The sequence below is a fragment of the Pantherophis guttatus genome, chromosome 1 (assembly GCF_059756535.1).
Source record: "Pantherophis guttatus breed Tessera chromosome 1, ASM5975653v1, whole genome shotgun sequence".
NCBI lineage: Eukaryota > Metazoa > Chordata > Lepidosauria > Squamata > Colubridae > Pantherophis > Pantherophis guttatus.
The window spans coordinates 12,807,088-12,878,732 of NC_142063.1; the positions used below are offsets into that span (position 1 = coordinate 12,807,088).

A 71,645-nucleotide genomic window follows, 5' to 3' on the forward strand; every position below is an offset into this window, starting at 1 on the left:
TAATGACACAGGTTTTTTTAAAAAAAATGTTTTTATTATACAGTTTTCTTCATTTTACAGTATAGTTTCTACATTGCAACGTCTCTATACCGGCTTGTATCCACAATTTTGGGGGGGGGGTTGGTTTTTACATTTATGTATACTATTTTATTTCCATTATATATTTATCATTCTAAATGTTTTTTACATTTTACATTTTCTGTGACATCTTACCGTAATCTAATATTATATACCAGTGATGGCTAACCTTTTTGCCATCGCGTGCCAGGAGGGGGGGTGGGGGAGGTTCACGTGTGCGCATGCCCATACCCATAATTCTATGCGCCCCATCCTGCACATGCGTGTGTGACCCCCCCCTCCTCCCATCCCACTCCTGGCATGCAGTGGCCCAGTAGGCCCGTTTTTCTTTCTCACCTGGCTCCAAATCCTCTCTATGCATCTGGGGAGGGCGAAAACAACCTTCCCCACCCTCTCGGAGGCCTTCCGGAGACCTGAAATGGCCTGTTTCCCAATTTACGGTTGGACAGGAAGTGACATTTTTTGCTGTCCCCAGCCTCCAGAGCCTCTCTAGGATGTCCTAATTTTAGTGACATAGCTAAGTGAACCTGGCTTCCCCATTGACTTTGCTGGTCAGACAGTTGCAAAACAGGATCGCATGACCGCGGGACGCTGGGATCGTCATAAATATGAGCCAGTTGCCAAGTGTTCAAATTTGATCACATGACCATGGAGCTGTGCAGCGGTTGTAAGTGTGAAAAACAGTCATTGATGAGTTTTTTCAGTGCCGTTGTAACTATGAACAGTCACTAAATGAACTATTGTAAGTGGAGGACTTACCTGTATATAAACAGGGAGCACACTCCACACTGCCTTGCACTGATGATGTTACCTAGTTGGGTCCTGAAACATCAAGAAAACAACCAAGCTCAGAGCACCAAGAACTCCACATTTCAAACCTGAGCTACAAATATTCTCTTCTATCGATAAAGTCTTTTTTTGAAAGAATAAAAAACCTGTATGAATTTTTAATTAAAGGGAAGAAAAGACTGGATTGTTGATTTGGCGATTAAATCATGATGAAGAAATTGGGGAAAAGATTAAGATGACAATTACTCAATAGAAAAAAAAAGGGTGGAAGGCAAAACTATATGTTTGCTATTTTTTATTTTCTTCTTGTCACTCTTGTTTTAACTTTTCTATCTTTGTGGTTTGCCTGTTTTGCACTGAAAAATGCATGTACATATAGACTATTAAAACTCTCGTGTCTGTCTGGGGTATTATTATCATATGTGGTGGACATGTGTGGAAGTAAAAAGATATTCTGCCCCAGCTCCAGATTCCCAAGGATATAGAGACACACACCAACGGTCCTTATCAAATTTATTAAGTAGCAAGAATAAACCAAAGTCCGGCAAAAGGTGGCAACCAGCCCAGAAAGCAAGATATGATAAGACTTTTCCAAAAATGCTCTGATGATAATTACAAGTTGTTTCTAGCAAGAAACTGTGACTTAAATAGGCTAAGGGACTGGCCAATTATCCTCAAGCCTTACTCTCGAGGAGACCGCCTCCTCCTGAGTAGCCACTCCTGCCTTTTGGCAGCCCTGCGTCCTCAAGCATTGAGAAGACGCTCCTCCACTTCATTCTCTCCACTGGAAGGAGCCTCTGGAGGTTCTGAAGGCCTTGGCTGAGTCTCTGCCTCTGGACCACATCCTCTTCGGCCTCCTCGCTGTCCGACGCGAGCGCCGGCTGCGCAGGCTGCTGGCGTGACCCCACACCAGCCTCCTCCTCGTCGGGATCAGCCACGATCCGCGCAGGCCGCTGGCGGGCCACAACATTATGTGGCTGGAGAATTTATTTATTTATTATTTATTATTTATTTATTAATTTTATTTCTATACCGCCCTTCTCCCAAAGGACTCAGGGCGATGTACAGCCTAATTAAAAACACAAAGACAGACAAAATTAAAAATAATTAAAATTATTAAATAATAGGCCCAATTTATAAAACCCCAAATTTAAAATCCCATTTAAAACCAATTTAAAATCTTTACATTGATAGCCCAGCCCGGCGGAACAACATATTGATTTAAAACCGGAATTGGTCCTGTTGGGGATTTTACCGGGAATTTATAGTAAAGAAACTGTATATTTGATTATTCATGTAATAACCATAGTTAGAATTGTATTTGCACAAAACTGGAAAAGCGAGGAGATCCTTATGGATGAAAAAGTGATTAAGAAAATATTAGAATGTGCAGAAATGAACAGATTAACACTTGCAGTTCAAAGAAAGGAAGAATCAGAGTATTATAATATATGGGAGTTATTTTATCAATGGTTAGAGAATAAATATGAAAGCAATGTAGTGTAAAAAATAGATAAGTAAAGAAGAGAAATGTTAGGTTGATGTTACTTTATCAGTATTATTATTATTTAGTATCAATATAAGAATGAACGTAAGAAATGAATATGGTGGTAAGTTTAATTGTTAAGACACAAAGAATTTTATACCCAGATGACACACTGTTTAATGAAAGATGGAAGGTTTGTATTAAAAGAAAATTTAAAAATTTAATTAAAAAAAAAACCCTCTCATGTCTGTAACCTTTAGCTGGGTGAAATGGTGCATTGTAGAGCAATATTTTTTTCAACCAAGGTGCCTCAAATGGGCTGATTTACAGAACGCATCTGATATCCTGATTTATGATTACTCTGGAACCGAAATTTGGCAAATTTTATAAAGCATTTTATGACACAAAAATGGTCATAAAGCATTTTACGGCATAATACAACATGTCCTAAAACATTTCCTGTGCTCAACTTCTGATGTTTGGCTTTGCTAGACAGACCACTTTCAAGGCAGATCCCTTTCTGAATACAAGTACCTGTCAGCACTTCAACCTGCATTTACTCTAGTGCTGACATAAGAAGGAAAAGAGGGGGCAGCTGGCAAGAGGACGCTTGACTTCTCACCTACGTATTTTCCTTGAAGATAATGTCCCCTAGGAGATGAGATGGGAGGGGGGAACATTCCTGGGAGTTGAAGTAATAGATATGGGGAGAGTGATTTGGAAGAGGGCCAATGAGATGCAGAGAATTGGGGAACGGAAAGGGAAAGTTTGGGGTCAGAAAGTCAGAGTTGGCTACGCCACAATCGGGGACAGGTTGTCGTGCTTAATAAAATGAAAGATTTCTTCAAAGACTATGTGTTTGGAAATACAATTTATTTTATCTGAGACGACACCGAAACCTGACAGTACCGTGTTTCCCCAAAAATAAGACCCTGTCTCATATTTTTTTGAACCCCGAAATAAGCACTTGGCCTTATTTTCAGGGAGGTCTTATTATTTTGGGGCACATGGAGGAAACCAGAGGAAATGGCAGGGACTGGCTGTGCGTGCGTTTAAATATTTTCAGGGAGGGCTCATTTTCGGGGGGGGCTTATTTTAGTGCATGTGCTCAAAAGCCCGATTGGGTTTATTATCAGGAGATGTCTTATTTAAGGGGAAACACGGTAGTCCTCGACTTACGACCACAATGGAGCCCAAAATTACTGTTGCTAAGCGAGACAGTTGTTAAGTGAGTTTTCTCACATTTTACAACCTTTCTGGCCACAGTTGTGAATCACTACCATTGCAAAGCAACAGTATTAATTGTGAAAAATGGTGATGTGACACGTCCCTTTTTCAGTGCCGTTGTAACTTCGAACGGTCACTCAATCAACTGTTGTTAAGTTGGGGACTACCCGGGGTGAAATGCTCCTGGTTCGGACTGGATCGCCTGATCCAGTAGCGATGGAGGCGGGTGGTTCAGAGAGCCAATAGCAAAAATCCCTGCCCCCCCCATGCCCAGTTGAGCCACGCAGTCATCAGAAGCTTTTTAAAATTATTTTAAAAAGCATTTTTTCTACAACCTCTTCAGCCAAAAAAGTGCTTTTAAAAGTAAAAAAAAAAAAAAAAAGCCTCTGATGATCGCGCGGCTCAGCTGGGATCGTCAGAGGCTTTTAAAAGCATTTTTTCTACAACCTCTTCGGCCGAAGAGGTTATAGAAAAAATGTTTTTAAAAGGAAAAAAAGCCTCTGTCGATCAGGCAAGTCAGCTGGGATCATCAGAGGCTTTTAAAAGCATTTTTTTTTACAACCTCTTCAACCGAAGAGGTTTTAGAAAAAATGGTTTTAAAAGTAAAAAAAAAAAGTTGGACACTCCCACCCAGTCACATTATAACCCCCTCCCCCCCACACACACACACCAAGCCACGCCCACAGAGTGAATTTTACATTTCACTCCTGGGGACTACCTATATTTCCCTGAATTTTTAAGACCTTTTAAAGCAGATTATTAGAAGCTCTGCCATTGTTGAAGATATTGAGGAATCTCGTAAGGAAATATCTCTGAAAGAGTGACTCAGTGAGACATGGATATTTTGGGTGGGGGAGAGGGGGAGAAATATCCATCTGGTTCAGTTCCGAGCTGGGAGAAAGACACTGGAAACATGCAGGCTGATTGGAAAGATGGTTTATTGAAGCAGAATGTGATGACCCAGGACGTGGCACGAAAGCAACACAGCCAGAGAACAGGTCTAACTCCCCTTTATTACTCCAACTTTGCCCCCAAACATCCCCACCAGTAGTGGGTTTCATTTACCTTTGCTACCGGTTCGGAAACGTGAGCGCATGTGCAGAGAGTTTTTGATGATGTCCGGGCGGGTGGGCGGAGCCTCCCTCCACTGCCACTACCAGTTAACCCGAACCAGGACGAACCAGTAGAAACCCACCACTGATCCCCACATTTACTACAAGTCTTGGAACAAAGCTCTCACACGCACCTTCAACAGCCTCTGGCTGCGTGTAGTCCAGTAAGGCAGGTTAGCGAAACAGTAACCAGGGCCAGCAGTCCAGTAAGTCAGGTTAGCCCAGGGGTCGGCAACCTTAAACACTCAAAGAGCCATTTGGACCCGTTTCCCACAGAAAAGAAAACACCGGGAGCCACAAAACCCTTCCCGTGCCTGACTATTTCCTGAGCGGCCACAAAACTAGCATATGTAGTTGAATTAAACGTCCTGTTTGCTTCTGAAATTTTTCTTTTCTTGGATTTATCTATGGTTGGAGTCAAAAAGCTCAATAAATCACGTGCCGGCGCACACATTGACGATTGTGACGCATATTTTGAGTGACAGGGAGCCGCAGCAGAGGAATGAAAGAGCCACATGTGGCTCCAGAGCCGTGGGTTGCTGACCCCTGTGTTAGCCAAACAATAACCAGAGCAAGAAATTCAACGAAGCAGGCAAACTGGGCAACCCAAGACAGAGCACAGTAATCTCCAGGCGTTGGCAAGTGCACACGAGGCTTCACAGATTCAACGCTTGTTCCCAACAAATGCCCCTCCCATCGGCACCTCCTTACGTCTCAGTCCCCAGGTGTGCCTTGTGAAAAGGGATAGGGCACTCTCCTCCCTTGTAACTGGCTCAGTCTGCGTTGATCTCGCCTTCTTTCTTTTCTCCGTGCTCTAGGATCAGGAGGAGGTGGTCCTTGCTCTCTTCGCTGTCTCTCCTGCTCCTCCCTGTCTACAAGCCTTTCTAATCCCGACAAACTCTGCCCGGATTGGCTCTGCCCTTCCCCAGTTTCCTCCAAAGTCAACGGAGCTGCCCTCTCAGTCTCTGTTGGCTCTTTTTCCAGCTCATGCAGATTCAGACTCCGACAGGGGCATATCACAGAACCACATCGGTTTGTGGTTCTGGGCAGTTCACAAAATGAGAGTTGAGAGTGGTAGAGGGGCAGTTTATGCCTTCTTTGAGCTTTGCACTTGAGCTTCCTGTTCCTGTGCAAGAACATGTATTCTATTGGCTGTTGCCAGATTCCGGTTCAGTTCCAAGCTGGGAGAAGGACACTGGAAACATGGAAGCTGATTGGAAAGATGGTTTATTGATGAAGTAGAGCCACATGGATAGTTCTTTCCACATGTGTTTATAGGTTAGTCTGTTCTACTCTGTTAACTAGATTAATCTGGTCAGGTTTAACTTCTTTCCATTTCTGATTTACCTGAGCCTTGGTTCCATAACTGTTTGAGAAATGTCCCAGATTTGAAGCAGAGTGCAGCCTCCTCCTATCCAATTATGTCCCCTCTGTGCAATTTGCAGAAATATTTTCCCCAATTTATTTCAGCCCTCTTTCATTTCCCCGGAGATAAAATCCATTTCTTTTGCAAAAAAAAAAAAGTTTCCTTTTTTTTTTAATTGAAACCACACGTCGAAGCATTAGGAGGCCTAGAGAGTTGATCTGAAGAATTGGATCGGTCTTTTAAAAATGCAAAAGTTGGAAAGCGGGGATTAAAATGCAAATTGAGCCAATTTCTCTCCAATTAACCTTCCTCTTGCCATTAAGCAGGTTCATCTCACCCCTGCAGATTCTAGGCAGTGGGCTATTTATTTATTTATGAATCTACTTCTTGTATTTTGCAAATCTTGAGATTTTTCTGATCATTTTTTTTTTCAACAGAATGCATCGTGTCATTTCCACTGCCTTCTGTCAGTATTCTTTTGCAATAGAGAATGGAGCCGGTTTTTCACATTAATGAGTTTTTGTTCTTAATTTTTGCTTTGTAATTTCACCTAGGCGAAGGTAGACTAGAAATGTCATTAGCTGACTTGAGCGCTCCATTGAAAGAAAAAGCGGCGATAATAAAATGAGTGACTAAATTTAGATTTCCATTTTCCGTGGCATTTAATTCATAATGAAGATGGCTTGGAGAGCTCAAAATCTCTGCAGGAAAATTTAAATCTCAGGATTGAAAAGGAGCGTTTCTTATCCCTGCCACAGCAAAGACAGATTTCCCTAACATGGGACTCTCTGGGAAGGCTGAGACTACAAGTCCCAGAATACTTTGCTGGCAACTCCCAGAATGCCAATTCCAGCCACCTATTTGAAAGAGAGCAGGTGTATCAGATTTGTTAGAAGATTTCTCCATCAGTCAGGAAGAGGAGGAGGAGGAGGAGGAAGAGGAAGAGGAAGAAGAAAAAGAAGAGGAGGAGGAGGAGGAAGAGGAGGAGGAAGAGAAAGAAGAGGAAGAAGAAAAAGAAGAGGAGGAAGAGGAAGAGGAAGGGAGGAGGAGGAAAAAGAAAAAGAAGAGGAAGAGGAGGAAGAAGAGGAAGAGGGAGGAGGAGGAAGAAGAAAAGGAAGAGGAAGAAGAGAAAGAAGAGAAGGAAGAGGAAGAGGAAGGGAGGAGGAGGAGGAAGAAGAAAAAGAAGAGGAACAAGAGGAACAAGAGGAGGAAGAAGAAGGGAGGAGGAGAGGAAGAAAAAGAAGAGGAAGAGGAGGAAGAAGAGGAAGAGGAAGAGAAAGAAGAAGAGAAAGAAGAAGAAAAGGGGGAGGACAAGGATGAGAAAAGGAAAAAGAGGAGGAGGAAGAAGAAGAATAGAAAGGAGGAGGAAGAGGAAGTGAGGGGGAGGAGGAGAATGGAAAACAAATATAGGCAATAATATACACATAGTCCTCAAATTACAACACACCCATCACAGTCGTAACTCACAACGGTGGTAAAGTGGGTCAGTCACAAATGTTTTTAAGCCACAGTCATTAAGTGAATCCATGGACCAGTTTTGCTGAAAAAAGGAAATAAATGCCAGTCATAACTGCCCTCCAGGTAGGTCCACTGGAACTTTGAATGGTTGCTAAGAGACCAGTTGTAAGTCGAGGACTACCTGTAACTTACTCCCATGTTTCTCAGTTTGGCCACTTTTAAGATGGGTGGACTTCAACTCCCAGAATTCCCCAGCCAGCACGATTGTGTCCTTTAGAAAGAGTCTGAGCCGGGATACGGTACCAGAGGGAAGCTGGGCGGAAGCTGCTGCTCTGAGATAATTCATAAACGGCGTCCATGAATGACTGGCACTGCTGAGCCAAATGGCACTGATGAACCAAAATATGCCGGAAAGCCTCTGCAGGGTTTTGGCACTCAGCTGGTTTGGGAAGTGAAGTGGGGGGGGAGCTGCCTTCACGCAAATCATTCATCCGGCGGAAAAGGAAGCAAGGCTGGGTGCTCACCCCTCTCAGCCCCTTTTATGAGTTAATAATAATAATTTTATTTCTATACCGCCGTTCTCCCGAAGGACTCAGGGCGGTGTACAGCCAATAGACATTTTCCTTCCTTCCTTCCCTCTGTCTTTCTTTCCTTTTTCTTTCTTTCTCTTTCTTTCTGTCTTTCTTTCCTTTTTCTTTCTTCCTTTTTTCTTCCTTCTTCTCTTTCTTTTGCCTTCCTTCTTGCCTTCCTCTTTTTCTTTCTTTCCTTCCACCTTCCCTCCCTCTCTCCTTTTCTTTCTTTCTTACATTTTCTTTCTCCTTCCTTCCTTCCCTTTCTTTCCTTCCTTCTTTCTTTTTCTCCTTCCTTCCTTTTTCTCTTTCTTTCCTTCCTTCCTTCCTTCCCTTTCTTTCCTTCCTTCTTTCTTTCTTTCTTTCTCCTTCCTTCCTTTCTTTCCTTTCTTTCTTCCTTCCTTCCTTCCTCCTTCCCTCCCTCTCTCCTTCCTTCCTTTCTCTTTTTCTTTCTTTCCTTCCTTCCTTTCTTCCTTCCCTCCCTCCCTCCCTCCTTCCTACCTTCCTTTCTCTTTATTTCCTTCTTTCTCCTTCCTTCCTTTCCTTTTTCTTTCTTTCTTTCCTTTCTTTCTTTCTTCCTTTCTCCTTCCCTCCCTCTCTCCTTCCTTCCTTCCTTCCTTTTTCTTTCTTTTACTTTCTTTCCTTTCTCTCTCTTTTTTGTCTTTTTCTTTTTTCTTTTCTTTTCTTTTCTTTTCTTTTCTCTTTTCTTTTCTTCTCTCCCCTCCCCCCACATTAACTCCTCAATCAGATTTCTAGGCTATGAAATTCCCTGATCAAGGAGAAATTGTCTTTGCATCTCCTCAGGAAGTAGTGAGGGGCAGTGGTTAGCATATCAAAAGCTACTCCCCAGTCATCAAATCTACTGGATTGGATTCACATAACATGACAACCTGGGCTAAATGTGCGGTTTGCCCTTTTTGTGTTTTATCCGGAGGGGGGTGGGGGGCGGTGATGCAAGAGATCAGATCAAGGCAGGGATCTACCTTAAGGTGAGAACCAGCAAGCAAAACCTCATAGAGTTTGTTCCTGGAAGTGTGAGGCGGTAATGGACTAGATTCACAGAGGTCTCCAACCTTGGCAACTTTAAGCCTGGAGGACTTCAACTCCCAGAATTCCCCAGCCAGCAGCGATGCTTAAATAACTGACTTAAAACACTTGTGGGTTGGGGGCAAGAAGAGCAGCGGGTTGGACTAGAAGACCTCTAAGGTCCCTTCCAACTCTGTTATTCTGTTAAAAAAAAATATTCCTAATTTTGGTTCTTGGCTATTTAGAAATTTGTATCCCTCACACAGTTGTACCGTCAACGTGTGGTAGGGATTCAGTATTTGTGTTTGTGTGTAAACTGCACAAAAGTGTCCAGCTTCAGAGGAAGAAACTCAGAGTTTACTCTTGTACTCATTTGATAATTGCCATGCTAGATAGTTTAAACCAGGGGTCGCCAACCTTGGCAACTTTAAGCCTGGAGGACTTCAACTCCCAGAATTCTCCAGCCAGCAAAGCTGGCTGGGGAATTCTGGGAGTTGAAGTCCTCCAGGCTTAAAGTTGCCAAGGTTGGAGACCCCTGGACTAGAACAGGAGGTTTTAAACTTTGCAACCTTAAGGCTTGTGGACTTCATGGCTGACTGAGGAATTCTGGGAGTTGAAGTCCACAAGCCGTAAAGTTGCCAAATTTGGACAACTACCTGTACAAGATTTCAGGCTTAAACGAATATGCTAGAATCCATTATTCCCTCTGGGGAGGGGGAAAAAAAATACCCAGGCTGCCAAAGTGCCCATTTGCAGTCAAATATGACGCGCGTGATATGAATATTCTGGCAGGTTCATCGGGTGCTTTGTGTTCCATTCCCCTGTTGATCAAATTGTCACAAAAGAAAATGAGATTTCTCCCTGCTTTGTCATGCCTGCTTGGCATCCAAATCACCTTTTCCATGAATGTTAACAATCCACAGACTTTGTTCCTTTTATTTTCAAGCGGTACCCTCCAAAAGACCTTTGGAACTCCAGGAGACATGACTCATCCGCTGTGATCCGCATGCAATGTTCTTGTAGGTTGGAGTGAAAAGCTACCCTGCGAGGTGAATCACAATCAGAAGGACTGGATTTTTTTCCAATCCCTCGGCTCAATGTGTGTGTCACCTCTAAAGTTTTTGAGCAACAAAGGGAAGGAAAGGTAGTTAATTAAATTAATCAAAGGTTAATCAAATGTCACCTTTCCTATTACAGGTAGTGTTGTGGCCCATCAGCGGCCTGTGCAGCTAGTAGCTGACTCTGACAGCGAGGAGGCTGGTGTGGTGCTGTGCCAGCAGCCTGTGCAGCTGGCGCTCGAGTCGGACAATGAGGAGGCTGGAGAAGATGTGGTGGCAGAGGTGGGGATTCAGCCAGGGCCTTCAGAAGCTCCAGAAGCTCCTTTAAGTGAAGAGGATGAAGAGGAGGAGCCTCTTCTCGATCCACGGGCGCGCAGAGCTTCCAAAAGGTAGGAGTGGCTCCTCAGGAGGAGGTCTCCTCGAGAGTAAGACTTGGGGCTAATTGGACACTCCCTTAGCCTATTTAAGGAGGAACGCCGACTGAAGCAATTTGTAGGGAACAACTTTAGTTCATTCTCCTTCGCGTCTGGATTCTCTGCAAATTGCTTCCTGGCTTTCTGCCAACCTTAGTAAGATTGTGATTACTTTATCTTTGGTTTCTTGTAGGTTGATAAGGAAGTTTATTAACAGCCTTTGTTTGGAAAAGACTGAGTTATTTTAATAAATACAAACTTTTGTACAAACTTTGTGTGTGCTGTGTTCTTTGGGGTCAGTAGCTGGGGCAGAACAGGTAGTCCTCGATTTACAACCAAAAGTGGGACCAGAACTTCTGTCACTAAGCAGTCGTTCAGTGAGCCATGCCCAATTCCATGATCTTTTTGCCGTGGTCGCTAAGCGAACCACCATGGCCATGAATCAAATCTGACTCCCCCCCCCAATTAATTTTGCTAGTCAGAGGCCCCCTGCAAATGACATCCTTGAGGCCAAAATTTCTATTAGTAAGCCAGACAGTTGTTAAGTGAGTTTCCCCTCATCTTACGACCTTTCTTGCCACAGTTGTTAAGTGATTCACCGCAGTTGTTAAATGTTGGAAGAAGATTTCCTGTGTTCGTTTCCCAGCTGGGAAGCAGTCACCGATGCTGAGAAGAAATAGACATGGAAGCCAGCTGCCAGAAAAGGCATCCTTTAATTCAGGAAGGCAATAAAAGTAGTGACACAGTTGGAATGTTCCTGGCTTGCAAGTAGATTGGGGTGGGTGGGGTGACTCTGAGCCTTTTATGCTTAATTCCCCTTTGAAGCTCCTGCAGCTTGGTGGGTTTTGATGAGTTTCTGATTGCCCTGGGTTTCGTTTTCCTGGGATAATCTTTGTCCCAAGCCTTTTGTTATTCCTGTCCTAGGAGTTACTGTATTTTTCGGAGTATAAGATGCTCCGGACTATAATACACACCTACCTTTTGGGGGGAGGGGAAAAAATCTGCCTTTGCCTCCCAGCATCCATTTGGTATTCATCTGGCTTGTTCACTGCCACAGCCCATTCAGCGTGGCCCATTCACTGCCACCGCCCATTTGCTGTGGCCGGTTTGCCACCGCCGTGGCCCATTTGGCACGGCCCGTTTCACTGCAGTCCGTTTGCCGCAGCCTGTTTGCCGCCGCCACAGCCCGTTCAGTGCAGCCTGTTTGCCACAGCCCGTTTGCCACTGGTACGGACCGTTCGGCATGGCCCATTCACCGCCACCAATCCCCGCCGACTGGAACCTGCTGAAAATGCAATGTTCGTAGGCCAAAAACGGGGCATGCAGAGGCCAAAAATGCGACGCATGGAGGCTGAAAATGGGGGCCGGTGGGTGGGTGGGGCTTCAGCAACATTCGGTATATAAGACGCACCACAATTTTCACCCACTTTTATGGGGGGAGGAAGGGCGTCTTATACTCTGAAAAGTACGGTAATCCTGTCAGGGAGGCCGTAAAAAGGGAGTTTCAGTTTACCTTGGAGAGTTTATTTTTAGCCTGATTCCCCTTATCTTGATGGCTCTACTTAAGTGTTCCTTTCAGCTGGTACTTTTGCCTGGGGTTTTCTTAAAGGGGGAAGGGCTGATTTGAGTCTTTTGGTACTGTTTTCTAAGGTTTCTGGTGCTGTGTGGTTTCTGGCACATCGATTCACTTAATGACCTCTGCAAGAAGAAAGTTATAAAATCAGGTTGATCAGGGAGATCCAATTTATGACTGTCACAACTTACGACAGTGATGGGCAGTCAGTCATAAGTTGAGGACTCTCTGTGATATGCCTCTGCCCTGTTTTCCTTGGGGCAACGGTGTTCTGTCTCTTCCAGCAAACTAATACAGCAGTTGGAATATTTATGAATATTTCGTGAAGTCACCCGCCAGCTCTGAAGAGAGTTCTGCTGAGTAGCAATGATCTGTTAATCCCTTTACACCAGGGATGTCCAACCTTGGCAACTTTTAAGATTTGTAGACTTCAATTCTGGGAGTAGAAGAAGTTCCACAGGTCTTACACTATCCGTCTTGCAAAATTCTGAGTTTTGCATTCTTTGAAGCCAGGTTCTCTGCTTCTCGTTCTGTGCCTTTCACAACCTCCGATCTGTCAATCTGCCATGCATTTATCCTGCACCGACACAGCTAAACTGACAAGAGGTGTGTGTGCGTGTCTTTGTGCATTGGGATTGGGTGGAGAGGAGAGAAACGAGGCAGCTACCGTTAATTGGGAGCCATATTCCCACCAGCCAATCCCTCACTGAAGCCCAAATTGACAGATGTCCATTACCATTTGTCTTGCATTGCTGTGTTGTGCAAACAAACTGAAAAAAAAAACCCAATTCTGTGCGTTAGTGACTTTTTTTAGGAGTCCTTCGGCATGTGTGTGCGTGTTCATACCCTTTTCACAATATCAATCAATTGATTGAATATCAATCAATCAATCAGAATAGAGCTGGAAGGGACCTTGGAGGTCTTCTAGTCCAGCCTCTTGCTCAAGCATTTCAGACAAGTGCCTGTCCAGTCTCTTTTTAAAACTCTCCAATGTTGAAGCATCCCACAACTTCTGAAGGCAAGCAGTTGCACTGGTTAATTGTCCTCACTGTTAGGAAGTTTCTCCTTAATTCCAGGTTGCTTCTCTCCTTGGTTAGTTTCCATCCATTTTTTCTTGTCTAGCCTTCTGGTGCTTTGGAGAATAGCTTGACTCCCTCTTCTTTGTGGCAGCCCCTGAGATATTGGAAGACTGCTATCATGTCTCCCCTGGTCCTTCTTTTCATTAAACTAGACATACCCAGTTCCTGCAACCGTTCTTCAGATGTTTTAGTCTCCAGGTCTTTAAATTATCTTAGTTGTTCTTCTCCACACTTTTTCCAAAGTCTCAACATCTGTTTTGTAATGAGGTGACCAAAACTGGAATGCAGTATTCTAAGCGTGGCCTTACTAAGGCTTTATAAAGCGGTAGTAATACTTCATGTGATTTTGATTCTATGCCTCTGTTTATACAACCAAGGACGGTATTATACTTTTTTGGCTGCTGTTGGCTCATGTTTAAGTGATCGTCCACTAAGACTCCAAGGTCCCTCTCACAGTCACTGTTTTTGAGCCAGGTTTCACCTAATCTGTACTTGTACTGTTGGGTTTTCCTGCCTAAGTGTAAAACCTTGCTTTTCTCCACATTAAATTTCATTTTGCTGGATAGGGCCCATGGTTCAAGTTATGTTAAACAATGTTCATTGTGGATTATTTATTTATTTATTTATTTATTTTATTATACTTATATGCCGCCCTTCTCCCGAAGGACTTCGGGGCGGTTTACAGAAATTAAAAAAAAATGAAAACAGTAAAAATAACTACACAAGACAATCAATTTAAAATCCATCCAATTAAAATCATCCATCAGATCAGCCAATTTGTTGGAAAAGCCATTTCTTCAGCTCTCGGTGGAAGGAGCGGAGGTCAGGGGCCATCCGGAGCTCCGTGGGTAGCCCATTCCAGAAGGTTGGTGTGCCCACAGAGAACGCCCTCATCCTGGGTGCCACCAGCCGACATTGTCTGGCCGATGGCACCCGGAGGAGGGCAGTCCTATGTGAGTGTACAAGGCGGTGGAAGGCAGGCAGAAGGTGGTCCTGTAAATACCCCGGGCCCATGTCATGTAGGGCTTTATAGGTAAGTACCAGCACCTTGAAGCGAATCCGAAGGACCACCGGTAACCAGTGCAGCTCACGCAGGAGAGATGTAGCACGGGAATAACGGGAAGCTCCCGTAACAACCCGCGCGGCTGCATTCTGGACCAGCTGGAGCCTTCGAGTACACCCCAAGGGCAGCCCCATGTAGAGGGCATTGCAGTAGTCCAAACGAGAGAATGAAGGCGAATGTATTTGTCCCAGGATAAATATTGTAGGATCCAATGTGGCTCGGTCACCGGGACCAGAGATTTTGTCTTCCAAACTTTCGGACTCGTATTGGAGCCCATCCTCGGGAAACTTCTTGTTGTGGTCCGCCAGCAGCCTGTGGAGCTGGCAGTGGAGTCGGACAGTGAGGAGGCTGGAGAGGAACCTGGGCCAGTCCTGGAGTCTGGGGAAAGCCCGGACGAGGGCTCTGCATCGGAGGCAGAGATGGGCCCAGGGCCATCTGGGACTGATGCGCAGACTCCGGAGCCCCCAGAGTCGGACAGCAGAGAGGCAGAGGAACAGGAGGAGCCTGTTCCTAGTGCATGCATGCGCAGAGCTGGCAGAAGGCAAGAGCAGCTAAAGCAAAAGGGACGACTCAGGAGTAAGACCAGGAGATGATTGACCCCTCCCATAAGGCTTAAAAGAGAAATAAAGGCACTTGGGCCTTTTGCAGGAAAGCAACGTTGCTAACTCTGTTTCCAGTTGGCATCTCTTGTTTGTTTCTGAACTTCGTGGGGCTTTGCCAAGTAAGGCCTTTGGCAGGGTGTCAAAGAAGATAAAAGGTTGGTGATTATCCCGAAGGACTTCTTCCAAAGGACTTGTTTTGCAACTAATTAGGACTCAGCTGGGAATGAACGTAATTCTCAGCTGTTACAATAAAATAGGTTTATTTGGGACTAATTGTGTATTGTAATTACTCAGTAAGCCTAGGTCACAACATTTCTCTCTAGCAATGTGTGTGTGCTGTTCTCTGTGTGGTATTTATATCGTGCCTGTTGTATGTGGCTTTTTAGATGTTGATTGTGGTGTGATGATGGCCGGTTATTAAGCCGTTGGCTGTCCTTCATTTGTGCAGCCCAGCCCTCACTTTCTAAGTAATAGATAGGCTGGTGATAAATCATCTGTCAAGGAGACCTAAACTCATTGGTAGCCTCACACTGCAATGAACAAGGATTCAATTTTGCAGCTACTAAGATTGTTGGACGAGCAGATACAAAAACAGCCAGGGAAGTGATTGAATTCTAGGAAAGGGGGCCCTTGTCAGTCAACAGAAATGCCGATTGACCACCAGCTTATCAAGTACTTACCGTGTTTCCCCAAAAATAAGATCCTGTCTTATATTTTTTTGAACCCTGAAATAAGCGCTTGGCCTTATTGCCATGTCCTCAAAAACCCGGTTGGGCTTATTATCAAGGGATGTCTTATTTGGTGGGAAACAGGGTAGAAGGCGAAGCAAACAACAGCCACCGACTTAATAGAGAGACATCAACACACCCCAATCAAGATCTAAAAAGCCACACACAGAACAAGCACCATATAAATGCCACACACAGAACAGCACAGACTCTGCCAGAGAGAAGTTCCCTGAGGATGGGCCCCAGCATGAGTCCAAAACAGGGATGAAATCCAGCAGGTTCTGACAAGTTCTGGAGAACCGGTAGCGGAAATTTTGAGTAGTTCAGAGAACTGGCAAATGCCACCTCTGGCTGGCCCCAAGAGTGGGGTGGGAATGGAGATTTTGCAGTATCCTTCCCCTGGAGTGGGATGGGAATGGAGATTTTGCAATGTCCTTCCCCTGGAGTGGGATGGGAATGGAGATTTTGCAGTATCCTTCCCCTGGAGTGGGATGGGAATGGAGATTTTGCAGTATCCTTCCCCTGGAGTGGGATGGGAATGGAGATTTTGCAGTATCCTTCCCCTGGAGTGGGATGGGAATGGAGATTTTGTAATATCCTTCCCCCAGAAGTGGGGAGAGAATGGAGATTTTGCAGTATCCTTCCCCTGGAGTGGGATGGGAATGGAGATTTTGCAATGTCCTTCCCCTGGAGTGGGATGGGAATGGAGATTTTGCAGTATCCTTCCCCTGGAGTGGGATGGGAATGGAGATTTTGCAGTATCCTTCCCCTGGAGTGGGATGGGAATGGAGATTTTGCAATATCCTTCCCCCAGGAGTGGGGAGAGAATGGGGATTTTGCAGTATCCTTCCCCTGGAGTGGGGTGGGAATGGAGATTTTGCAGTATTCTTCCCCTGCCACGCCCACGAAGCCACGCCGACAGAACCAGTAGGGAATTTTTTTAGATTTCACCCGGTGACCGACCCAGGTTGGATCCTACAATGTTCTGTGTTATCATGTTACAGCAGGGGTGTCACACTCGATTTCATGGAGGGCCGCATCAAGGTTATGTTTGACCTCGGGGGTGGGAGAGAGTGGGCGTGGCCAGGGTGGGCGTGGCCACTCGTGTCAGGGCCGCCTGTGTTGATCTGAGAACTCTGCCAGAGAAAATGGGGTCCTACAGCTCTCTGCCAGTGAAAACAAAACTCCGTGCGGCCCTCCCGAACACCGATTTCTATGGCAGAGGCACGGTGGGCCAGTTCTTCGCTGTTTCCAGGGCGGCCCCGTAGGCCAGGGATCTAAGCACCCCGCAGGCCGGATCCATGCCCTGGGCCTTGAGTTTGACACCCCGGAGTTACAGCATGGCGTGCACATAGACACATTCACACAATTAAACACACCCACACATCCCAACAAGAGAAACAGAGAAAGAAGAAAAAAAGAGAAACAGCTTCATATAGCAAGAAACTTGATTCCAAAACTGTCAGCATCCAGATTACACGGGATCAAAATACAGCAATAAGTCGTATCTGGTATATAGAATAAATCAGATATAGAGACAACTCGGATCGATGAGGAAGGCTGCTTGCTGACAGAGCAACGGTACAAAAATGCATCGGCTTGTACTTTAGTCGCCAACTCAAAATCATGCAGAAAATAGAAATCGATAGATAAATAATTGACCGATACTTATTTGGGTAGATATCATAAACAAAACAAGCAAATAAATAATACAGTTTGCTCCCTTTTTGGAAAACAAGGTCTCCCATTCCTGGCATCCGTACAACTTTATAATCCCGGAGTCTGAGCGAACACAAAACGACATTTGAAAAACAAGGATCTGTGTTAACAAGATTAAAAGGGGAAAAAAGGAAGGAAGGAAAGAGGATTAACTCAAATTTTGGCTGCTTTTCAGTTTCGAGGCGGGGGGAAAAAAAATGCAGCGATTTTGATCTCCAGTTAAAAAATCTCCTCTTTCTGGCCTCTTCAGTCCCAAAGATACTACAGCTTGTAAAAATGGGTTTATCTTAGGAGGAAGGGAAAAGAAGAGGATAACCAATAGAGAGAGTCCTCAAGTTACAACCACAATAGAGCCCCAAATTTCCATTGCTAAGCAAGAGAGTTATTGAGTTTTGTCCAGTTTTACGACCTTTCTTGCCACAGTCGTTAAATGAATCACTATGGCTGTTAAGTTAGTAACAAGGTTTTTAAGTGAATCTGGCTTCCCCATTGACTTTGCTTGTTTGATGGTCGCAAAAGGGGACCTGTGGAATGAACTGCCCCCGGAAATACGTAAGATCTCCGACCTCCAGATGTTTCGCTGCGCATTGAAGACCCTGTTGTTCCGCCAGGCCGGGCTATCAACATAATAATTTTAAATTGGGGTATTTTAAATTTTGGGGTTTTTAAATCGGCCAAATCTATTCAATTATTTTTAATTTTTAATCATTGTTGTGTCTTGTTTTTAAATTGGCTGTACACCGCCCTGAGTCCTTCGGGAGAAGGGTGGTATAGAAATAAAATTATTATTATTATTATTATTATTATTATTATTATTATTATTATTATTATTATTATTATTATTATTATTATCATCATCATCACTTGACCCCGGGATGCTACAACTGTCATAAATACTAGTCAGTTACCAAACGGCCAAATTTGGATCATGAGGATGCTGCAACCATTGTAAATGTGAAAACCATTCCTAAGTCATTTTTTTCAGCGCCGTTGTAGCTTCAGACGGCCACTAAATGAATGGTTGTAAAATGTATGTAACACAAAGAAAAAGGTTGGAAATCACTGCCTCTGTTTTCTTTGCTATTTGTTTATTTATTTCATTTATTTATTTCATTTCTATGCTGTTAAGTGAATCTGATTTCACTTAACTGCTGGCTGGGGATTTCTGGGAATTGAAGTACAGCCATTTTAAAGCATGCTGGTTGGGGAATTCTGGGAATTGAAGTCCAGCCATCTTAAAGCATGGTGGCTGGGGAATTCTGGGAGTTGAAGTCCACCAGTCGTAAAGCTGCCAAGTTTGAAGACCTCTGCTTTAGGGCATCTAAGTTTGGGCAAGCATATTTACTTCCACCAACCTAACCTTTGTAATCTCTGCACATACAGACATACTGTCTTTTCACCTTGTAGTAAAAACATACAATGCTAGGTTTTGTCTAACATGCTTTACTCATCACATCCGAAATAGAGGCGCAAAAAGGTAGGTTACAGGTGTTCCTCAAGTTACAACCATTCGTTTAGTGACCATTTGAAGTTACAACGAAAAAACAACTTATGATCATTTTTCACACTTACAACCGTTGTAGCATTCCTAGGGTCACGTGATCAAAATCAGATGTTTGGCAACTGACTCATTTTTATGATGGTTGAAGCGTCCCGGGGTCAAATGATCCTCTTTTGTGACCTTCTGACAAGCAAGGTCAATGGAGAAGGCAGATTCACTTAACAACCGTGTTACTAACTTAATAACTGCAGTGATTCACTTAACAATGGCAAGAAAGGTCGTAATATGGGGTAAAACACACTTACCAACCGTCTTGCTTAGCCTTATAAAGTTGGGGCACAATTGTGGTCGTAAGTCAAGGACTACCTGTGATTTACACATGAAGTAAATCTGAGAACTGGATTAAAAAGTGAATTGGAAGATCCCGATTATTAATAAGGGGATATAGGAAGTTCTCCGTAGCACACAAAAACCATTGCCTTAAAAACGGGTATCAATTACAATGTAGGTTCATTACGTACAGTCCTCACGTTATGACAGCAATGGGGCTGGAATTTCCATCACTAAGTGATGCCATCATAAAGTGCAATGTTGTGTGACTGCATTGGTTTGTGACAGCAATTCCAGCCCTCCCTGTTACTGCACTTAAGCAAGGATTGTGGATTGTTAAGGGAGGACCTCGTAACTTCCTGCTGGTTTCCAACCAGTGAAGTTAATGGGGAAGACTGCAGGAAGTCGCAAAGTTCCCAGTCATTTGTAAGCGCGCTTGTCGGCAGTTAGGTAGCTGTTGCTGGGTGTGCAAGGCTGACACGGCAAAAGCACAGAACTAGTGGTTGCGGCCTGGTGCATGAGGGTGTGTAAGCATGGCAGGGCCAGGGGTGGCTCCTTCCAGGTGAGCAAAGGTTCACAGATGGGGCGTGCTGCTACATTCATCATAGCTGAACCCCTCAGTGCAAAAAGCCTCTGGAGTATGAGTGACTTACCAGAGTGTGACCTTCTCTGCTGGCTTCCCCAATGCCTTTGCTTGTGGGAAGCCAACAGGGAACATCACAGTCGTGGGATCCAGCTGGTTCGGGCAAACCGATAGTTAAATTGCTGGCTGGCTCCACCGCTTTCGGCCCCTTCCAGGAGTCCCCACGCGCCGCAATTTGGCTCCCAGGTTATGTACAGGGAGACCTCCTAGGCTCAAAACAGGGTGCGGGACGGCATCCGTCCCTCCCCCCGCAGCCCGTTTTCGCTCCCAGGAAGTTTCAGGGAGGCCTTCTAACCACAAAACAAGCCGCGGGGGGGGCAGCGCTCCCCCACCCCGTAGCCCATTTTCGCTACCAGGGGCGTGCAGGAGGCAGAGTGCTACCTGTCACATCCCCTGGCCACGCCCACCATGGCCACGCCCATGCAGCCGGTCATTAGGGCAGAAAACCAGTTGTTAAATTATTTGAATCCCACCACTGGAACATCACAATAGTGATCATGTGACCACAGGAGGCTGCAACCGTCATAAGTGTGAGCCAGTTGCCGAACGCCCAAATCATGATGATGTGAGCACAAGATGTTGGGACAGTCCAGAACCTCAAAGGACCACTTGAACAATGCGGTCGTAACTTCAAATAGTCACTGAACAAGTGGTCATTAACTGAGGACTACCCGTATTTCAGATTATGATCCCAATGGACCTTTTCTTTAGATCCTATCTGGGTATTCATTTAGGGCAGTGGTGGGATTCAAATAATTTAATAACCGGTTCTCTGCCCTAATGACCAGTTGGATAGGTGTGGCTTGGTGGTCATGTGACCGTGTGGGCGTGGCCAACTCAAAGTCACTCATGTCGATGGGCGCTTCGCCTTAGCTGTTACAATGTAATAATGGTTAACCAGAGAGGCAATTTCTATAAGTAGGGCAATAAAGATTAGGCTAGAAACAACACTAGAACGTTGTAATTCCTTACAGGATTAGCTCTGTAAAGTGGGGAAAAACAAAAGGACATTTCTTCCAACAAGCGGTTCTCCGAACTGCTTAGAAAGTTAACAATCAGTTCTCCAGAATAGGTGCGAACTGGCTGAATCCTACCACTGATTTAGGGGTTGCAAAATAAGGGTTGCTCAGCTATGTTTGCTCAATGGTTCCTTGATTGGTCCTGCAAGAACAGCACCTACCTACCTACACTGAGGAGAAGTGGGTGTTTGCAATGAAGGGAACGATTCTTGGCACATTCTTGGTTTTGTTTTTGAGCCTTAGGAAAACTGATCGGAAAAAAAAATGTTAATATTAGAAAGGAACCACAACTTGGTGGAAGAAATTGACTTGTAGAAGGCCTGGAGTTCGATCTTCAGCCTTTCCAAATTCCAAGTTGAATGTCCCCAAAAAACAATCTGCAGAGTGGTATTTTCCAAACTTGACAAATATAAGACTGTGCACTTCAACTCCCAGAATTCCTCAGCCCTCGTGGCTGGCTGAGGAATGCTGGGAGTTGAAGTCCAACCATTTTAAAGCATGCTGGCTGGGGAATTCCGGGAATTGAAGTCCAACCATTTTAAAGCATGCTGGCTGGGGAATTCCGGGAATCGAAGTCCAGCCATCTTAAAGCATGCTGGCTGGGGAATTCCGGGAATCGAAGTCCAGCCATCTTAAAGCATGCCGGCTAGGGAATTCCAGGAATTGAAGCATCTTCAAGCTGTCAAATCTGAAAAACACTTCTGTAGAGGCTAACACTGATTCTTGCCCCTTCTTGTTTGAATGGAGGGTTGGGTGTCTCAGGACTCTCAATTTCCTCATCTTGATTTTTATCGTCAGATGTGTTCAAGCCATCTGAAGTGTGGATTGAAAAACTCCAAACTCTTAAGGCTGGGAGTGATCGGAGTCTCCAAAGACTCCAAAAAAGCGGACCAGTGCAGGATAAGGCAATTCCGTGAGTATCACCCAGCCCACTTTTAAAATTATCATTATTTATTGTTATTGAGGATGGTCTCTCAGGCCAGGATTATCAAAACATTAAAAAAATAATCACGGCCCCATATCCCCTTCATATTTTCCTCTTTCCCTTGTTATCTCCCTGTGTGTTTTCCTTCATTTTGATCTACTGTCCAGACAGTGCAACGTCCATCAGTCCTTTTTTTTTTTTTGGCCTCCGGGTTGAAAGTTCCTTATCGGACATCGCTCCAATTTCTGCAATTTCCCCTGAAGTCAAGCAGAGCAGGGAGGCGAAGTCTCTGTCTGATCCCCCACATCTTGCAAAACAGCATTTTTGGGGGACAGTTGCTGGATCATCCGCTGGGCTTCAGAAGCTCTTCTCGGCCCAGCTCATTCTCCTCATCCACTTCCTTCAGAAACCACATGTTGGATCCTAGCTCCCAAATCAGAAATTGGAATTTGCACCCAATTTGGGAAGCGAAGACGTTTCCTGGGTACCTGAAGAAAGTGGTCACTCACGTCCCTTTTGCAGAAGCCAAGTGAGCCTGTTTAGATCATCTTCCAACAGATTGGTGCTTGGCTCAACGACACGACAGAATCGAATGCAACCGGCATGCATCTTAAAAGGGGTACATTCTCAGATTCTCGGCATGCATTTGTGAGGAAGAGGTTCAAAAACAGGGTGGAAACCTGGTTTATTCATGCAGCCACCTCCTACGCTGAGGAAAACCCATTGGAAGGAATCTCCCTGCTTCCCTTCAAATTCCCAGGCCCGCTCTACCTCCAACACGGTAACTGTGAAAGAAGACCGGCTCGCAGTGACCAAGGGATACACCTTGACCCAAGAGACAAAGAACATCCTGACCTTCTAAGAAAATGAGGTCACGCGGCAAGGTACTGAGGTTTCATGCAAAAATGCTGGGATGCCCCCCTCCATGGACCTCAAACATGCAACACCCATTTTACGGAAACGCTAACTGATCTTGGAGGAATCTGCATGAGCAGATCTCCAAACCCTCCCAGGCAAGAAGCCGACTGGGATTAGCGGCAGGCCACAGACACCGGAGAGGGGAGACTTTATAAAAAGGGGAGCAAGGAAGTGAGGGGCAGTTCCTTCTCGCCCATCAGAGTGTCCCGTTTGAGACTGCTGCCTTTGTTAACCACTTTGACCTTGAGGGACATTTTCCTCATGTTGCTGAGGCCCAGCCCGTCGAAAAAGAAATCTTCGTTGAAGATGGGGTTACGGCTGTTCTTGATGATCGTGCTCCGTTGCTTCTGCAGCTTGCCGGGGTTTAAATAGACAGTCACGCAACAGTTGATGCTCCGGATGTCACAGTGCTTGTCGTAGAGGTCTTCGGCGGCCACGATGCGCACCCGCAGCCGGGCGTTGGATGGGTTGTACTGGACCACCAAGCGGATGCTGCCTCCTTTGCTAAAACTGAGCACATGTTCCTTGTGAAATCTGTCTTGGGGGTCTGTGGGAGCAGGCGGCTGTGGTTGCACCCCGCCGGTGGCTCCCCCGGTTGGAGGGGTCGCACAGCGCATGCGGCGCTGGGAGCTGGGACTGGTGTCAGCCGAACTGTCATCGGTGGACAGGGAACTGTTGCGAGCCACCGAGTGTTTGAGTTTGATGACCTTGGATTGACTCTCCTGGCTGAAGATCTTGAGAAGGGACACCGACCGCGACAGCAGTGGGGAACCGAAGGGAGAGGACTCCGCGGAGGAACAGGTGTCGCTCTCCCCTCCACTGAAGTAGCGGTAGGGATTCATGAGGGACATACTGATGTCCGAGGGGTTCAGGTGGGCGCTCTCTCCATTGGTCTTGCTCCCTCCTGAGGTGGACCTCCGTTGAGAACTGGGCGAGGAGGACTGGGATGGGCACAGGCTGGTGTGCTCGCTGTGGAAAAGAGATTCCTTACGGCGCGTGTGAGGACTCTCCATCAGCGTCGCGAAGCCGTACGAGGTCTGTGCTTTGGGGACATACGGCAGCGACATGGCCGTCTGGGACTGTGGGTCTGCATTGGTACTGTAGTCCTCCTCAGACATCCATTCATCTGCGCTCTCGATCTGGATGATGTGTCGGCTGGCGGCTTTTAAAAGATTCTTGCTCTCCGAGACGGCCTTCACGGGCAAACGAGGGCTGCGCGGGGTTTTGCGGGCAGATAAATTCTGCTCGGAAGCCGAAGTGCCCAGATTGGGTTTGGTGTTCCCTTCCTCTCCCTCAGGAGGTACCGTCGGCAACTTGGGAGGAATGAAAAAATCCGGGATTTTATCCGGTGTCAGGACATTGCTGTACAAGGGTCCTTTGGACTGCTTATCTCCCGAGTCGTTGCCACGAGAACCGCTATTGTCCACTGAGCCCCGGATTTTCTCTAAAAGCCACATTCTGAGTCTTTTTCTTCTACTGGTTCAGAAGGAGACCGACAACTGCAAATACCTGGAAGATAAAAGAAAAAATTGGAGTGAGTTTCTTACCCTACCACTTGTACAGAATAGTCTTTTTAATTTGCAAATTAGCTACTGCTGAGCAGAGAAATAATCTCCTTAGATTATTCCAATGGAGGAAAAGAAGATTGGTTTTTGAAATTTCTATCCAAGGGAAAGAAAAGATTTCAAGGATGGGCCACAGCTTTTTAAAACTTACTTCTTCATAAGCATATCAGCCACGGGGAGAAATCAGGAGATTCAGGCAGTTCAAACGAGAATAAAGATTTATTGTAAACTTAAGATCTCTACAAAAATCTGACCTACTAAAAGTCAAGGGAAATGCGTGGGAATTAGGAAGGCATTTGATGTGGGCTGGACTTGGGGGCACACAGGGACTCATGACTGATGACACATTTTACTCCTCCTTCGGACTCAGCCTGGTTATTTCCTACATTGCAATAGTACTTAAGACTTATACACTGCTTCACAGTGACTTACAGCCCTCTCTTACAGAGTCAGCATATTGCCTCCAACAATCTGGGTCCTCAGAAGGATGGAAGGCTGAGTCATCCTTGAGCTGGTCAGAATCGAACATCTGTCAGTGAGCAGAGTTTGCCTGCAATACTGCATTCTTACCACTGTGCCACCATGATGACGTATGATACCATAGCCAGGGCCTGCATGTCCTCAACCTACAACCACAATTGAGCCCAAAGTGTAGGTTGCTAAGTGAGACATTTGTTAAGTGAATTTTGGCCCATTTTACAACCTTTCTTGCCATAGTTGTTAAGTGTATCACTGCAGTTGTTAGATAGATACTAGATAGATAGAATTCTTTACTGACCAAGTGTGATTGGACAAACAAGGAATTAACAAAAAATAATAGGATAGGATAGGATAGGATAGGATAGGATAGGATAGGGATGGGGATGGGGATGGGGATGGGGATGGGGATGGGGATGGGGATGGGGATGGGGATAGGGATAATAATAATAATAATAATAATAATAATAATAATAATAATAATAATAATAATTTTATTTATATACCACCCATTCTCCCGAAGGACTCAGGGCGGTGTACAGCCAAAATTAAAATACAAATATACAAATATACAATATCTAGTTAAAATTAATTAAAATCATTAAATAGTTTTGGCCGAATTTTTAAAACCTAACATTAAAACCCAATTTAAAATCATTCAATTTGACAGCCCTGCCTGTCGGAACAGTAGGGTCTTGAGGGCACAGCAAAAAACCCGGAGGTCAGAGATGTTCTGAATATCTGGGGGCAATTCATTCCAGAGGGCAGGAGTTCCCACAGAGAAGGCTCTCCTCCTGGGTGTCGCCAGCCAACATAACTTGGCTGATGGCACCCTGAGGAGTCCCTCTCTGTGGGAGCGAACTGGTCGGTGGGAGGCTGTTGGTGGCAGAAGGCGGTCCCGTAGATATCCTGGTCCTGAGCCATGGAGCACTTTAAAGGTGGTGACCAACACCTTGAATTGCACTCGGAAGACCACTGGGAGCCAGTGCAGCTCGCGCAGGAGAGGAGTTACATGGGCATAACAAGGTGCGCCCATAACCACCCGCGCGGCCGCATTCTGGACCAGTTGGAGCCTCCGAGTGCTCTTCAAGGGGAGCCCCATGTAGAGAGCATTACAATAGTCCAGATGGGAGGTGACGAGGGCATGAGTGACCGTGCGCAAGGCGTCCTGGTGGATCAGGCGAACCTGATAAAAAGCCCCCCTGGCTACAGCCGTCATATGCTCTTCTAAAGACAGCCGTGAGTCCAGGAGGACACCCAGATTGCGAGCCCTCTCTGTGGGGAGCAGAGATTCACCCCCAATAGTCAGCGATGGGAAAGGCACCCTCCACAGGGTTGTTACGAGGAAAATAGGAGGAGGAAGGTGTGTTGAATACGTTCACTGCCTCGATTTATTCGTAAAAGCACTGGTATGAGGACAGGATGACCTCCAAAAGCTCCCTCTGGGTTCTTGTGATTCTATGTGAATTCCCAAAAAGCCGGTTGGCACTGGCTCTAAAGTTAAAACCTCTCATCCTTTTAACGAGACAGGAGCCTCTTGTCTGCGCATGATGTAAGTCTCCCCAAATTACATAACAGAACAGCTGATTCTAAGTGTTAGAACACAGCCAAGCTGGCAGGCAAATGCTGTGCTACTGGAGGCAAAACACCAGCTGAAAAAAACAGCAGGCCTCTGGATGGCTTCACACATAAACTCCCAGGCGCACAAACGGAAACTCCGATGTTGCTTCAGCAATGTTTGGAAATAAATGGAGAATTTCTCTGGCAGGTTCACTCAACACACATAATCAAATCAGGTTTATACAACATAAGTCAGTTGGGCTAGGAGCGAGCTAATTTTTTTTAAAGTGCCTTTACATCTTTGGCAAACCCAGTTTGATCGTGGTTTCAGAGCAGCGGTCACCAACCGGTGGTCCGTGGACCACTGGTGGTCCGTGAGGAAATTTTGGTGGTCCGCAGAAAAATGATTTGCATTTTTATTATTGCACTAAATCAGGGGTCCTCAAACTACGCCCCCTGGATACGTGCAATGAACATTTGTGTTGCTGCAGAAAGTCTCCCCCTTCGGGGTCTTTTTGTGTGGGTCGGAAGGGGGCAGAAATTCCGACTTGGGGTCTGCTTCAGCCTCCTAGTGTGGGGTTTTGGGCGAAGGCTGGAGGGAAGTGCCACTGGTGGCAAAGAGCCCGAGGACCTCGTTCCAGTGGGACAGCATTATAGATGGAACTGGCTGACCATCTCAGCCCGCTGAGCCTCCAAGTGCCAGTACCTGGTCTTGCACTCCTGCAGGTCTTCCCCTCTGCTTGGAAAGCCTATGCTCGTAGTCCTCAGTGAGATTGCTTCTGCTGAGTTTCCTTCTCGGTCAGATCCAATTTGAACTGAACTGTTTTGCCAGCTCTTTCTCGTGGTGGCTGCTTAGCTCCAGCAACTGCTTCCTGTTGGGGCACTAAGGAGCGCGGGTCGGGAGGCGAGGAGTTGGCCATGCCCACCCAGTCACATGACCATCTAGCCACGCCCACCCAGCTGGTCATTAGGCAGATCACATTAGTGGTCCGCGGGATTTAAAATTATGAATTTTGTGGTCCCTGAGGTCCGAAAGGTTGATGACCCCTGGTTTAGAGTGTTCGGCCAACCTCTAAAAATGGATTAATTCAGTTACTACCTTAAGATTTTATTTATTTATTTGTATATCGCCTTTATTATTTTTACAAATAAATTGAGGAGTGAACGTATTCAACACATCTTCCTCCTTCTATTTTCCTCGTAACAACCCTGTGAAGGTGAATTGGGTTGAAAGTGACTGGCCCAAAGTCGCCCATCTGGCTTTCAGAGCTAAAATGGAACTAGAACTCTCAGTCTCCTGGTGATTGGCCCAAACTCACCCTGTCGGCTTTCAGAGCTAAAACAGAACTAGAACTTGTTTTTGTTTTTTTTTTTAATTTGATTTATATGCCGCCCTTCTCCGAAGACTCAGGGCGGCTTACAATGTGCTCAGCAATAGCCTTCATCCTTTTGTATATTTATACAAAGTCAGCTTATTGCCCCCACAAACTGGGTCCTCATTTCACCTACCTTAGAAAGGATGGAAGGCTGAGTCAACCTTGAGCCTTGGCGAGATTCGAACCCTGCAGTAATTGCAGGCAGCTGGTCTTAATAAGCTTAATAACAGGGTGCCTTAAACCCCTGTACTACCAAGGCTCTTATCAGAATTGTCAGAATATTCATGACTGGGAAGACATGGTAACAAGGTCAGCCAATGAATAGGCATAGCAACTAAATCAGCCAATTGGGAGCTGAGACAGACTGGAGCCAGGGCGTGTCTTAGTCTGCAGCTTCTGAGTCTGTAAAGAAGAGAAACTGAAACCAGTGTGTGTATGAACTTGTCTGCTGATCTGAGCTGAAACGAAACTGTGAATCTGCTATTGGTATTGTATATATATATTCTTGTATATAACGAAGTTAATGAATCCAGCTGAATCAGTTATCGGTATGTGCTTCTGGATTTGTTTTTTGCAAGAAACTCTGACAGAACTCCCAGTCTTCTGGCGATTGGCCCAAAGTCACCGAGCTGGCTCTCAGTGCTAAGACAGAACTAGAACTCACAATCTCCTGGTAATTGCCTTAAAGTCACCCTGTTGGCTTTCATGCCTAAGGCAGGAATAGAAGTCCCAATCTCCTGGTGATTGGCCCAAACTCAACCAGCTGCCTTTCATTGCTAAGGCTGGACTCATGATCTCCCACTTTGTAGCCAGGTGCCTCAACCACTAGACCAGACTGGCTCTCTTATCCATCATCAAGTCATTGATTGATTCCCAGTGATCATATAGACCACAGGTGTCAAACTCGCGGCGTCACGTTGCCATCATGTGATAGGTTTCGTGATGTTTCTTCCCTTCATGGAGCGGTGGTGGGCGTGGCCTGTGCGTGACACATCCGACCCACGGGCCACCAGTTTGACACCCCTAATAGAGACAGTGTCAACTCATAAAGCATTCCTGGCCTGCTCTCTAGTTGCCATAGGCAGGAGGTGGGGGGGAAACTGACAGAGCAACATGGCAGCAACCAGAAGCACATTCCATGCATACCTTTCTCAAGGCTGCATCCTAGGTTACCAGAGTCAGCCGGAGAGACATGTTCTCTACAGCCCGCAAAAGTGCTCCGTTGGAGAATGTGATTTATGAGGATGGTGGGAGGAGGGGGGAAACAGGGTCATAGTTGGGACATAAATTACGTGGGGCAGAGCTGACTCCACTTGGGTATGTGCCGACATGTTGCTCCTAATAAATAACTGGATTTCTTTTGAAACTTGGCTCGAGGCTCATGAATTAATTAGGGCATCTTTCGGAACCCTGACAGATAGATTTTGTTCTGGAGATCCTTCAAGTCTTCTAATGGCACACCTATCGCTACTGTAACTGGAATGGAATATCATGAGAATGACCTTGGGAGGTGGGAGAAGAGTCCCAGGATAGACAACAGTCTGATAAACAAAATCTCAATTCAAAGGAAGGCTAGGAGGGCTGAAAGCATCTGAGAAGGGACCCCTCCCTGGTTTTCCCCGTATGATCCAGAAAGAGGGCTGTGAAAGTATCTACAGACACCTCACATCCTGGACTTCTTGCCTCAAGACAACCCTATAGGGCATTGCACGCCAAAACCACCAGATGCAAAAAACAGTTTTCCCCCCATGGTAACACTCTGCTAAACCACTAATTCCCACAACACTTGTCTTATTGTCCTGGGATGTCAAACCACCTTAGTAGGGACTGTATTACTATTATCCTTCTCATCTTTCCTATTTCTTACCCCTTTCCTTAGCTTCTTATGACTCTCCCTTTGTTGTTTGTATCTTATGATTTATGTTGGTTGCTTTTATTTAGTATCCTATCATGATTTACATTGATTGCATATTTAGTATCCTAGGACTATCACTGTGTTGTATCTTATGATTGATGGTGATTGTATTTTAGAATTATGATAATGACTTGTTGCTTGTATGTACACTGAGAGTTTATGCACTGGAGACAAATTCCTTGTGTGTCCAATCACACTTGGCCAATAAAGCTGTTCTATGTTCTGTGTTAATGCTATTCTGTTCTGTTCTGTTCTGTTCTATTGTTCTGTTCTACTCTACTCTACTCTACTCCATACTCCATTCTATTCCGTATTCTATTCTATTCTACTCTACTCTATTCTACCCTACCCTTTCTTAATGCTCTTCTTCTTATTCTATTCTAATTCTGCCGTTGTAACTTCAAACGGTCACTAAGTGAATTGTTGTAAGTCAAGGATTACCTGTACTTTCAAACTTGCAAGATTCTGTTAATGCAGTCTTACAATAAAGGTTGTGAATGATATTGTCAGATCTGATTATGAATCAGGGCACGTAAGGGAAGTGGGAGAAAACATAGGATCCAACCCGTGATTCTTGGGGGGTTCTCATGAAGGATAATCTCCTGGAAAAGGCATCTACCAGCAACACTGCAAAAGAATGAGAAGACCACCAAGATGTGACCCAATCAAATGCCTAGTCCATAACGTAGGCCAATGTCTGTCAACCTCAGCAACTTTAAGATATGTGGACTTCAATTCCCAGAATTCCCATGCTGGCTGAGGAATTCTGGGAGCTGAAGTCCACACACCTTCAAGTAGTTGAAGTTGAGAAACACTAATCTACACAAACAATATTGGTGACAATAGATGGGAACAAAACCAGCAATGATGAAGGTATGGGAACGTGTCATCCAAATCCTCATCAAAATAGCTTATGAAGACAATTAGAAGACAAATGAAAGATCAGCTGTGATAGGGTGAGGCTCTCAAGGCTTTTAGATGTATAAAGGAATCAGAGACATGGCTGGGTAACCTGAACAACAAAGGAGGTTCCAAGGAAGACAAAAGACTTAAGAAAAGTGTAATTAAAAGAGTCCAAAAAGCAACCAAGAAGATAATTTCAGAGAGAGAAATGGTAGAAAAAAGGGAGGGAGGCAGGGAGGAAAAGGAGGAAGGAGGGAGGGAGAGCGAAAGGAAGGAAGAAAAAAGGAGAAAGGCGGAAGGAAGGAAAAGGAGAAAGGAGGGAGGGAAAGTGAAAGGAAGGAAAAAGGAGAAAGGAGAGAGGGAGGAAGGAAATGGGAGGGAGGCAGGCAGGAAGGAAGGAAGGAAGGAAGGAAGAGAAGGGAGGCAGGCAGGAAGGAAAAGGAGAATGGAGGGAGGCAGGAAGGAAGGAAAAGGAGGAAGGAGGACAGGAGGCAGGAAGGAAGGAAAAGGAGAGGAGGGACGGAGAGAGGAAGAAAGGAAGGAAAAAGGGGGAAGGGAGGCAGGAAGAAAGGAAAAGGAGGAGGGAGGGAGGGAGGAAGGAAGGAAAAGGAGAAAGGAGGGAGGGAGAGAGGAAGGAAGGAAGAAAAAAGGAGAAAGGAGGCAGGAAGGAAGGAAAAGGAGAAAGGGAGGAGGAAGGGAGGAAGGAAGGAAGGAAAGAAAAGGAGAAAGGAGGGAGAGAGGGAGGGAGAGTGAAAGGAAATGCAAGGGAGGAAGGAAGGAAAAGGAAAAAGGGAGGGAGAGAGAGAGGAAGGAAGGAAAAAGGAGGGATGGAGAGAAGAAGGAAGGAAAAGGAGAAAGGAAGGAGGCAGGAAAGAAGGAAGGAAAAGGAGAAAGGAGGGAGGGAGAGGGACAGGAAGGAGAAAGGAGGGAGAGAGGGAGGGAGGAAGGAAATGATCAGTAGGAGAAATGTTTAAGAAGAATCCTTCCTGCTTGTCAAATTCTTCCTCCTTGCCTTAATTCCCAAAGTTTCTCAACCTTGACAGCTTTTAAGACGTATGGACTTCAATTCTCAGAATTCCTCAGCCAACCAAATGCTGGCTGGAGAATCCTGGGAACTGAAATCTACGCATCTTCAAGCTGTCGAAGTTGAGACAAACAAACACTGCCTCGGCCTGTTGTACGAATCATCTCCCGAAGCCATCATAGGGGCTAGCTAGCAATTGGTCTTTTGCGTAAACACGGTTTTGTGGTGGTTGTTACTAAACAGCAAAATGCAAAAAAGCAAAACAAAAACGAGAGGACCAACAGGGAAAAGGAAAAAAAATAAATAGAGTGATTATGCTGCACAGTTAAGAAGGAAAGTCTAGTCTCTAGATATATTAGGGTGATATGACAAGAAAGAAAAAAGAAAAGGTAATTAAGAGAGGGAAAAGATTTATGTAGACTATATATAGCAATGGAAAATTAAATCAAGCTTGTGATTAAATCTAGATACATAGAAACACGCCGCTTCATCTTCTCATTTTTGGAAAACAGAGACACTTCAGAAATAATTAAGAGACTCGCATCTTGGATCCATCCCTTGTATCCACGCGAGTAAGTTTTATTCCAGTTATGTAAAATTATCCTCTTGGCCGAGTCCCAGGGCTTAGTGTAGCCAAATTCTTCATGTGTTGGCAAATGCCGTGTATTAGGAACATAGTTCTACATCAACTTATGGCCCTTAATTATGTCTTCCCCATTTTTTTTTCACTGACGTATGTAGAGATTTGAAAGCCAGAGAAGGCAAGAGACGGAAAAGACCGGATCGTATGATTCAAAGAATATTCAAATTTCTTATACTTCTACCCTCCGAGTCCCTTTTTGAAACATTCCTTTTTTTTATTATTGAAAAAGTTTTTCAAATACAGATTTTTCCCCCTTTCCCCCCCCCTCCTCCCTAACCCCCCCTCCCCCTCCCCTCCTCCCATGGCTTCTCCAAAATAAAATCCAAATTGATATCACATTATATAATACTTTACCATCCTTTTACACCACCCCCCATATGCTAACCATTTCTTTCTAACATTATTATTATATCCCCCGAAACATTCTTTTAACAGAACAGAATACCAGAGTTGGAAGGTGTTAGGATCAGGGTGGATTTGATTTAAATCGAGTTGATTTAAATCACAATTTAAATCATGATTTAAATCACTAGTAAAAAGGCTTGATTTAAATCAACTCGATTTAAATCATAATTTTTAAAGAGCAACTGTCATCTCTGCTACTCCTTTGACCCACTGTTGACTCACCGATAGTCCCAGTGTTGCAGAATATACAGCCTCATGCTACATAACTAAGCTCCATTTCATGCTGAATAAACTAAATTATTTATGTATCTTAGATAGAAAACTATCTTACAATAGATTTTTACCCCCAAAATTTTTTATTAAAATAAATTCGATAAAAATCAAAAAAATCCGATTTAAATAAAAAAAATCCAATTTAAATTAAAAAAATCCGATTTAAATTAAAAAATCTGATTTTTTTTATTTTTTTTTAAAAAATCATTGATTTTTATCCACCCTGGTTAGGATATGGTTTGAGCCTAACAGGTTGTCCAGGCAATATATGTGTTCTGTGACTTTAATATGAATATGTATTGTGTGCCTTTAAAGTTTTACTGCTGATTCATTGTAATGTTGAGTCATGCTGTAATTAGATAATCACTGGTTGTAAACGTATTTAAGAAAGGTACCGTAAAGTATTCAGCTGATGATAAGCTACCACAGTGTGTGGAGTTGCTATCATTGTGCTATCATCGTTGGATGGATCTGCTACCATCGTGGTTTGTGAACCAGAGTGAGTGTCAGCGTCTCAGCGCTGACATAGAAAAGGGAGGATGAAGCCTGAACTTTTGCCTGCTAAATCTCTTTGAAGTTTCGGTCTCCTTGGAGATGAAGAGGGGGGGAACATTCCTGTGAACTGACAGGAAAAGGAGTCAGGAGAGTGACTTGGAAGATAGCCAATGAGAAGCAGAGAATTGGGGATCGGAAAGGGAGGGATTGGGGGGCAAAGGTCAGTACTGACCGCGCAGAGTCATGATCCGGTTGCTGTACTCGAATAAAGAGAAAATTTCCTGAAAGATTGGCAGTTTGGAAGTTCATTTATTTTGAGATAGCATCGAAGCCTGACAGTGAGTTTGTTATTCTAACCAACTACTGTTTGTGTGGTAAGAAGAGCTTTTGTATCACTGGGCTGATTTAACTGGCAAAGACTTGGATTGATTTAAAGACTATGAGATTGTTTTTTCACTAGAAAATAAACTTTTGATAAACCAGTTTGCACATCTCTTATTCATTGCTCTCAGCAACGTTTCTCTGTGCTCTACACTCTGCTGGTTGGTAACGCAACAACAATATCCTTAACAGAAGGGACCTTGGAGGTCTTCTAGTCCAACCCCCTGCCCAGGCAGGAGACCCCTATGCTATTCCAGACAAATGGCTGTCGAATCTCTTCTTTTAAAAAATCTCCAGGGATGGAGCTCCCACAACTTCTGAAGGCAAGCTGTTCCACTGATTAACTGTTCTACCTGTCAGGAAATTTCTCCTTAGTTCCAGCTTGCTTCTTTCCTTAATTAGCTTCCATCCGTTGTTTCTTGTCCTACCTTCTGGTGCTTTGGAGAACAGCTTGACCCTCTCTTCTTTGTAGTAGCCCCTGAGATATGGGAACACTGCTATCATGTCTCCCTTAATCCTTCTCTTCATCAAACTAGACACGATGTCAGCACTTCAACCTGCATTTACTCTAGTGCTGACATAAGAAGGAGAAGAGGGGGCAGCTGGCAAGAGGGAGCGTGACTTTTCACCTACTTATTTTCCCTGAAGATAATATCCCCTAGGAGATGAGATGGGAGGGGGGGGACATTCCTGGGAGCTGAAGTAGTAGATATGGGGAGAGTGATTTGGAAGATGGCCAATGAGACGCAGAGAATTGGGGAACGGAAAGGGAAGGTTTGGGGTCAGGAAGTCAGTGTTGGCTACACCATAATCGGGGACAGATTGTCGTGCTAAATAAATGAAAGATTTCATCAAAGACTATTTGTTTGGAAATGCAATTTATTTTATTTGAGACGACATCGAAACCTGACACATACTCAATTCCTGCAACTGTTCTTCATATGTTTTAGCCTCCAGCCCCCTAATCATCTGTGGTGCTCTTCTCTTTGCTCTTTCTACAGTCTCAGCATCCTTTTTGTATCCTGGTGACCAAACCTAGATGCAGGATTCCAAGCATGCCTTTGTATTATCCACATTCAGTCCCTGTGCATTCTTTCTAACGCAGAGACTCCTAACCCCGGTCTGTCGATCGGCACCGGTTCACAGCATGCCAGCAACCTGGCCGTGTAAAAAAAGTGAAGCCCCATCCATGGGATGCAGGCAGCACACAAAATCAAACCCTTCCGGTCCACGGAAAAAACCTTTCTCCGTGGATCCGGTCCCTGGTGCCCAAATGGTTGAGGGAGTGGGGGGCACTGTTCTAGGCTCTCTTGTTAACACAATACTTTAAAAAGATGCTAAGACACACACAACTCCAATAGAGTGCAGAGAAGAGCAACAAAGATGATTAGAGGGCTAGATGAGACGGTTCCAGAAACTGGGTGTGTCTAATCCAGAGATCTTCAAACTTGACAGCTTTAAGACTTGTGGACCTCAACTCCCAGAATTCTATTCCAGCCAGCATAGATTTCTCCCAGTGTTGTGGCCCGTACGTGGCCTGTGCAGATTGTAGCTGACTCTGACAGCGAGGAGGCTGGTGTGGTGCTGCACCAGCAGCCTGTGCAGCTGGCACTCAAGTCGGACAGTGAGGAGGCTGGAGAAGATGTGGTGCCAGAGACGGGGATTCAGCCAGGGCCTTCAGAACCTCCAGAAGCTCCTATAAGTGAAGAGGATGAAGAGGAGGAGCCTCTTCTCGATGCACGGGCACGCAGAGCTGCCAAAAGGCAGGAGTGGCTCCTCAGGAGGAAGTCTCCTCGAGAGTAAGGCTTGGGGCTAATTGGCCACTCCCTTAGCCTATTTAAGGAGGAACGCCGACTGAAGTGCATGTGCAGGGGTGCATGCACACGGGGGCACACGTGCATTGCATTTGGGGAGTTCGTGCACACGTGTGCATTTGCATGCGAGCTTTGGCACTGTCCGGAAAAGGTTAGCCATCCCTGGTATAGGGTTTTCTTGCTTGAGCAGAGGGTTGGACAAGAAGACCTCCAAGGTCCCTTCCGACTCTTGTAATTCTATAAATCACAGTCCATTGAGCTTAGATGCTCTGTACTCAGCTGGAGCCAGAGAAAGCTCTTTCTCTTTGCCAAAACTTCTCCCTTATCTATGACTAAGCCGTCTCTTAACAAGCTTCTGCGTCTTCGGGGAGGTGAACAGATTCCTTCCAGACTTTTGCTTACCTCCTTCCCACCTTCCTTATCTCTCCACAGAGGGGGCGGAAAAATCGATGCTGCCCACAGAAGCTATTTGGCAAACGTAAAGCCAAATTGACCTAAAGCAGCTGTGTCCATCCAGCAGCCACCAGGTCAGAAGAGAAAATAGATGTTTTGATATTTATTTATTTATTTTATTACATGTATTTATATGCCTCCATTCTCCCGAAGGACTCAGGGCGGCGAACACAAGTTAAGAAACAAGTACAATAAAATCATAATTTAATCCAAATAATTAATTATTAGTAAATAATAAAGCCCGGAATCAGTCTCAGCCTATTTGTTTGAACAGCCAAGTCTTCAAGTCCCGACGGAAGGAGCGGAGATCAGGAGCCGTCCGGAGCTCAGTAGGTAATTCATTCCAGAGGGTGGGAGCACCCACAGAGAACGCCCTACCCCTGGGCACAGCAAGGTGACATTGGCTCGCCGTCAGAACCCTGAGGACAGGGTTACTCTTCGGCCATGGAATTTTCTTCTCTAGCAGAAGACAGGTATTCATCATCATCAGAGGTGGTATTCAGCCGGTTCGCACCGGTTCGGGGGAACTGGTAGCAGAGATCACGGATGGGCCCGCCCACCCGCCCCAGCACCAAGTCATGCTATTTAGGCACGTTTTTGAGGCCGTGCACATGCATGGAAGGCCCGTGAGCGAGCAAAGCGCAAGTGCGGAAGGCTGGATGCATGCACGGAAAACGCGTGTGCGAAGCAAGCGTGCGCGCACGGGGCGAGCCAGTGGTAAAGGTAAGCGAAACCTTCCCCTGATTATCATCCTCTTTTAACAACCTCATAATCCCTTGTGGGGTAGAATCTGGACAACTGAATGGAGCTGAGTATTTACTGGCCGGATGCCCTTCCTGTCCCCAGTGCGGAGTCTTTTCCAGCAGATATATTCCCATTGTGCCCAGAGAGAGAAATATCTGCCTCTACCTAGAATCAAACTCAGAACTAGCAGAATACAGGTATTCCTCAACTTAAAACAGTTCGTTTAGTGACTGTTCAAAATTACGACGGCACTGAAAAATGTGGCTTATGACCGTTTTTCACACCATTCCAATATCCCCATGGTCACATGATCAAAATTCAGACACTTGGCAACTGGTTCATATTTATGACCATTGCAGTGTCCCAGGGTCAAGTGATCCCCTTCTGTGACCTTCCAACAAGCAAACCCAATGGGGAAGCCAGATTCACTTAACAACCTTGTTACTCACTTAATAAGGGCACTTAACAACCGGGGCAAGAAAAGTTGTAACATGGGGCAAAATCTGGGTGGATTTGATTTAAATCGAGTTGATTTAAATCACGATTTAAATCATGATTTAAATCACTAGTAAGAAGGCTTGATTTAAATCAACTCGATTTAAATCATAATTTTTAAAGAGCAACTGTCGTCTCTGCTACTCCTTTGACCCACTGTTGACTCACCGATAGTCCCAGTGTTGCAGAATATACAGCCTCATTCTACATAACTAAGCTCCATTTCATGCTGAATAAACTAAATTATTTATGTATCTTAAATAGAAAACTATCTTACGATAGATTTTTACCCCAAAAGTTTTTTATTAAAATAAATTCAATAAAAATCAAAAAAATCCGATTTAAATCAAAAAAATCTGATTTTTTTTTTGATTTTTTTAAAAAAATCATTGATTTTTATCCACCCTGGGCAAAATTCACTTCACAAATGTCTCACTTAACAACAGAAATTTTGGGCTCCATTCAGTGGTGGATTGCCCCCGGTATGAACCGATACTATAGAACCGGTAGTAAAACCGATGGGAGGCTCCGCCCACCGATCCCTGACATCATCAGGAAACTTCTGCGCATGCACAGAAGTGTGTGAGCGAGCAAAGCAAGCACACACACACGGCCCCGTTGCGAACCGGGAGTAAAGGTAAGTAGAACCCACCCCTGGCTCAATTGTGGTCGTAAGTCAAGGACTAGCTACTTGCTCGGTACTTATTGTTAATTGGTTCCAGGAGGTGTGATGAGTACCAAACAATTTTTTCCCATAAGGCATAATATAGTGAGTCCCAAGGCAGCTGACAACGACAAGTTGTAGCTTGTGTGTTGAATACCAAACAAGGAAATAACAGTGGAAATAACTGTGGAAATTCTCAGTCATCCAAGTCATGGTTGTCCCAAAGGTGCTTTTTCAAAAGGCACCTGGTGTTGTGACCCAGGTCCACGTAGTTAATACTAAATACAAAGCAGTTCCAAAAAACAAACAGATTTTATTAAAAACAGCTGAGAATTAACTCATTCTCAGCGTATTCCCAATTCAATGAAAGCAAAGTCCTCAAAACACCATTCTTCAGTTTATCTCTGACCTTGGGATAATTAGGCCAACTGCCAAAGGCTTTTCTTGGCAACAGTTCAGGAACAGAAGACGCTGACAAGAAAGAAATACATCCAAACACGAAGCAAATCTCTCAATGGTTGTTTTCCAGCAAAGAGGCCAAGAGCCATTGCTGGTCTTTTAAGCCTTATGGGAGGGGCCAATCATCTCTTGGCCTTACTCCTGAGTCGTCCCCTCTGCTTTAGCTGCTCCTGCCTTCTGCCTTCTTCTCATACATGCACTAGGAACAGGCTCCTCCTGTTCCTCTGCCTCTCTACTGTCAGCCTCTGGAGGCTCCGAAGTCCGCACATCTCTCCCCGATGGTCCTGGTTCCATCTCTGCCTCCGATGCAGAGCCCTCATCCGGGCCTTCCCCAGCCTCCAGGCTTGGCCCATGTTCTTCCTCAGCCTCATCGCTGTCCGACTCTGCTGCCAGCTCCGCAGGCTGCTGGCGGACCACAACACCTGGACTTTCTTTGATTTTTCTTGAAGACATTTTGCTTCTCATCCAAGAAGCTTCTTCGGTTCTGACTGAATGGTGGAGGATGGAAGGGTTTACATTCTTTGCAGTCATCTGGTCATTAGTACTCTGAGAGTCACTGAGGCCACTTGGAGGTTTATCTGTGCCTTCAGGGCCACCTGAACACGCATTCTGGGTGTTGAAGTCCACAAGTCTTAAAGCTGCCAAGGTTGGACAACCTGATATAACTTAACAGGCCACACAATAAGCCCACCCAAAAAAAACCCTTAATCTGCAATAAGACTTAACCAAACTCGCATAAAAGCAACCGCAGATCTTTAACTAACTGATATTACATACACCTCACCGAAGTGAATGCTGACCTTCCTTTTTAAAAAGGAAAAAAAAAACAGGCTTGAATTTTACACAGAGCCCTGTTGACACTGAAGAATAAAAGCCCAGTCAAACTGAAAAAGAAGAGCAGAGCCTCTTATCAATATTCTTTTTGCAGAGAATTTGATTAACGCAAAGCAGCGCACATTAGTAAAAGTCGACAACCCCCCTCCCAAGAGGAAACCTTAGTGTAATGATCATTCAGGTGGCCACATCTGGAATGGTTTTTTGGCATTTGTCTGACCGCCTCTCAAAGCCAGCCAGGAGCAACAGCCAAACCCAGCATGAAATGAATTTTGATGTAAGGATGCAAAGATTTTCATACCCAGACTGGGTTTCTTGAGGCCGGCGTATGCATTGCTAATGCGGAAGGCAAAAAAAAAAAAACCAATACGAAGGAACGAAAAAAATGAGAGCAACCAAACCAGTTTTTGTAGAGAGAGAGAACGAGACAAGATGCCAGCCAGAGGATAGGCTACAGGTAATCCTCGACTTACGACCGCAGCTGAGCCCAAAATTTCCGTGGTTAGGTGAGACATTTCTTAAGTGAGTTTTGCCCCGTTTTACGACCTTTCTTGCCTCTATTGTTAAGTGAATCCCTGCAGTGGATAAGTTAGCAACCCGGTCGCAAAAGGAGATCATGTGACCCTGAGACCCAGCGACGGTTGTAAGTTTGAACCAGCTGCCACGCGTCTGAATTTTGATCACGTGATCATGGGGGGAGGCTGCAGAGGTTGTAACTGTGAAAAAGGGTCACAAGTCAGTTTTTTTCAGTGTCGTAACTTCGAACGGTCGCTAAATGAACTGTTGTAAGTCGAGGACTGCCTTACTGTACAGATAGTCCTCGACTTACAACCACTTGTTTAGTGACGGTTCAAAGTTACAACAGCACTGCCAAAAATGAAATATATAACCATATATACAACCATTGCAACATCCCCAGGACCATCATCAAAATTTGGGTGATTGGCAGTTGACTTGTATTTACGACAGCTGTGGCGTCCTGAGTTCCCAAAGTTCCCATTCCTAGCTGGTTTCCGACAAGCAAAGTCAATGGGGGAAGCTGGATTTGCTTAAGGACTGCATGACTCCCTTAACAACTGTAGTGATTCACTTAACAACCATGGGGGTAAAAGGCTGTAAAATCAGGCAGGATTCACTTAACAAGCACCTGACTCAGACTGTTGTGGAGGGGCCATAGGTTGACTCTGTAAACTGCTTAGAGAGGGCTGTAAAGCACTGGGAAGTGGTATATAAGTCTAAGTGCTAAGGAGGGAGGAATAGGAGGGAAGGAAGGAGTAGCAGGGAGGAAGGAAGGAAAGATTAGGAGGGAGGGAGGGAGGAGTAGGTGGGAGGGAGGAAGGAAAGAATAGGAGGGAGGGAGGAGTAGGAGGGGGAAGGAAGGGATGGAGGAAGGAAGGAAAGGAGGGAGGAATAGGAGGGAAAGAATAGGAGGAAGGAAGGAGTAGCAGGGAGGAAGGAAGGAAAGATTAGGAGGGAGGGAGGGAGGAGTAGGTGGGAGGGAGGAAGGAAAGAATAGGAGGGAGGGAGGAGTAGGAGGGGGAAGGAAGGGATGGAGGAAGGAAGGAAAGGAGGGAGGAATAGGAGGGAAAGAATAGGAGGAAGGAAGGAGTAGCAGGGAGGAAGGAAGGAAAGAATAGGAGGGAGGGAGGGGGGAGTAGGAGGGAGGGAGGAAGGAAAGAATAGGAGGGAGGGAGGGAGGAAAGAATAGGAGGGAGGGAGGGAGGGAGGGAGGAAAGAATAGGAGGGAGGGAGGGAGGAAAGAATAGGAGGGAGGGAGGGAGGGAGGGAGGAAAGAATAGGAGGGAGGGAGGAAGGAAGGAATAGGAGGGAGGGAGGGAGGAATAGGAGGGAAGGAACAGGAAGGAAGGAGTAGGAGGGAGGAAGGAAGGAAGGAAAGAATAGGAGGGAAGGAGGAGTAGGAGGGAGGAAGGAAGGAAAGAATAGGAGGGAGGGAGGAATAGGAGGGAAGGAATAGGAAGGAAGGAGTAGGAGGGAGGAAGGAAGGAAGGAAAGAATAGGAGGGAAGGAGGAGTAGGAGGGAGGAAGGAAGGAAAGAATAGGAGGGAGGGAGGGAGGAATAGGAGGGAAAGAATAGGAGGGAAGGAATAGGAGGAAGGAAGGAGTAGCAGGGAGGAAGGAAGGAAAGAATAGGAGGGAGGGAGGAAGAAAGAATAGGAGGGAGGGAGGGAGGCAGGGAGGCAGGAAGGAAAGAGTAGGAGGGAGGGAGGGAGGCAGGAGTAGGAGGGAGGAAGGAAGGGATGGAGGAAGAAAGGAAAGGAGGGAGGAAGGAAGGGATGGAGGAAGAAAGGAAAGGAGGGAGGAAGGAAGGGATGGAGGAAGAAAGGAAAGGAGGGAGGAAGGAAGGGATGGAGGAAGAAAGGAAAGGAGGGAGGAAGGAAGGGATGGAGGAAGAAAGGAAAGGAGGGAGGAAGGGAGGGAGGGAGGATGGAATAAGGAGGAGGGCGGGAGGAAAGACCGTGGTGGCACAGTGGTGAGAATGCAGTATTGCTGGGTGACTCTGCCCTCTGACATCAGTTCGATCCTGACAGGCTCAGGGTTGACTCATCCTTCCATCCTTCTGAGGTTGGCAAAATGAGGACCCAAATTGTTGGGGGCAAGACACTGACTCTCTAAACCGCTTAGAGAGGGGCTGCAAAGCACTGTGAAGCGGTATATAGCATGTCTAAGTGCTATTGCTGTTGCTCAACAATACAAATTCTGGTCCCAATTGTAGTCGTAAATTGAGGACTACTTGTATTTCCCAACTCTAAAACACACAAACGAATAACCCTTGTTCCATCGCACACCTAAGATAAGAGAGTAGATTTAGGAGGTTATTCAATTCATAGAGGAATTATTTGAGCTCCAAGCAACCCAGTGCTAGTTAAATTAATTTTATTTGGTCATTAGCAACATGTGGTTGTGGAGCTAATGTTCCCACCTCATTTCCAAGGCAGAGACAAAATGCTAGGGCCGTATTTCTCAACCTTGGCAACGTTAAGCTGTACAAATCGTCCTTGACTTATGACATTCATTTAGTGACTGTTTGAAGTCACAACAGCACTCAAAAAATGACTTATGGCCATTTCTCACACTTACGACCACTGCATCATCCCCATGGTCATATGATCAATATTCAGATGCTTGCCAATTGGTTCATATTTATGACGGTTGCAGTGTCCCGGGGTCACATGATTTGACCCCTTTTGCGACCTTCTGACAAGCAAAGTCAATGGGGAAACCAGATTCACTTAACAACCATGTAACTAACTTAACAAATGTAGTGTGTCAGAGTATGGATAGTGTGACTATTTCTACACAACCCAGGAACAAAATATAGTAAAGAGAGGTTTGCCTTTCAAATAATATCTACAAGGAATATATACATACACATACTAGGCAAAGTCAGGCAATCAATCATCAACTACAGCAGGGAAGCACACACTTCCTCACAGGGCCTCTCTTATAAAACTGTCTCTTAAAGTGGTAACAGTCAAATAACCCTGCTGACTCATTACTACCATTGTACAGCATTACAGCATAATGGCAGCTCCTGGGTTGTCTAAAAATAGTCACACTGTGCGCACTCTGCCATAGTGATTCATTTAACAATAATAATTTGCTCCATTTTAACAATAAAATGGAGCAAAATTCACTTAACAACTGTCTTACTTAGCAGCAGAAATTTTGGGCTCCGTTGTGGTTATAAGTCAAAGACTACCTATAGACTTATTCCAGCCATAGAGGAATTATTTGAGATCTAACAACGCTGGGCTAGCTGAATTAAATTAATTTTATTTGGCCACTGACACCATGTGGTTGGGAGCTAATCAGGGGTGAAATCCAGCAGATTCTGACAGGTTCTGGAGAACCGGTAGCGGAAATTTTGAGTAGTTCGGAGAACCGGCAAATACCACCTTCTGGCTGGTCCCGGAGTGGGGTCGGAATGGAGATTTTGCAATATCCTTCCCCTGCCACGCCCACCAAGCCACGGCAACCGAGCCACACCATGCCCACCAAGCCACATCCACAGAACCGGTAGTAAAAAAAAAAATGGATTTCACCACTGGAGCTAATGGTCCCATCTCCCTCCTACGGCACAGACAAAATGCCAGATTTGCGTTTCTCCAACTTGGCAACTTTTTGTTGTTGTTAGTTGTGAAGTCATGTCCGACCCATCACAACCCCATGGACAACGTTCCTCCAGGCCTTCCTGTCCTCTACCATCCTCTGGAGTCCATTTTTATTTTATTTTTTATTTTACTTCAAATTTATATACCGCCCTTCTCCCTAGGGACTCAGGGCGGTGTACAGCCAAATAAAAACACATAATAAATACATTAAGAATAGATTAAAAGGAAATATCTCAATTTGGCCCAAAATTTAAAAAGACAAACAAATTTAAAATCATTTAAAGGATTTGTTAGGCCAGCCCGGCTTGTTGGAAAAGGAAAGTTTTAAGGGCACGGCGGAAGGCACGGAGGTCTTGGATTCTCCTTATCTCTGGGGGCAGCTGATTCCAGAAGGTGGGAGCCCCCACCGAGAAGGCCCTCCCCCTGGGGGTCACCAGCCTGCATTGCTTGGCTGATGGCACCCCGAGGAGGCCCTCTCTGTGGGAGCGCACAGGTCGATGGGAGGTCGTCGGTGGCAGAAGGCGGTCTCGAAGATAACTAGGTCCTATGCCATGGAGCGCTTTAAAGGTGGTAACCAACATCTTGAAGCGCATCCGGAAGACCACTGGGAACCAGTGCAGCTCGCGCAGGAGCGGTGTTATGCGGGAGCGCCATGCAGCTCCCATAATTACCCGCGCGGCGACTTAAGCTCACGCCGACTGCTTCAGTGACTCCATCCAGCTACCTCGTTCTATTGTCGTCCCCTTCTTCTTTTGCCCTCCATCGTTCCCAGCATGAGGCTCTTCTCCAATGAGTCCTTCCTTCTCATTAGGTGGCCAAAGTATTTGAGTTTCATCTTCAGGATCTTGGCCTTCTAAAGAGCAGTCAGGGTTGATCTCCTCTAGGACTGACCAGTTTGGTCGCCTTGCAGTCCAAGGGACTCGCAGGAGTCTTCCCCAGCACCAGAGTTCAAGGGCCTCCATTCTTTGGCGCTCGGCCTTCCTAATGGTCCAACTTTCGCAGCCATTCTGTATGAATTTCAACTCCCAGAATTCTCCACCAAGCATGCTGATGAAAATGGGGCTTCTCTAGGAAACACTTTCTTTTTTACCAGCGGTCTCCCAGAGGGGGAGAAAATAGCCGCAAAAGAGTGAGGATTAGGGATTCACTTCCATATTGTTTAAATCTTCTTTCTGTTGGTTCACAAGCAGTTAATAAATTTCCTACGCTTGTAAACAGCTGGAGAAACTCAAGATATCAGCCGCCACATGATTGACTGATTAATGGACTGTTTGTGGCAGATAGATGGAGTGTTAATTGCTCCAGGAGAGGGTAACTCAGGTCAGGTTGTTTGCACACAGCTAGTGAATACAATTAGCCTTTGGGACTGCGACACCTGTGGAAAGTTGCCGGATGCACACAGTGTGTTCAAATAATTGTGTTCCGACCCAGCTCTCCAAACACCACAAACCCTCTGAAGTTAACTCAAAGATTCCTTTGTTAAGAGCGCCAGCAGCTCCGGCAAAAAGTTTCTCTCTCAACGCAGGCTAACAAATCTGTACAACCAGTAGATGAATCGTTGTCTGCCACATCTATTCATCCCCGCCCCCTGCCTTTTATCCCCCGAGCTAGGGTGGGGCTTTGCTAGCAGCGGTGGCTCTTCCGTCCCGAGGACCGGCCTATAGATTTCCACTGCTCTCCTCTCCTCTGCCTTCTGCGCATCCGCACGTCAGGTACTGGACCCAGCTGTTCCTCCTCTTCCTCATCAGCCACCTCCTGACCTGGGGGCTGTTGACTCTCCATCTGACGGCTGACAGATGGCCCAGGCTCTGCTTCTCCCTCTCCCTCTCTCCCTCTCTCCCCCCCTCTCTCTTTCTTTCTCTTTCTCTTTCTTTCTTTCTCTCTCCTACAATCTCTCTCTCTCTCTCTTCTTTTTCTTTCTCTCTTTCTCTCTCTCTCCTACAATCTCTCTTTCTTTCTCTTTCTCTTTCTCTCCCTCTCTCTCTCTCCTACAATCTCTTTTTCTCTCCTACAATCTTTCTCTTTCTCTCTCTCTCCTACAATCTGTTTCTTTCACTCTCTTTTTCTTTCTCTCTCTCGTACAATCTCTTTCTCTCTCTCTTTCTTTCTCTTTCTCTTTCTTTCTCTCTCTCTCTCCTACAATCTCTCTCTCTTTCTCTCTCTCCCCTACAATCTCTCTTTCTCTTTCTGTCCCTCTCTCCTACAATCTCTCTCTTTTTCTCTCCTACAATCTCTTTCTCTCTTTCTCTCTCTCCTACAATCTCTTTCTCTCTCTCTTTTTCTTTCTCTCTCTCCTACAATCTCTCTCTCTCTCTCTCTCTCTGTCTCTCTGTCTCTCCCACCTCCACTCCCTCTTCCCCCTCAGAGCTCTCAGATTGCCTCGATGATGGCCCTGACTCCCATACCTCCTCCTCCTCTGATTTGGTCACTGGAGGGGCCGGCGGCCAACAAGCCACAACAAATTGCCAGGATCGTTCAAGTAATTCCCAGAGTCCTATCGATAAGAGTTTAAGCACAACCCAGAAGAAAAAACATGAGTGAATAGTACGGGTCCACAAATCTGTACGTAAAAATATTTGTGACTGGGTTTCTCATCCTCCTGCACTTGGATGTTAAAGTTGTGTATGCCAGTTTATATTTCTGCACAATGCGGTTTGTTGAATCAGGGGGAAAAAATACAGGTATTTCAACCACAAGAGAGCCCCAAATTTCTGTTGCTGAGCGACACGGTTGTTAAGTGAGTTTTGCCTCATTTTATTATCTTTCTTGCCACAGTTGTTAAGTGAATCGTCGCAGTTTTTAAATGAGTGAGACGGTTGTTAAATGAATCCAGCTTCCCCATTGACTTTGCTTGTCAGAAGGTCGTAAAAGGGGATCGCGTGACTCTTGGGACACTGCGACTGTCATAAATACGAGTCAGTTGCCAAGTGTTTGAATTTTGATCGCATGACTGTGGGGATGCTACAACAATTGTAATTTTGAAAAACGGTCATAAGTCACATTTTCGGTGCCGTCGTAACTTCGAACCATCTCTAAATGAACTGTTGTAAGTCGAGGACTTACCTGTAATAACGGTTTGCAAAGGATTGGTTTTTTACACAAGGGACGTTCCCTAAGGTTTTCTACTGAGTTCACAATCTCAAAATGAGCTCCCCGTAGTTTGCATTGTGTGTGAAATTAATCACTACTATTTTGAATGTGTCTGTTTAGACCCAACGGTGCTTTTTTCAAGAGGCAATTAGACTTTCTGGTTTTTCCCTTGAAGACGTTTCGCTTCTCATCCAAGAAGCTTCCTCAGCTCTGACTGAATGGTGGGGAATGGAAAGATTTATACTCCTTGCAGACAGCTGGTCATTTGCATTTTTTTAGAGAGTCATTGGGGCCACCTGGAGGTTTATCTGTGTCTCGGCATCACCACAATGGTGCAAATTGGTGTAGAGCCTTCTTGGAACTGCTGAAAGAACCGTGTTGTAGATTGGAGGTAGATGATGTCGTATCTCTCCCCCCAGGGGTAAAATCCAGCAGGTTCTGAAAGGTTCTGGAGAACCGGTAGCGGAAATTTTGAGTAGTTTGGAGAACCGGCAAATACCACCTCTGGATGGCCCCAGAGTGGAATGGGAATGGGGATTTTGCAGCATCCTTCCCCTGGAGTGGAACTGGGAATGGAGATTTTGCAGTATCCTTCCCCTGGAGTGGGGAGGGAATGGAGATTTTGCAGTATCCTTCCCCTGGAGTGGGGAGGGAATGGAGATTTTGCAGTATCCTTCCCCTGGAGTGGGGAGGGAATGGGGATTTTGCCATATCCTTCCCCTGCACGCTCACCAAGCCACGCCCACCAAGCCACACCCCACAGAACCAGTAGTAAAAAAATTTGGAATATCACAATTGCCTCCCCCTCTGTTGAGAAAGGGCTGTTCAATTTTGACACAGATGGCCTCTTTGACCTCTCTTTCAAACCAGCGGTCCTCTCTGTCCAAAATGTGGACTTTGCTGTCTTCAAAAGAGTGGCTTTTGTCTTTTAAATGCAGATGAACTGCTGAATCTAGCTCTGATAGGTTTGTTCTCCTATGTTGTGCCATGCATTTCTGAAGTGGTTGTTTTGTTTCCCCAATGTACAGATCTGCAGATGGCTCACGTCTCTTTAGACCCGTGATAGCGAACCTTTGGTGCGTGTGCCAGAGGTGGCACGCAGCACCCTCTCTGATGGCACACGAGCCATCGCCCCAGTTTACTCTGCTGTGCATGCGGCATGCCTCCCACTGGCCAGCTGGTCTTCGGGTCTCTTCAGGTTATCAGATCTATGGATAGCCCCCCCCCCATATCTTAGGACCACAATCAGAATTTCCAGCACGAAATGAGGCAGTTGTTCAATGCATCACGCACCTCTTCTGCCACAATCGTTAACCAAATCACCGCAATCGTTAAGTGAATCGGGCGGTCGTTAAGCAAATCTGGCTTCCTCCACTGACTTCGCTTGTGTTTTGGAAGCCGGCTGGGAAAGTTGCCAATGGCAATCACATCACCCCAGCCAGGATGCTCAAACCATCAGAAATATATGCTGGTTGCTAAGCACCCAAATTCTGACGACGTGACCATGGGGATGCTGCAACCGTCATAAATACGAGGACTGGTTGAAAAATCACTTTTTTCAATGCCGTTATTAACTTCGGTTGCTAAATGAACGGTTGTAAGGCGAGGACTACCTGTGTTTCAAAAGTAGGTGCCCCAAAAGTAGATTCTGGTACCAAATTCTTGGCAAAGGATAGGAGTTCACCTTGTTTATTTCCAGCTCACAACCCCGTGTGATAGGCCCCGATCTGTCTGAACCCCTGAGAACCTTCTAATTAAACCATGATGCATCATTAGAATCCTAATAAAATTAGATCTGTCAGGCTGCAAAGCAACAGAAGCAGCCTATCGACAGGAGCGAGAATTATAATGCGTTGTTAAATACCCCAAGGCTATTACAAAGATCTGTTCTAGATCTTTTTTTGCTCTGCCTAACACAGCTTTTCAGCTCTGCTTTTTTTGCAGCCGGGTGGAGAAGGGTGCCGTTTCCAAACCGAGCTAAGGAGGACATAGCTAAAAGACATTTTATGGGGTCCCTTCCTTTCTGCATAACATACATACATACATACATACATACATACATACATACATAACTTTATTGTCATTGTACGTGTATACACAGTATACCCATACAACGAAATTCACTTAACACCCAAAGACCAGGTCCAACACACATAACAATCCCCAAACACACTCCCGCCCACCACAAATTCCTCACCCCTAAACCACCCAAACATCCACACAACAGACCAAGTAATGCTGCCCAACAGCTCACTCACTGATGGTGGCCCTTTAGTTCATTGTTGAGTGCAATTATAGCTCTGGGATAAAAACTATTCAGAAAACGTGCGGTCCGAGTTTTAATTGTTCTGTATCTTCTGCCAGAAGGCAACAGTCCAAAAAGATTGTAAGCAGGATGGGAAGAGTCTCTTGAGAATGTTATGCAACTTTCTCAAACAAGAGAGATTCGAAGATGTCGTCCAGGGCTGATAAGCTGGAGTCCGATGATATTCTGGGCAGTTTTAATGGTTCTCTGTAGAGCTTTTTTGTCTGCTACAGAGATGCTCCCATACCATGCAAGAATGCCGTGTGTCAGGACACTCTCAACGGTGCTGTGATGGTAGGACAGAAGTAGAAGTAAAATAATGTCATTTTAAAAAAATTAGGAAGCAGGAGAAGGATCTCCACCTTCAACCAAAGCACGGAAGGAGACTAATCAAGCAACCTAGAACCAAGGAGAAATTTCCTGATGGTTAGAACAATTAACCAGTGGAACGACTTGCCACCAGAAGTTGTGGGAACCTCCAACTCTGGAGGTTTTTAATAGACTGGACAGCCATTTGTCTGAAATGGCTTAGGGTCTCCTGCTTGAGTAGGGGTTTGGATTAGAAGACCTCCAAGGTCCCTTCCAACTCTGATGTATAAGACTATAAAAAAAGATGTGGAGACTCTAGAAAGAGTGCAGAGAAGAGCAACAAAGATGATGAGGGGACTGGAGGCTAAAACATATGAAGAACGGTTGCAGGAACTGGGTATGTCTAGTTTAATGAAAAGAAGGACCAGGGGAGACGTGATAGCAGTGTTCCAGTATCTCAGGGGCTGCCACAAAGAAGAGGGAGTCAAGCTATTCTCCAAAGCACCTGAGGGCAGGACAAGAAGCAATGGGTGGAAACTAGTTAAGGAGAGAAGCAACCTAGAACTAAGGAGAAATTTCCTGACAGTGAGAACCATTAATCAGTAGAACAATTTGCCTCCAGAAGTTGTGGGGGCTTCATCACTCGACAATTTTAAGAAGAGTTTGGACAACCATTTGTCTGGAATGGTACAGGTAGTCCTCGACGTCTGATCACAACTGAGCCCAAAATTTCTGTTGTTAAGCGAGACATCTGTTAAGTCAAATTTGCTCCGTTTTACGACTTTTCTTGCCACATTTAAGGGAAGTTGATAAGTCAGTAACCCGGTTGTTGAGTGAATCTGGCTTCCCCATCGACTTTCGCTTGTCAGAATGTCGCAAAAAAGGATTGCATGCCCCAGGACACTGCAACCATCATAAATACGAGTCAGTTGCCGAACATCTGAATTTCGATCAAGCGATTAGGACAATGCTGCAATGGTCTACAAGAATGAAAAATGGTCATAAGTCCATTTTTTTCAGCGCCGTTGTAACTTCGAACGGTTCCTAAGTGAACTGTTGCAAGACGAGGACTATCTGTTGAGGGTCTCCTGCTTGGGAAACTGGCTGGACTAGAACAGGGGTCTGCAACCTTAAACACTCCAAGAGCCTTTTGGACCCGTTTCCCACAGAAAAGAAAACACCGGGAGCCACAAAACCCTTCCTGTGCCTGACTATTTCTTGAGTGGCCACAAAACTAGCATACGTAGTTAAATTAAACGTTTTGTTTTCTTCTGAAACTTTTCTTTTCTTGGATTTATCTATGGTTGGCCTATTGGAGGTTGAAAAGCTCAATAAATCGCGTGCCGGCGGGTGTCGCACATTGGCAGTTGCGACGCATATTTTGAGTGACAAGGAGCCGCAGCAGAGGGGTGAAGGAGCCACATGCGGCTCCAGAGCTGCAGGTTGCTGACCCTTGGGCTAGAAGACCTCCAAAGTCCCTTTCAACTCTTGTTATCCTCTTCTTGTTTTTCTTTCGGCTGAACCAAACCTTGCTCGGCTCTGCCCTTGCTGAAATCAAACCTGGCTCTGTACTTTTCTTGCAGTGCAAACAGTGAGCTCATCCTTGCTTTCAGGTACGGCTTGAGTGACAGGGGGGGCAGCAATAACAAAAGTCAGAGCAAAAAAAGGGGAAGCTTCAGGGAACTAAGACGCAGGTTTTTTTGTTGTTGGGTTTTTTTTGAGTCTGGAGGAAAATTGAACCAGGAAAATGGTATGACTCAGAGTGTCAGCTTTCGGTGCCATTTATTTATTTGCTTCTCGAAATGTCCATCAGATGTATTTATCTAAAATAAGAGTCCTAATTACAAGGTTGTCTGCTTGTAAAGCTGGGAACAGTTCCGAGATCATTCTCGGAGCTGGGCAGATAAATGGGTTGGGTTGACAAGAAAAGGTTTCCTCTGTCTTCCCGTATTACGAGAAGGGAGAGAATTAAGGGATCAGAGATCGCCCCTGGGATGTAGAATTTCTGACTTGCTCCTTTATAATGCCTTTGATGAGACCCTACTTGGAATAGCGCATCCAAAATATATTGGCCGCCCAAATATATTTTAAAAAAAGATATTGAGATTCTAGAAAGAGTACAGAGAAGAGTAACGAAGATGATTAGGGGCTCCGGAGACGAAAACATACGAAGAACGGCGGTGGGAATTCGGGTATGTCTAAGTTTAATTCAAATTCAGATTCAAATCTTTATTGTTAGTGCACAACATATACACAATGAGATTGGTTGAGCTCCCTCAGTGCACACACACCCCAACACGATACAACTCACAGTGAAGACAAAAAATCCCTAACCCAATAAATCATATTAACAAAACACCCAGTCTTATTGCACCAGTGTGAACACGTTACACATTGCACCGGCCCTGCAGCCCATCACACTACATAGTTATGATCAGTGGTGGGATTCAAATAATTTAACAAACGGTTCTCTGCCCTAATGACCAGCTGGGTAGGCGTGACTCGGTGGTCATGTGACCGTGTGGGCATGGTCAACTCAATGTCACTCACATCGATGGGCACTTCGACTTAGCTGTTACAATGTAATAAGGGTTAACCAGAGAGGCAGTTTCTGTAAGCAGGGCAATAAAGATTAGGCTAGAAACACCACCAGAATGTTTCCTTCCTGCCTTCCTTACAGGATTAGCCCTGCAAAATGGGAAAAAACAAAATAAGATTTCTTCCAACAACCGGTTCTCCGAACTGCTTAGAAAGTTAACAACCGGTTCTCCCGAATCGGTGCGAACTGGCTGAATCTCACCACTGGTTATTATGTTATTTCTCATTCAGGAGTCTGACTGCCCACGGATAAAAGTTTAATGAAAAGGACTAGGGGTAACAAGATAGCAGTCTTCCAGTATTCGAGGGGCTGCCACAAAGAAGAGGGAGTCAAGCTATTCTCCAAAGCACCTGAACGCAGCAGAAGAAACAACGGATGGAAACTAATCAAGGAGAGAAGCACCTTAGAACGAAGGAGAAATTTCCTAACTGTGAGAACAATTAATCAGGGGAACAATTTGTCTCCAGAAGTTCTGGATGCTCCAACACTGGAAGTTTTTAGGAAAAGATTGGACAACCATTTGTCTGAAGTGGCGTAGGGTATCCTGCCTCAGCAGGGGGTTGGACTAGAAGACCTCCAAGCTCCCTTCCAACTCTGTTATTAGTATTAAATATGTGGATGTCACCATCTTTAGTCAAATGTAATGGTAGCGACCACTCAACCTCTTGGAAAAGAAGGCGATGAATGAGTAGCAAAAGATCTTCACTCACATTTCTGATTTCTCCCTAATTTGGGCTAGGTTAGATCTAACTCAGTCCAATCTTGCTCGGCAGAAGAAGAAAAAAAATATTTCCAAGGAATGACCAAGGATGGACATTTTAGGCTATGAGGAATGCTTATGGAGGCCTTCAAACTCAAGAAGCCACGGATGGAAACCAGGGTGGATTTGATTTAAATCGAGTTGATTTAAATCACGATTTAAATCATGATTTAAATCACTAGTAAAAAGGCTTGATTTAAATCAACTCAATTTAAATCCTAATTTTTAAAAAGCAACTGTCATCTCTGCTACTCCTTTGTCCCGCTGTTGACTCACCGATGGTCCCAGTGTTGCAGAATATACAGCCTCATGCTACATAACTAAGCTCCATTTCATGCTGAATAAACTCAATTATTTATGTATCTTAAATAGAAAACTATCTTAAGACAGATTTTTACCCCAAAAGTTTTTTATTAAAATAAGTTCAATAAAAATCAAAAAAATCCGATTTAAATCAAAAAAATCTGATTTTTTTTAATTTTTTTTTAAAAAAATCATTGATTTTTTTTCCACCCTGATGGAAACTAACCAAGGAGAGAAGCCACCTAGAACGAAGGAGAAACTTCCTAACAGCGAGGACAACTAACCAGTGGGAACGGCATTGCCTTCAGAAGTTGTGAGTGCTTCATCACTGGAGGTTCCTTTTTTTTTTTTTTTGGAAAAAGTTTTTCAAATACAGATTTTCTCCCTTTTTTCTCCCCCCCTCCTCCCTAACCCCCCCTCACCACCCCTCTCCCTGTGACTTCTTCAAAGTAAAATCCAAATTCATAACAGATTATATAATACTTTAGCATCCCTTTACTCCATCCCCCAAATACTGATCCTTTCTTTCTAATATTATTATATCCCCCTTTTATTATACATTTCAAAATAACATTCTACTGTAACATTGTGTAATAACTTCTAATTTAGCATAGTAATATTATTATAACACCCAATTTAGCAATAATCTGCCCTTTTTCTCCTCCCCCATACATATATCTCTTAAATCAAACCTTGTATGTATATTAATATAACATTTCAAAACAACCTTCCACTTTAAAACTATATAATAAATCCTAATTTAATATTTAATCTTTTGTGTATATTAATATAACATTTCAAAGCAGGAGGGTTTTAAGAAGAGATCGGACATCCGTTTGTTTGAAGTGGTATAAGGTCTCCTGCTTTTGAGCAGGGGGTTGGACCAGTAGTGAAATTCAAATTTTTTTACTACCGGTTCTGTGGGCATGGCTTGGTGGACATGGCAAGGGAAGGATACTGCAAAATATCCATTCCTACCCCACTCTGGGGCCAGCCAAAGGTAGCATTTGCCAGTTCTCTGAACTACTCAAAATTTCCGCTACCGGTTCTCTGAACTACTCAACATTTCCACTACCGGTTCTCCAGAACCTGTCAGAACCTGCTGGATTTCACCGCTGGGTTGGACTAGAAGACCTCTAAGGGTCTCTTCCAACCCTGATGCTGATGCTGAAACTTCTCTTGAACATAGCCAAACATATCATACTAGGACTACAAAGGTTTCCGTGCCAGAGGATCCAAGTTCAAACCTGGCTTCTTTAAAGAAGGCTTGTAAAAACTCACCCTGAGAATAATTTAATAATTGATAGTTATTGATTATTGATCGTTCTAGGTTAGCAAGGAAGAGCTCTCCTTTGACTGGAAGCAGAGATGGGGGAGACTAAAACTGTTGATCAGGATAGAAGGACTTGCCCTCCAGCTGGTTAGAGAGAGGGAGATCCTCTCTAAGTTAAGATTTGCAAGGGAGATCCTTCCTGCATCCAGGTAAAAACCAAGCTGTACACGGCAGAGGGATCTTACCTGTTGCAAAGAAACTACGGATAGCAAATTTTCTACCTGCGCACCACACCACCTGTTATTGCCTTTTTGGCAATGGTCAAAATGACACAGCAGAAGTGTCTATGGGTGGGGGCAGGAGGGGGGGGAGGCTGAATTTCACCCAGACCAGATCAAAAACTGCAGTTGAAAAGTAAAAAAAGAAAGAAAAAAAAAGCTTCCAAATCTCAGTTTCTCATAAACCAACTTATTCCCTAATCACTTTCCCTTTCGATCCGTCTTAAATCAGGTCCTTTCCTTTCCCCACCCCCACTCCCCATCAAGTATCACCTATCTGGCTCGGATCCCTCTCAAACATTAACGCTGCCCCTGCGAGGTCTACTTTTGTTGTGGATTCGAGAGCAGCCTTTAAAAAAACACGATTAAAAAAAATATATGATTATTTGCCTCTCTCTCTCCCCTCCCACTCTTTCCTTCCCTCCCTCTCTCTTCTCCCTTCTCCCTCCCTCTCCCTCTCCCTCCCTCTCCCCCTTCCCTCTCTCCCCTCCCTCCCTCTCCCTCTTTCCTTCCCTCCCTCTCTCCCTCCCTCTCTTCTCTCTTCTCCCTTCTCCCTTCCTCTCCCTTTCCTTCCCTCCCTCTCTCCCTCCCTCTCTTCTCCCTTCTCCCTTCCTCTCCCTCTTTCCTTCCCTCCCTCCCTCTCTCCCTCTCTTCTCCCTTCTCCCTCCCTCTCCCTCACTCCCTCTCCCCTCTCTCCTCCTTCCCTCTCTCCCCTCCCTCCCTCTCCCTTTCCTTCCCTCCCTCCCTCCTCCCTCTCTTCTCCCTCTCCCCTCCCCCTCTCTCCCTCTCCTCCCCCTCTCCATCCCTCTCTCTTCCCCTCTCCCTCTCCCCTCTCTCTCTCCTCCTTCCTCTCTCTCTCCCTCCCTCTCCCTGTATCTTTTCTAGTATCCTCTCCCTGCTAGTATCTTTTTTCTCTCTTTTTCCCCTCTCTTCTTCCCCCCCTCCTCCCCCCAAAGAAAAAGGGTTGTTTTCTCTTGGATACCAACGACTGTAGCAACAACTCTGCTACTTAAGGGGGAGGAGGGAAGAAACCCCAAAATAAGGCTGAGCGAAGAAGGGTAGTGGGTTCCAGTCTCTCTTTCTGCTCTCTGCGTATGCTCAAGAGCCCCCATCCCCCCGAGACTCACCCGCTGGGGACTTGTTGAAAAGAGGGCTGAGCAAGCCACGCTTGCCTTTCTTTCTTTCTTTCTTTCTTTCTTTCTTTCTTTCTTTCTTTCTTTCTTTCTTTCTTTCTTTTTCTTTCTTTCTTTCTTTTTTTTTCTTTTTTTCTTTTTTCTTTTTTTTCTTTTCTTTTTTTTTTTTTGCGTTGAAAATCCGAGCCCGATGAACTTTTCGCAACAATTTGATCCCGGGTTGCGATTGCTTAAAAACCCCTCGTAGGGCTAGCTAGAGGATTAAAATAAATAGAATTGTAACCTTGCCAAACCACAGGTTGGAGGCGAGCTGGGATTGGTCCAAAGGATGCTAATAAACAACAACCCCCCCATCAGCTTTCTCAGCCTCCCGTCTCTTTTAAACTAAAAAACAAAACTGTACTTACGACGAGCTCCAAACTCCGCTGCACACCTGGGAAGTCAGGAAGGCAGCGGTACTTTCGCCGCCTCCTCTCGGGCTGGCCACGAGAACCGGCGCCGCCGCCGCCTTTTTATACCAGCGAGCTTAGCCCCGTTCATTCATCGCAGGCACCAGAAAGCGGCCCCCCAATTATCCAGCCCTCCGCAATGGTGCCGTAATCCTCCTAAGAGAGGCACCCGCCGCTTTGGCTGGCTGGCTGGCTGGCGCAACGCAAACACACGCGCGCACACACACAGGAACGCGCCCAGGTCTGGAGGCTGCTGGCGGTCTGCAAGGGTGGATCCGGGAGCCTGGTGGTCTCTCTTGGGTGGGTTTTGTTCCCGTCTTCATTGGCTTCCCCACGCACGCCAAGAGAGAGTCATCTCCCCGGGCTTCTCTGTGTGTCTGTCTGTCTGTCTGTGTGTGTGTGTGTTAGTCTCTCTCTCTCTCTCTCTCTCCCCCTAGAATCTCTCTTTCTCTCTCTCTCTCTCTCTCCTACAATCTTTCTCTCTCTTTTTCTTTCTCTCTCTCTCTTTCTCTCTTTCTCTCCTACAATCTCTTTCTCTCTCTCTCTCTCTCTCTCTCTTTCGCTCTCTCTCCTACAATCTCTCTCTCTCTTTCTTTCTTTCTTTCTTTCTCTCTCTTTCTCTTTCTTTCTCCCTCTCTCCTACAATCTCTCTCTCTCTCTCTCTCTCTCTCTTTCGCTCTCTCTCCTACAATCTCTTTCTTTCTTTCTTTCTTTCTCTCTCTCTCCTACAATCTCTTTCTCTCTCTCTCTTTCACTCTCTCCCCTACAATCTCTCTCTCTTTCTTTCTCTCTCTTTCTCTTTCTTTCTTTCTCCTACAATTTCTTTCTTTCTTTCTTTCTTTCTCTCTCTTTCTCTCTCTTACAATCTCTTTTTCTTTCTCTCTTTCTTTCTCTCTCTCTCTTTCTCTCTCTCCCCTACAATCTCTCTTTCTTTCTCTTTCTCTCCCTCTCTCCTACAGTCTCTCTCTTTTTCTCTCCTACAATCTCTTTCTCTTTCTTTCTCTCTCTCCTACAATCTCTTTCTTTCACTCTCTCTTTTTCTTTCTCTCTCGTACAATCTCTCTTTCTCTCTCTCTCTCCCTCTCTCCTACAATATATATCTCTCTCTTTCTTACTTTCTCTCTCTCTCCTACAATCTCTCTCTCTCTTTCTTTCTCTCTCTCCCCTACAATCTCTCTCTCTTTCTTTCTCTCTCTCTCCCTCTCTCCTACAGTCTCTCTCTTCTTCTCTCCTACAATCTCTTTCTTTCTCTCTCTCTCTCGTACAATCTCTTTCTTTCACTCTCTCTTTTTCTTTCTCTCTCTCGTACAATCTCTCTTTCTCTCTCTCTCCCTCTCCCTCTCTCCTACAATCTCTCTCTCTCTCTTTCTTTCTTTCTCTCTCTCCCCTACAATCTCTCTTTCTTTCTTTCTCTCTCTCTCCCTCTCTCCTACAATCTCTCTCTTCTTCTCTCCTACAATCTCTTTCTCTCTTTCTCTCTCTCTCTCCTACAATCTCTTTCTTTCACTCTCTCTTTTTCTTTCTCTCTCTCGTACAATCTCTCTTTCTCTCTCTCTCCCTCTCCCTCTCTCCTACAATCTCTCTCTCTCTCTCTCTCTCTCTCTCTCTCTCTCTCTCTCTCTCTCTCTCTCTGCTAGTCTCTCTCTCCCCCCCCCCCCGTCTGTCTGATCACATCATAAGCCTTAAGAAAAGATTAGACACAAAGAGAGATCTGTTTAATGAACTTGGTTAATCCTCCTCCCCTTTTATATATAAATATATGTATGTATCTGTGTATCTATGTATGTGTGTGTGTGTTTTCTTTCTGGTCTTTCCATAGAGAGTGTCAGTTTCCCAAATGTGTTTAGGTTGGGGGTGGGTTTCTTGTTTTGTTTCTTGTTTTTGTTTTTCAGATCCTTGCGTAACACTTGCTCCCTTCCTCCCGTTTGCTGGGCTCGGCGGCTGGTGTAATTCATTTTAGATTTACTTCGTGGCTGTCTGATTAGGCTGGAGGGTTTGATTTTGGTCTCCGCTGAGAGCCAAGCACAAAAGTTCTTCTGATTATCCGGCAGGCAGGATGGAAACCCTGTTCTGGTATGGAGAGGTTGGTAACCCTCTTCGCATGTATGGCTTTTCAATCAGAATTTCATTTTGGGGAAGCGGGTGGGGGCTCAGAGGAGATGACCCTGTTCACAATTCAGGTTGCTGGCGTTGGCGGTAGCATGTAACAGAGCCTCTGAGCAGATGCAAAGAGCTTTCGCCCCACTACATCCTTTGTTTGAAAGCAATATTATCAATGCATTTCATTCCTGGTTGGTTCAGGCACGGAGGGAGTGGCTTGGATTTATTTATTACTTTACTAACCACAGCGAATATTCTTAATAGTCCTTCCTCCTTGTGATTATCCCCACAATAAAAACTCTGTGAGGCGGGTTGGGCTGAGAGAAATTCAAAGGCTCAAAGTCACCCAGCCAAATGTCATGCCTGAGATGGGACTAGCTGTCTCCTGGTGATGGGCCTAAAATCACCCAGCCAACTTTTATGCTGAAGGCAGGACCAGGAAACGTCTCCTGGTTTCTAGGCCTGTACCTAAACCACTACACCAAGCTGGCACCAACTTGATCCATTTTAAGGTAAAGGTTCCCCTCGCACATATGTGCTAGTCGTTCCCGACTCTAGGGGGCGGTGCTCATCTCCGTTTCAAAGCCGAAGAACCAGCGCTGTCCGAAGACGTCTCCGTGGTCATGTGGCCGGCATGACTAAACACCAAAGGCGCACGGAACGCTGTTACCTTCCCACCAAAGGTGGTCCCTATTTTTCTACTTGCATTTTTTACGTGTTTTCGAACTGCTAGGTTGGCAGAAGCTGGGACAAGTCACGGGAGCTCACCCCACTACGCGGCACTAGGGATTCGAACCGCTGAACTGCCGACCTTTCGATCGACAAGCTCAGCGTCTTAGCCACTGAGCCACCGCATCCCTCTTAATCCATTTTAGATTCAACATTAGTTTAGCCGCCTCGTGCATTTGGCCAAACAAGTTCGCGAAAACACCTGCCTTTTAATGAAAACAGGTTTGATGTAATGGTTAAAACACCCGTCTTAGGTGAGGAGTTCTAATCTCATCCGAGACCCAAAAACAGATGCAGGATTTTGGACCTATCCCTATTTCTCTATTCTGGGAAGAAGAAGAAAAAGACGAGAACAAACCGCTTTTCAAAATTTTACCCCAAAAACTGCAGGGCCTAGTCCTGGCACTTGCTGATTTGGAGGCAGAACATCCCCAAAAAGTCAGAAAAGTGGGGTCTCTTAACATTCCTGATTTTCAGCAGCCCTGCACAGCTTAATGTCACAGCCAGCATTTTTAGAAATCAGCCAAACCAGAACAAAATCTCTTTTTTCACCCATTATGCTGTGGCTTACCTTGTACCTTCTTTCCCTTCTGTCTCCATTTTATCCAAGAGTATCCAGGGGTCCCCCAGTTGCTACCCCTCGACCCCCCCCTTCCCTCCACTTTACAGCTGGCTGTAGAATCTGAGCCTTGGTAGTACAGTGGTCTAAAGCACCCTGTTATTAAGACCAGCTGCCTGCAATTACTGCTGGTTCGAATCTCGCCAGGCTCAAGGTTGACTCAGCCTTCCATCCTTTCTAAGGTAGGTGAAATGAGGACCCAGTTTGTGGGGGCAATAAGCTGACTTTGTATAAATATACAAAAGGATGAAGGCTATTGCTTAGCACATTGTAAGCCGCCCTGAGTCTCCGGAGAAGGGCGGCATATAAATCAAATTTTAAAAAAAAATCACTACAGATATTCCTCGATTTATAACAATTTGTTTAAAAACTCTTCAAAGAAGGAAGAAAAAGAAGGAGGGAGGAAGGAAAGAAAGAAGGAGAGAGAAAAGAGAGGGAGGGAGGAGAGAGGGAAGAAAAAAATGAAGGGAGGGAGGGAAGGAAGGAGGGAGGGAGAAACACTGGAAGTTTTTAAAAAGATGTTGGATAGCCATTTGTCTGAAGTGGTGTAGGGTTTCCTGCCTAAGTAGGGGGTTGGACTAGAAAACCTCCAAGGTCCCTTCCAACTCTGTTCTGTTCTGTTCTAAAGGGAGGGAAGGAGGGAGGGAGGGAAGGAAGGAAGCAAGGAGAGAGAAAGGAAAGGAAGGGAGGGAGGAATGAGAAGGGAAAGACAGAAATGAAGTGAGGTAGAGAGGAAGGAAGGAGAGAGAAAAGAGAGAGAGGGAAGGGAGGGAAGGAGGAAGAGAGGGAAGAAAGAAATAGAGGGAGGAAGGAGGGGAGGAAGGGAACAAGGAGAGAGGCAAGAAAGAAATGAAGGGAGGAAGGAAGGAAGGAAAGGATGAAGGAAAGGAGGGAGGGAGAGGTTTCAAATGATTGTACCTAAGATGCATTGAGACTCTTTTATTGTGATGTTTAATCAATTGTGGGAGCTTCTTAGAATTTTTAGGACTTATCTTTCAGAATTAGCTGCCTGATGCAGCCGGCTCACAAGAGGCATCAAAACCTGGTGTGCCTGCCGCAGTTGCAGTACAAAAAAAGTTGCTCGTTTTGTGAGGCGTTTTATCAATGCGTAGCCGGGGGGGCCTTTACGCTTGTTCAATCGCATTTCTGGAGTCAGTCCCTTCATACAAAGATGAATCTTCTTTTTATTATTATTATTAAAGAGTTTTAAAGAATTTTACAAATGTTTTCCCATCCCCCCTCCCCCCTCCCTCCCCAACCCTCCCCTCCCCCCCCCGACTTCTCAGGATGAATCTCCTCAGGATCAGGAGAATTCTTATTTTTCCATATCTCGATCAAACTTTAAACTGCCGGAAGGAAAGCAGCATCTTCCTTTTTGGCAGTTTAAACTTAAAGTTAAAAGGCCAGGGGAGCTCTTCAGAAGACCGGCAGCCCCGCAGCTCCTTCCCACTTATTTATTTATTTATTTATTTATTTATTTATTTATTTATTTATTATTTATTGAATTTCTATACCGCCCTTCTCCCGAAGGACTCAGGGCGGTGAACAGATTAAGATTTCATATACATATAATAATTTTATTTTATTTATAAACAGTAAATAATAAATTGAGTCAACTTGGTGTATCTGCTAAGAGCTTGGCATAGAATTTAGATGTTTATGCTAGACCTGCTTGTTGAAACAGAGAGGTCTTCAAGGACACGTCGGAAAGTGCGAAGATCTGGGATTATTTGTATTCCAGGGGGTATTTTGTTCCAAAGAGTAGGTGCCCCCACAGAGAAGGCTCTCTCCCTTGGAACTACTAGACGGCATTGTTTTAATGATGGGACTATGAGTAGGCCTACTCTGTGAGAGCGTATTGGTTGGTGGGAGCTTATCAGTTGCAACAGGTGGTCTCGTAAGTACTCAGGTCCTAAGCCATGGAGCACTTTAAAGGTAAGAACCAACACCTTGAAGCGCACTCGGAAGGCCACCGGAAGCCAGTGCAGCTCGCGTAGAAGAGGTGTTACATGTGAGCGCCATGTTGCTCCCATAATTACTCGCGTGGCCGCATTTTGGACCAGTTGGAGCTTCCGGGTGCACTTCAAGGGGAGCCCCATGTAGAGAGCGTTGCAGTAGTCAAGTCGGGAAATGACGAGGGCTTGAGTGACTGTGCGTAATGAGTCCCGGTCTAGAAAGGGACGCAATTGGCGAATCAGGCGAACCTGATAGAAAGCTACTCTCGCCACGGCTGTTATATGATCTTCTAAAGACAGTCGTGCATCCAGGAGGATGCCTAAATTGCGAGCTTTCTCTGCGGGGGTCAATGACTCGTCCCCAATAGTTAGTGATGGGACTAACTGGCTGTACCGGGACACCGGCAGCCACAGCCACTCAGTCTTGGAAGGGTTGAGTCAAAGCCTGTTTCTCCCCATCCAGACCCGTACGGCTTCAAGGCACCGGGACATCACTTCAAGGGCATCATTGGGGTGGTTTGTGGTGGAAATGTACAGCTATCAGTGAGCTGACCAAGAAAATGGGCCACGGAACCAGCCACAATTTTGGAGACCGGGGGTGGGGGGTGGGGAGAGCCTTGCAAAGATTCACTGGGTGAAGAAAAACAGCCCCACCCAGCAAGTTTCCAGAGAAGAAATAAAAAAAGAAAACTTTGTGCTGGTTGCAAACAAAGGATTCTCTCCAAACACAGGTGGTCCTCGTTTTACGACTCCATTTCCATTGCTAAGAGAGGCAGTTGTTAAGTGAGTTTTGCCCCATTTTGCGACCTCGGTTGCCACCATTGTTAAAGGAATTGCCGCAGCTGTTAAATTACTAACACGGTTGTTAAGTGAATTATTTATTGTATTTATTTGTTGGATTTATATGCCGCTCTTCTCCGAGGACTCAGGGCGGCTTACAATGCGTTAAGCAATAGCCTTCATACCTTTGTATATACCTGCTTAGTAGGGCTTTTGGGGCCCCCCTAAGCGGTATTCTTTTTTTATATATAAAGTCAGCTTATTGCTCCCACTATCCGGGTCCTCATTTTACCTACCTCGGAAGGATGGAAGGCTGAGTCAACCTTGAGCCTGGTGAGATTTGAACTCGCAGTAATTGCAGGCAGCTGGCAGCTAAATGCTACTTTAACAGCACTTTAGTCCGCTGCTCCATCGGGCTCCCTCGTTGGCTTTTTCTTGTCAGAAGGTCGCAAAAGGGGATGACGTAACTGTGGGACACTACGACCGTCATAAATAGATAGCAGTGTTCCAATATCTCAGGGGCTGCCACAAAGAAGGAGGGGGATCTACTTATTGTCCAAAGCAGCAGAAAGCAAGACTAACCAACTAACCAAGGAGAGAAGCAACCTGGAACTAAGGAGAAATTTCCTAAAAGTGAGAACAATTATCCAGTGGAACTGCTTGCCTCCAGAAGTTGTGGTTGCTCCAACACTGGAGGTTTTCAAGAAGAGATTGGACAGCCACTTGTCTCAAATGGTATAGGGCAGTGATGGCTAACCTTTTTGACATCACGTGCCAAAAAGGGGGGTTGCGCAGGGGGGGGTCATGTGTGTGTGTGGCCACACCCATAATTCAATGTGCCTTGCCCCCCCTCCCCGCGCATGTGTACGTGACCCCCCCTGCACTCCTTCCACTCTTGGCACACAATTGCACGGTGGGCCTGGTAGGCCCGTTTTTTTGCCCTCCCCAAGCTCCAGAGGCTTTCTAGGAGCCTGGGGAGGGCGAAAATGGCCTTCCCCCCCACCGGAGGCCCTCCGGATGCCAGACGCGGCCCGTTTCCTGACTTCTAGTGGGACCGGAAGGCCCATTTTGCACCCTCCCAGGGCTCCAGAGGCTTTCTAGGAACCTGGGGAGGGTGAAAACGACCTTCCCCAACCCCCCCGGAGGCCCACTGGAAGCCAGAAGCAGCCCGTTTTCTAACTTCCGGTGGGCCCGGAAGGCCTGAAAATCAGCTGGCCAGCGCGTACATGCACACTGGAGCTGAACTTGAGCAATGCTCACGTGCCCACAGTTATGGCTCCGCGTGCCACCTGTGGCACGCGTGCCATAGGTTCGCCATCACGGGTATAGGGTCTTCTGCTTGAACAGGAGGTTGGACTAGAAGACCTCCAAGGTCCCTTCCCGCTCTATTCTGATTGCTTGCTTGATTGATTGATATTTTTGGGAAAAGGGAATGAACATGCACGCACATGCAGAAAGACTCCCTTTAAAAAAACCTCAACACACAGAATTCTTTTTTCAGCTTATTTGCACAACTCAGCAATGCAAAACAAATGGATGTCTCTCCATTGAGGGATTAATTGATAATTTATTTGGGCTTCAGTGAGGGATTGGCTGGTGAGAATATGGTTCCCAATTAGCAATACCTGCCTCGTATTTCAACCATTGGTCTGAAATGGAATGGGGTTTCCTGCCTGAGGAGGGGGTTGGACTAGAAGACCTCCAAGGTCCCTTCCAAACTCTTGTTATTCTGTTATTCGGTTCTGTTATACTTGTCTGTGTCCGAATTTTGATCATACGACTGTGGGGACGCCGCAAACTTTATTAAGTGTGAAAAATGGTCATAAATTACTTTATTCAGGGCCGTTGTAGCTTTTGAACAGTCACTAAGCCAATAGTTGCAAGCAGAGGTGGGTTTCAGCAGGTTCTGATCAGTTCTGGAGAACTGGTAGCGGAAATTTTGAATAGTTCGGAGAACCGGTAGTGAAAAATCCTGAGTGGCCCTGCCCCCATCTATTCTCTGCCTCTCGAGTCCCAGCTGATTGGGAGGAAATAGGGATTTTGCAGTAACCTTCCCCTGGATTGGGTAGGGAATGGAGATTTTACAGTATCCTTCCCCTGCCACGCCCACCAAGCCACGCCCACCAAGCCACGCCACGCCCAACTAAGCCACATTCACAGAACCAGTAGTAAAAAATTTTGAAACCCACCACTGGTTGCAAGTGAAGGACTACCTGTATCTTCAGCGTGCACATAATACGTCTGTCGTCATATTCTCTGTTCAAAGTTTACAGTTTATGATGTATTTTTCTGGACCTGAACAAGATCCAGAGAGGGTGTGAGAATTTCAGTGACATCACACTACGGAATTCACCCACGCCATAAGGCGTCAACCTGGACCTGTCTCATTTTGACTCCAAACAGCTTCATTTACACAATCCTTTGGCTCATGGCTCCGAGCCTCTGAGGCTGTGAACAAACACTGGGTTAGGCTTTGCCTGTGCTTACACAGATTAGGGTTGCGTTGTGTCGTGTTTCCTTGTTGGCCAACGTTCAGAATCCGGCTGGATGATCTTGTGGATTAATTTATTTTCATTTTTGGAACGTGTTTCTGGGGAAGTGATTTCATCGTTTCACGGAGACGTGGCCGCTGAAATCATATAGGACATCTAATGTGTGAGATTCGGGGGAACAAAATGGTGGCAGAAGGTTAGGCCTCAGGCTTCAGAGCACCGCAGTGTTATCTGGGTTCCCACAACTTCTGAAGGCAACTTCTGTTCCATGGATTGATTGTTCTCACTGTCAGAAAATTCCTCCTTATTTCCAGGTTGAATCTCTCCTTGTTCAGTTTCCATCCATTACTCCTTCTCTGGCCTTCAGGAGCTTTGGAAAATAGCTTGACTCCCTCTTCTTTGGGGCAGCCCCTCAAATATTGGAAGACTGCTGTCATGTCACGCCTAATCCTTCTTTTCATTAAACTAGACATACCCAGTTCCTGCAACCGTTCTTCATATGTTTTAACCTCCAGTCCCCTAATCATCCTGGTTGCTCTTCTCTGCACTCTTTCTAGGTCTATCTTACAATCTTAATTATTTACAATACACTAGTCCTCGACTTACAACCACAACTGAGCCCAACATTTCTGTTGTTAAGTGAATTTTGCCCCATTTTACAACCTTCCTCGCCACACTTCTTAAGTGAATCCCTGCAGTTGTTAAGTTCTGATATGGTTGTTAAGTGAATCTGACTTCCCCCTTGACTTTTGAACTGTCAGAAGGTCGCAAAAGAGGAATCACGTGACCCCTCAAGACACTTCAACCGTCATAAATATGAACCAGTTGGGCCAAGCGTCCGAATTTTGATCACTTGACCGTGGGGATGTTGCAAATGATCCTAAGTGTGAAAACGGTAATGTCACTTTTTTTTCAGCGCCATTGTAACTTCGAACGGTCACTAAACAAACTGTTGTAAGTCAAGGACTATCTGTATTGGCTTATACAGGGGGTCCTCGATTTACAACCAGAATTGGGACCTGAATTTCCATCGCTAAGCAAGGCAGTTGTGAAGTGAGTCTTTTTGGCCAAGGTTGTTAAGTGAATCATGCGATCATTAAGCAATTCCCCCCCCCCATTGACTTGGTTGTGGAAGTCCACTGAGAAAGTCACAAGTGGGGATTGCGTGACCCTGGGATAAATACACACTGGTTGCCGGTATGTCAAGCACCCATATTTTGATCACATGACTGTGGGAATACAGCGACGGTTGTAAGTGCGAAGACCAGTCATAAGTCACTGTTTTCAGTGCTGTGTTTTGGCCCGTCAGCGGCCTGTGCAGCTAGTAGCTGATTCCGACAGCGAGGAGGCTGGTGTGGTGCTGCGCCAGCAGCCTGTGCAGTTGGCACTCGAGTCAGACAATGAGGAGGCTGGAGAAGATGTGGTGCCAGAGGCGGGGATTCAACCAATGCCTTCAGCACTTCCAGAAGGAGGAGCCTCTTCTCAATGCACGGGCGCGGAGAGCAGCCAAAAGGCAGGAGTGGCTCCTCAGGAGGAGGTCTCCTCGAGAGTAAGGCTTGGGGCTAATTGGCCACTCCCTTAGCCTATTTAAGGAAGAACGCCGACTGAGGCAATTTGCAAGGAACAACTTCGTTCATTCTCCTTCGTGTCCTGATTTTAGTTCTCTTATCAGTTTCCTGCAAATTGCTTCTGGGCTTTCTGCCAACCATAGTAAGATTACGATTATTTATTCTTTGGATTCTTGTAGGCTGTTAAGAAAGTTAATTAACAGCCTTTATTTGAAAAAGACCGATTTAATTTAGTAAACTAAGGTTTGTACAGACTTTGTGTGTGCTGCGTTCTTTGGGGTCCGTAGCTGGGGCAGAACATGCTGTTGTAACTTTGACAGTCACTAAACCAACGGTTGTAAGTCGCAGACTAGCTGTGCACTGCTTCAATCGTTGACAATTCAGTAGGGTATGTATCAGACGTCTGTAAATCCAGTTAAAAACAGTGTTTGTTTTATTTATTTATTTTTATTGGTTGGTTGGTTGGTTGGTTTGCATCCCACTGTTATTGTTTTTACAAATAACTCAAGGCAGCAAACATGTACAAGCCATCTTCCCCCTCACCCACAACAACAACCCTGTGAGGTGGGTTGGGCTGAGAGAGAGAGGGACTGGCCCAAAGTCACCCAGCTGGCTTTCATGGCTAAGGTGGGACTAGAACTCACCGTCTCCTGGTGATTGGCCCAAAGTCACCCAACTGGTTTTCATGTTGAAGGCGGGACTAGAACTCACCGTCTCCTGGTGATTGGCCCAAAGTCACCCAGCTGGTTTTCATGTTGAAGGCGGGACTAGAACTCACCGTCTCCTGGTGATTGGCCCAAAGTCACCCAACTGGTTTTCATGTTGAAGGCGGGACTAGAACTCACCGTCTCCCGGTGATTGGCCCAAAGTCACCCAACTGTCTCTTCTCCCCTTCTCTTCCGTCTCTCTACTCTCTACTCCTCTTTCATCTCTCTCTATTGCTGTATTCATTTTCAATTTAATATTTTCTACTATGGTGTCCAGGCAACCCCAATCTTTCTCATTTATTAAAAATATTTCTCGAAATTCCCCTCCACTTTTTAATTATTAACAAATATTTCAATTTATTGCACTTTTTCCTTGAAACCTTTGTTAAAATAATCTTCCAACCCTTGCTTTTTTTTCCCTTTAACAATATATCTCTCCCGTTTTACTTCTTACAAGTCTATCATTTACATCATTTACTAACATTTCATTTTCATTCAATTTGACATTTCAATTTCAATTCCCATCTTAATTTCAATTAATTCTTTTGTTGCTTTCATTTCTCTCCACTTAGTGCTTCCTCCAACATCAAAAATAGATCATTTTTTTTCACATTTCATCTACTGATCTATTTTACATTACAGTATTTTCACATATAATTTCTACAACTAACATCCTTCTCTTTATTAACATATTAATATTTTCACTGACTCTTAACCAGAGAGAGGGATGGAAGAGAGGGGAGGAAGGAAGAGAGGGGAAATCAGAGTAGGAGAGAGGGCTAGACAGGGAGGAAGAAAGGAGGAGAAGGAGAAAGGAAGAGGAAGGAGAGAGGAGCAGGAGAGGAGGGAAAAAGAAAGTAAGAAGGAAAGAAGAGAGGGAGATGGCAGGATTTATTGATTGATTTATTTTTTTTATTGCAATTTATATGCCGCCCTTTTCCCGAAGGACTCAGGGCGGCTTACAAGATAAAAATTCAACAATATGAATTACATATAAATTAAAATTAATTAAAATTATTACAATGTAAAAACCCCCCTCAACGGGTCAGTCCATTTGATGAAAAAGCCACGGCTTCAGTTCGCGGCAGAAGGAGAGGAGGTCGGGGGGCTGTCCTAAGCCCGGCGGACAAATCGTTCCAAAGGGTCGGCACTCCCACAGAGAACACTCTCCCCCTGGGGGCCGCCAGCCGACATTGTCTGACTGACGGCACCCTGAGGAGGCCCGCTCTGTGAGAGCACACAGGACAATGGGAGGATGGCAGAAGATGGTCCTGCAAGTACCCCGGGCCTAAACCATGTAGGGCTTTATAGGTGAGCACCAGCATCTTGAAACGAACCCAGAGGACCACCGGCAGCCAGTGCAGCTTGCGGAGGAGAAGTGTTACACGGGAGTAACGAGAGGCTCCCGTAACAACCCGCGCGGCCGCATTCTGGACTAGCTGAAGCCTCCGGGTGCATCCCAAGGGCAGCCCCATGTAGAGGGTGTTACAGTAATCCAACCGAGAAGTAACAAGGACATGAGTGACTGTGGCGAGGGCATCCCGGTCTAGGAAAGGGTGTGCAACTGGCGCACCAGGCGTACCTGTGCAAAAGCCCCCCTGGTTACGGCTGTCAAGTGATCTTCTAAAGACAGCCGTGAATCCAGGAGGACACCCAGATTGTGAACCCTTTCAGAGGGAGTTAGTATCTCCCCTCCTATCACGAGTGACGGAACCACTAGATCCCGAGATGCCGGCATCCACAGGATTGAGAAGAAAGATTGCTGTACAACAAAAAAAGATGAAATGGAAGAAAGGCAACCCCGAACATATATAAATATACTAAGATACAAAGTCACCCAACTGGTTTTCATGACTCAGGCAGGACTAGAACTCACCATCTCCAGGTGATTGGCACAAAATCACCCAATTGGTTTTCATGCCTAAGGTGGGACTAGACTCACAGTCTTCTGGTGATTGGTCCAAAGTCACCCAAATGGTTTTCATATCTAAGGCAGGACTAGAACTCACAGTCTCCTGCTGATTGGTCCAAAGTCACCTAGCCAGCTTTCATTTCTAAGGCAGGACTAGAACTCACAGTCTCCTTGCTTTCTAACCTAGAATCAGTGACTTTTAGCAACCACATAAAACCACATAAAAACTTTCTCCTCAAACTTTCTCCTGTAAGGCCCTCAAACAAGAACAAAATGAACATTAGATTCCAAATGGCTCTTAAATTACAATGCAGGTAGTCCTGACTTACAATCATTCATTGTTCGTTGTAGAGCAAACCACATTCCCTCCTCGCACTGATGATGTTACCTAGTCGAGTCATAAAATGCCTGCTAGAAAACAACCAAGCTCAAGAGAATACCAAGCACCCATAATAATAAATAAAATTTATTAATAAATAAAACTTTTTTAGCTCTTTTTTAGCTCTTTTAGCTTTTTAGCTTTTTAAGTGTTAATTGAGTTTTAATTGGATTGTTTTAAATTGTGGGCCAAAGCTGTATAATTCTTTTAATTGATTTTAAATTTTGTATTGGTATGTTTTTTATCCTTGGCTGTGCACCGCCAATAGGAGAAGGGCGGTATATAAATTGAATAAATTAATTAATAATAATAATAATAATAATAATAATAATAATAATAATAATAATAAAAAATACTGGTATTACTTACAACAGTTATTTTAGTGACCGTTACAACACCACTGAAATAAGTGACCTACAACCATTTTTCACACTTACGACCACTGCAGCATCCCCATGGGTCATGGGACCAAAATTCAGACCTTTGGCAACTGACTCATATTTATGACGGTTGCAATACCCCGGGGTCATGTGATCATCTTTTATGACCTTCTGACAAGCAAAGTCAACAGGGAAGCCAGATTCTCTTAACAACCGTATTACCAACGTAACAACTGCAGTGATTCACTTGGCAACGGTGGCAAAAAAGGGGGTTCTGAACCAGCTCCCCAAACTCGACAAACCCTCTGTTGTTGAAGCAATGATTCTTTTATTAGGAGCACCAGCAGCCCCGGCAAAAAGTTTCTCTCTCACCACAGGCTAACAAGTCTGTCCGTCTGGAAGATGGATGGTTGTCTGCCAAATCTATTCATCTCCATCCCCTGCCTTTTATCCACAGAGCTAGGGTGGGGCTTCGCTAGCAGCGGTCCGTCCCGAGGACTGGCCCACAGATTTCCACTGCTCTCCTCTCCTCTGCCTTCTATGCATCCACGTGTCAGGCACTGGACCCAGCTGTTCCTCCTCTTCTTCCTCATCAGCCACCTCCAGACCTGGGGGCTGTTGATTCTCCATCTGACGGCTGACAGATGGCCCAGGCTCTGCCTCTCCCTCTCTCTCCCTCCCTCCCTCCCTCTCTCTCTCTCTCTCTCCCTCTCCCTCTCCCTCTCTCACTCTCTCTCTCTCTCTCTCTGCCACCTCCACTCCCTCTTCCCCCTCGGAGCTCTCAGATTGCCTCGATGGTGGCCCTGACTCCCACGCCTCCTCCTCCTCCTCCTCCTCCTCCTCTGATTCGGCCGCTGGAGGGGCCGGCGGCCAACAAGCCACAACAAATAGCCAGGATCGTTCAAGTAATTCCCAGAGTCCTATCGATAAGAGTTTAAGCACAACCCAGAAGAAAAAACATGAGTGAATAGTACGGGTCCACAAATCTGTACGTAAAAATATTTGTGACTGGGTTGGATGATCCTGCACTTGGATGATAAAGTTGTGTATGCCAGTTTATTATTTCTGCGCAATGCGGTTTGTTGAATCAGGGGGAAAAAAAATACAGGTATTTCAACCACAAGAGAGCCCAAAATTTCTGTTGCTGAGCGACACTGTTGTTAAGTGAGTTTTGCCTCATTTTATTATCTTTCTTGCCACAGTTGTTAAGTGAATCGTCGCAGTTTTTAAATGAGTAAGATGTCTCTTTCTCTCTGCCAGCTCCGTTCCCTTTTCCCCCTCGGAGCTCTCAGATTGCCTTGATGGTGGCCCTGACTCCCAAGCCTCCTCCTCTTCTTCTGATTCGGCCGCTGGAGGGGCCAGCGGCCAACAAGCCACAACAAAAGGTCGTAGAATGGGGGCAAAACAAATGTTTCACTTAGCAACATAATTTTTGGGCTCAATTGTGGTTGTAAGTCAAGGACTACTCGTATCCATTAAATGTCCTGCATCTTAATTTTCGATCTCTTGTAGGTTTTATACTGTTTTTCTCATCTATTTCCTGTACGCTGCCGATCCAAGATGCTTCTTGCAGCCAGAATTCAGCACAGCAGTTGGTGTTTTTAATTCACTTGGGGTTTTTTGTTTTTTTGTTTTTAGTTTAATTTATAGGCCCTCCTTGTCAAGATGAATCTGGGTGATGGAGACAGGTAATATTCTCAACGTCACAATAAAAGGCAGAGAGAGATGAAAAAACAAAGTGAGAAGAAAAGCAACCATCAACAATAAATAAATGCTTCTTCACAGGCTCAGCAAAACTCCCGTCCCTGGGAGAACATTCAGGGCTTAAGGGCCTTTTGAAAGATGACAGATAGTCAATCAGAATAGAGCTGAAAGCGACCTTGGAGGTCTTCTAGCCCAACCCCCTTCCTCAAGCAGGAGACTCTATATTATAGGCCTTAGCCCTATACCATTTTAGACAAGTGACTGTTCTGTCCCCGTACCCCACACGCACCCCCACAGACGGCCCGGAGTTAATAAGCCACACGACAAAACTCTTTGAAGATAAAGCTGGCAGCAACCCAGTGGCTAGCTGCCAATTCAGACTTTACTCACACAAAACAAAGATAAGACTGCCAGCATTCCGATAAAACAGGCAGAGTGTCAACAATACAAGGATTAATCCAAATGCAGTCCGATAAAGCAGGCAAAGTCCAGTAACGCAGAGATCATGGAGTATTTCCAGTTTTTG

General features: G+C 45.3%; 1 protein-coding gene across 2 annotated transcripts; it reads right to left on the reverse strand.

Annotated features, from left to right (window-relative positions):
* Positions 1-22,334: 22,334 nt before the first annotated feature.
* On the reverse strand, positions 22,335-55,890 carry C2CD4C (C2 calcium dependent domain containing 4C). Of its 2 annotated transcripts, none has more exons than XM_087874209.1 (2): positions 55,753-55,890; positions 22,335-24,191 (listed from the first exon to the last, which is right to left on the reverse strand). In XM_087874209.1, the coding sequence occupies exon 2, from the start codon at positions 24,137-24,139 to the stop codon at positions 22,832-22,834; it is 1,308 nt and encodes a 435-aa protein (XP_087730335.1). In that variant the 5' UTR covers positions 24,140-24,191; positions 55,753-55,890; the 3' UTR covers positions 22,335-22,831. The 2 variants fall into 2 exon arrangements, with proteins under 2 accessions (XP_087730335.1, XP_087730375.1); XM_087874249.1 differs by lacking the exon at positions 55,753-55,890 and adding an exon at positions 55,340-55,412.
* Positions 55,891-71,645: the final 15,755 nt, after the last annotated feature.

Bases quoted from the DNA above. Each gene is read 5' to 3' on its own strand.
- C2CD4C (XM_087874209.1), bottom strand. From the start codon at position 24,139: ATGTGGCTTTTAGAGAAAATCCGGGGCTCAGTGGACAATAGCGGTTCT.